The following is a 72,089-nucleotide window of genomic DNA, read 5'->3' on the forward strand; positions in this document are numbered from 1 at the left end:
CAAGATTGAAATCAAGCTCGAATAGAGCTTGATTCAAGATTAATGAGTTTAACTTATGTAGAGATTATCAAGCTTTCCAATTAAGCTCGTGTTTGAATTAAGTTCAAAATAGTTATAAACAAATAGAGTTCTATCTCAAAGTTCAAAATGGAAATTAATTTCAAGTCAAGGTCAAGTTTGATTACACCTAAGATGGACCAAGCTTAGACAATTACACACCCTAGCCATATAGCATGAGGAGATTAGTGCTATATATAGTGGGATTGTAGTATAAAGCACTAATCCACTTGTAACACATGGTAATAGATTGTTTTTGAATCCCAGACTAGGTCCCAACTCATTTTTCATCATTCCTTTAATGTCATTAGGCCTTAATACCGGACCTGTTTTGATAAAAGGAAGTGCTCCTCACGCCACAAAACATAAAATAGCATCATGTCCACTAATAGTTAAGGTGAATAGATTTTATCCTTTCACGATCGTCAATGTAATAATGATCATAGATATATTTTTTTAGAAAAAGAAAAATCTGGACCATCATTTTGAATTTGCCTTATATAAAGCATGCCTAGTCTAAGAGTCTCCTAATTTATAATTAGCATTATATTCTACATGTTTTATTAGTCTTATCTCTTACACTAACTGCATTTCCAGCATTATGTGGAGATAGCACTTTCTTGATGTCATGTGGTAACAATTGTTTCCTTTTCATATCTTCACTATATGTGATAATATTTTAGGCATACCAATTTGATCAATAAATGATTTTTGCTTACTTCGATAGGAAAATGATATCCTTACAAGACTCAGGAAGAGGCATGCTATATTTGGATACATGTATAGATCGACGGATGTTTTTATGCCATCTGATTCCCATATCCTAGAACTCAAGATCACATGGAAAGTTTAGGAAAAGATGAGAAACTGGTGTTTTATCTAAATGTATAGGTATGTTGGTTGCTTGCTAATATGAGGAAAAATCATCCTTGACATATCACTTTACCTGAATAGTCCAAGTGCTTAATAATTAAAGAAAAGATCGTTGGTCCTATCTTATGTTTGTAATGTAGCTTATACTTTCACGACAAACAAAATTAGTTCGACTCGCATGAGAAGAACAACCCGATTTTTGCATTATATTTATGCACCAATTATCATGCTTATCACCGAAGAAAATCCATCAACCAAAGTAGATTATTGACTTCTTATGCATGTATAATCTTAATTGAAATGTGAAGATTTCCTAAAGATCTAACAAATCATCTCATTTTGAGCTCAAGTGCACACAAGACAATCTTTGTAGGGCCTCTCACCTCTTGAATAGCATAAAATATTTAAAGGAGCAAAAGGCATATATCAACTATTTTTCTTATTAGTTTCTTTGTGGTTGTCTTACATCTTTCATCCCTCATGCAACGTAATCAAATCCTTTGCATTTATCGAAAATATTAAGATGCACTAAATGATCCCTCTTCCTCTTCAAAAATGATTGGAATGATCTTCTACTCTTTATTCTACTACACCCATCTCAAAAAATCGTAAATAAGTTCTATATATATATATATTCCTTCTTTTCTTTTTCTTTTTGTGGGTAGTCCTCCCACAATAATATTTATTGGGACAAATCTGATGTCATCATTTTCATGACTCAAATCCTGAAATTTTAAAAGGCAGATAGGTGTGATCACCGAGACCATATCCAAGCTACTTTCTATAAGTAGAGAGGTGTGATCATGAGAGATCACATTCAAGCCACTTTTTTCATAAAACTTTTCTTTAATTATCTCCATCCATTCCTTTTGGCACCTGTTTGTCCTTTAGTAGCATCTCCACACTTGGCTTACACTGTGAAGGCCAAGGAGTGAAGCACCCCCCCCCCCAGTTAGTAGTCATTTGAAAGCCAATCACCAGACAGCAACACAGTGTCCATCGTTGTGGACCCAAATCTAACAATCCTAATGTGACGCTTGGCCAAATGTTGGATCAAATCTAGATGTGACTGGACTAATTGTAGTTCACTGGATTCTTGTGCCCACTAAAATGAAACCAGGGAAAATGGTCCATCAGTGTAGGGACCAATGAGTGGAAACACTGCCAGTAGTGGATGCAGTGTGTGGAAACAGATGGAACTTGGGAAAAGATAAACTTGCACATCAGCATGCCCACAACGGGACAGAGTTCTGCTATGGTCCTTCTCTGACACGTGGTGTCGGTGGGCTCACTGAGGAGTTTATCCAGCTTCAGCGCCCAACTACTACCAGGCCTTGGTTGTAGAGAAGCATTAAAATATGAGGACATGTTTGGATAATGATTCTTATTTTAGTAATTTTATTGAAACACTTTTATTCCTATTTTTATTTTAAAAAAATAAAAATATTTTTCAATCTTCTAAATTTTAATTTTTATTTTTTTTGTCAATATTCAAGTTCCATTTGGATTTCGATTTAATCACAAATCTAATATATTGAAGGATACGTTCTAATCTTTTTAATTCTGATCACGAATCAAACATCTTTTAGATGCCTCATTTATTTTATCAAACACGAATTTATCGTCAATGAAATGGAGTTATACTTTCTTTATTCTTTTCCATAGTTTATTTTGCCAAGCATAGTGGGCATGCTCCCGGAAGAGAACCTAGCTGCATAAGAATCCTGCAATCAAGATTATTTAAATGATAAATCCTGATGGACAAATTAAAGAACTAGATAAGATTTCTTTAACAACACAGCATTACAAGTTTTCTATTGGATATTGCTGGCTGGGTTGACTCCAACTTCATGCACATGTTGGGAAGAATCACACAAGTATCACCTTGGAGTAGGGGTTTAAATGGAATTTTTTTTTCAACAAATACCTCAAAAACCTTCTACTCAAAAAAAAAAAAAAAAAAAAAAATCTGAACAGTCCAAGTTGATTTAAATCCATTGCAGGTTTTTGTGCAATGTAAAGCTAGCATTGACACACTCCAACCACACATATAACTCGAAGTCTTATCAAGCATGGTGGTCTTTTTTTATTCTTTTTAAAAGTATGATGGGAAATCCATCTCCATAATCCAAATTCTGGACATCTTCAAAGTGGAGGAGAATGAGAATATTAATTGCTTGCCTGATTGAATAAGAAATCACATCATGAAATCATAATTGTAAGCATTGCATTAGAGTCTATGAATTTTTTCTAATTGCTATCAATGAAAGTCGTGCTTCACTAATCCAAAAACTATTAAAATTGGTCAAATAGATTTAACCTGTCTGCCATCTTATATTTAACATTTAGGCATCCTTATCTTTACTTCATGGATGTTAATTCAACAATCAGAAATTACAAATTTGGTACTCGTCGGAGGTCTCGAAAAACTTGAGGAAATTCTACAGTCTAATACTGCCTTTAATAAGGATCAATTGGTCTTAACAAATATCCATGACCACAGTCAGGATATGAGATTACTTCATCGGCATTATTATTGAGTGAATCGGTATAAAAATGTAAGACACTTCACATCGTTAATTAAGGATATCATAATCATCAAACACTTGGTCTTTTTTTAAAAAAAAAAAATAGTCTACTTCTCTGCCAAATTTAATTGCTTGTGCTCGCCTGGTCTTTCTATAGTGTTTTTAATTTAGTGTGGGAACAAAATGAGCTTGGTGTTGCCACTACAATGACACAAAGATAACCATGGCAATCAAGCCATCATAGTGAAAGTGGAGCCATAGATGTTATTATCTTTTGAAGGACCACCAAAGTTTCCAAAAGGTCCCTTTAAAGTCCTCATCCATGTTAGGATATGGGAGCTCCATGAGGTCCGAAGATCATCAATACTCGGGCACGCCAGTGTATGGTGGTCAAATCAATCAAATTAGGCAGGTGGTATCTTGGAGAGAAACTAAAATATCACATCTTATCAATTCTTTAAGTTACAGGGGCGGTAATCAAGCCGAATCAAATAAGATAAGGATTCAATAAGACATATGATATATTAAAATTTTATCAATTTGGATCCAATTTATTTATTAAATGAATCAAAAATTTAAATTTAAAATCTAAACATCTTATTAATAGATAATCAAACTCAATCTACAACAGGTTGAAATAAGTTAAATAGATTAAATGATTAAGTATTATCATTGACTGATTCAAGTTACCAGCAAAAAAAAAAAAAATTGGCCAATTGGTCAATTGGATCCATTATAAAAATTCAGCAGAAAGCAGTTCCTAGGATGAGCTGGAACCCATTGATGGAAAGAGTGAAAGAGTTCTCACGTTACCTGATATTCACAAACTATCAAACAAGGTCAATCTTGGGCTAGTCTTTATAAAAATGGCATTGAGCAAATTGCAGTGTTTCAAAAGGTTCGCAAGAAAAATAAGGTAAATCCAGGGCTTGCGTGAGAAAATTAACATGAACGTGTCGTGTGGTGCTGGGATCACAGGATGTATTTTGCAATAATTATTGCATGGAAGTCAGTAAAGCCAAACTGGTGGTTGTGTGACCCAAATGACACGCAAGACCTAAAAATTTCAACAACAAACAGTAAATGCAGGCAACTTCATTAAAGAAAATCTATGGGATGAAGAAGTCTGCATTGGATTGATGGAGTGAACAGGATAAACGAAGAAGAAATTGGTGGTTCACCGACATGAATGTTTCTTCTTTCTTCTTCACTTTATTTTTTTCTTTGGAAAGAATTGTCTCTTCTTTATTTTAATCCATCAGAGTCACAATATTTTGACCTGATCCTAGAGGTTCATATGATTGAATGGCCAAATTCTTTACCTTAGACACAGACAAGATAGACATAAAAGCTTGAGTTTTTATGGATTCAAAGATACGTCAGAAAGTAATTAAAGGCAAAGTGGTCTAAAGTTTGGACTTTGATTTGTACAACCCCTTTGTTTTGGTCCTAGTCTCATTTTTCCTTATCCTAAGGATTCTACCTTAAAGTTCTAAAGGGTCCAAGATGGCAGAAGACAAATATATCTCATGGTCAAGTAGACGCGCTGAATGTTATTTAATTCAGGACGCAATCATCGGATCAAATGAAGAATTAAAGTTTGGGAAAAATGGTGCTTCTAATTGATTGAGAATTTAATTTCTTCATTGCCTAACTATCTTTGGGCCAGTTGACATCCCTCCCTGAAAAATTTAGGCATGAACAAATGCTATAGAGGCCACAAACTTGGACCTGAACTGTACGGGGCCAAACCCATAAACCTATGGGCTGGCTTTGTCTGAAAGTGAATCCATTAAAAAAAAAAATTCAGATCTAAATTCCGGTCTAGTAATAATGACATTATAGAAGGTTACATGTAGTTTTACTTCTGCTAAACTTGAACCAGTGCCGGCAAGCTTATTGCCGGGACTACTTCCAGTTTAATAGAAGCATCATTGTGCTCATACTTCACATACTTCTCTAAAACACCCACCTTCTATTTCCTTTTTTTTTTTGCTCCCCCGTCTCTTCCTATGCCATGTCTGATTAAATGCCTCGCTTTGCTAATGTCTGCAATTAATTTCACCTGAGGTTGTGTTTTCTTCTGAATAAGTCCTCCTTAAAGCTATCAGTTTTGAATTCTGGGATTACTCGTTGGTTATGTAATTAGGGAAGTAGGAGAGTGCAGCAATTATCCAAAGAAAGATTCAATGGAAATTACTGAGTTTAAATTGAACTAGATTTAAACTAGTCTCTGCAAGCCAAGTGTCGGCACTAGTTCAAAATTGGGAGAAGCATGACTATGTATACACACCTGATACTTATCTGTAATACTCAAAATTTTCAGCAGTTTTGGAATCTTGCTTCTGCTAAATATGAACAGGTCCCTGCACCACGCATGAGAAGACTAGTTCAAATATATATATGACCCCTTACAAAATGTTAAAATTATCGCACTTTGATGATTTGGCAATCAACTTGCACAATAAGGCTTTTGCTTCATAACATAACACTTCAACCTTCTCTGTTTAGAATGCAAATTTGACTTGGCCCCAGTTTGCGTTTGCTAGCTTCTAGTGCCTTGGGAAGAATTTTCTTTTTTTTTCTTTTTTTTTTTTTTTTTTAAATGGTATAGCTTCTGCTGACAAAACTGATTAGCATGCATCTGGTTAAGGATCCATATTTTTTGGATATAATTAGAATTCTGTTTTCAATTAAAGATGTAGTGAAACATGTGTCGTAGGTCTTGTATGATCTGGCGATACCAGAAGCTATAGGTTATAGAACAGCAAAGACCAACTGACAATCTGCATTATGCTTCATTTTTTGACAAGGTGCAAATATTCTTGCAGTTGGGGCAGCAAAACATCAGGAGGAAAGGAGGAAGTAACTGAAATTAATGTGACCATGGGAGTTTACTGCAAGAATATTCACCTGAAACCAGATTGCAATGTCATATACAAGGTAAAAAATATAATGTAAGATCCTCAATTGCGCAAATGTAGCTTTCAGTGGTTAGCACAGGTCATTACTATTTAGTAGCATTTGCTGATCCAAATGAGTTCACTACAGTGATCTAAGATTACTAGTGATCCGAATCCTATAATGATATAATCCTCAATGATCTAAAATCACTGTATTTGATCGGCCATGATCCAGAGATCTCAGCTATCTGTGAATAATCTGTTTGGTATTACATAGAAATCCAATATCACTGATCATGTAATACAAATCTATCTCTGATATATGTCATAAAAATATATTTACCAATCATATAAATATATTATAATAAAATATTAAGATATTTATTAATATATTAATAATTAATATATTCTATAAAAATATATTTATTAATCCTATATATTATTAATCATATAAAAATTATTAATTATTATTATAGAATTATTATTATAGAATTAATATTTTATCTATACTTATAATATACTATTTATTAATACAAATATTTATTTTGATTAACAAAATAAGACAAATAGAAGCAATATATTGAATGCTTTTAGTGGATAAATATAAAGTATAATAGGATAATTCTACTTTAATTTAAATTATCATTGAATTATAATATGATTAATAATATGATTAATAATATACTATAACATAATATATATATATATATATAAAAAATAAATAATATTAATATTATATAATATAATATTGATATATATATTAATGGTATATTGATATACTAAATTTTTTCACTAGACATGGAGTATTTTTGTCCTCATTTTTAATCCAAGATCACTATCCGGAGATGGTTTTGGATTTTCAACCTCAAGAACAAATATCTCGTCACTGGATTAGATAGTGATTTAAGAAGTGAGGATGATTTGAGAGTACTGCCATGTATGATTACCATAATACAATCAAATGTGATGATTCATTGTTAGTATCCATGCATAATCTTGGATGGATCATCCCATACTAAATGCCCCCTTAGTGTTATAGTGCAGTACTATTTACAAACATGAATTAGTATTTTATGAAAACAATTGCAATCATGACTTCTTAAGAAGTATCACAAAGATTATTTATGGTGTAAATTGAAATATATAATGAAGGTTAAATGTAATGTAGTTGATTGAACTGAACTGAGCTGGACTGAATAACAGATTTGGAGCCCAATATCATTCTAATGGTTTTCCTTAAAAGATGTACCCCCACCGGGGCAAATAACTGATCAAGCAAGTACTTGTGGTAGCACCAATGGCCTGGCCTGCATGCTACTGACATGGCCACTTCATTATGGCGGCTTCTCTCACCAATTGGACTCACGCATTAAAGCCTCTCATGCATTTGGCTCTCTCCCTATTGTTCACACTATCCATGATCGTCAGCACATCACTTCCATTTCCTGAAATTTGTTACACCATGCCATAGTATCAGCTCTAACCGACAACTTCATCCCTATATAATCTGACAGCCTACTCCATTAATGGCATCAGTCATAGCAAAAAGAAAAGAATTCAGAAAGAAAAAAAAAAAAAACAAGCAGAAGCCCAGCAGCCATGAAGAGTTCTTGCTTAATGATCATAGTTCTCCTCGCCATTGGCGTCAACAATGCTTCCTCAAAGACGGTGCATGAGACCTCAAGCAGCAAAACTCTACGAGTCAGTCTGGGCAACAGGTTAGGTGGATTGCTCGCAAGGAGAGGTGGGTTGTGGACTTCGGCCGGCAGAAAGGTGGCGAGAGGTGAGAATAGTGTGCCTGCCGGTGAGATGAGGATTGGAGAGAGAACCCATGGGTTGTGGACTTCAGCTGGCAGAAAGGTGGTGGCAGGGGAGAATAGTGTGATTGCCGATGAGATGAGGCTTGGCGAGAGAACACAAGGAAGCAGGCAAATTTGGAAGGCCTGCATGACCCTGGAAGCATGCCAGAAGAAGAAGGCGGCAGTTTGCTCCAAGAAATGCAACAGCCGCAAAAGAGCAGCAGAAGTACACGGCTGAGTGCAGTAAATTGGTTCATAACCGCTGAGCATTTGGTGCCTCCCTTCTGAAGTTTGGAGTTCTAGTCTTTAGCTTGTTGTCACTTTCAAGTTCTTATGTGACTTGCTCTTGTTCTCTTCTAGCTTTCCTGGATTTCCTGCAGTTCACTGCAACAATAAAGACAGTTCCTGTTAGGTTTTTTATTTTGTTAAACTTTGTAACATGTTTGAAAATAAACATGGACTTTGGTTCAACTCTGAAAAATGAATATGGCTGGTTTCCCTTTTTTTCTGGGTACATAATATGGTTCTCTAAGGCTGGTTTATTTGAAGTGCCGATCTGAGTTAAGCCTTTGGTGGAATTTGGTTCCTTGGCTCAAACCAATGTGGTGAAGAATAACTGGAAGGCACCATGGTAGACATTTAAAAGTTTACGTGGACCATATGATCTGCTAGTAAATCAAATAGCACAGTGCATTTCCTGGCATGTGAAGAGATCAGCTAAGCTAAACTGCTAGATGAATTGTTAGCTGATGAGGGGATAACAATTAATGATTTTTATTTTTTCACCTTCCAGGTGTCTTGCCTAATGGTGGTTAATCTCATTTGCACCATGCCTATTTTTATTTTGATATCTTAATCATTATGTATCAGCCATGATCTTGGAATCTGATCTTTTAAATCTTTCCTCGCATGTTATAAACCAAGATGAACATTTTATCTTAGCATCAATCACCAAAAACGATTACCTACCTAGATATCATCAAAATAAACATTTTAGCTTACCATTGCCCACGCACAAAGATTACCAAGATATCATCAAATCTTGAGTAGGATTTATTTTGCTCTGCATGTGAGCTTTGTCTGTTCCTTTCTTCTGACATGTTACTTGCCATCTATTTTACCCTTTTTTTTCCTACCGAGGAAGAGTTTCTTATACACTCAATGCCTTCAACTAAAACTATAGCAATTTGGTGAATGTGCTCATGAGTGAGCCTACTATTGGCTTTCATTAGTTTTTGGTTTTTGAAAGAAGTATGAATTATATATCTTGTAAGATCCAACTTAAGAATCTACAAAATCTCAATAAATGCCCTATAAAAGTGAACTATCACGACAAGAAATTTAATTTTTTACGATAAAATTTTTTTATCACTAAAATTTATTTTTTCATCGCTAAAAGTATTTGCGACGAAATATATCGTCGCTAAAAGTTTATAGAGAAAGCCTCGTAGCAAAAGACCTTAACAACGAAAAGATTTTATTTCGTCGCAAAAAATAGTCAACCTAGATGACGAAGTAATCGCTGTATTAGCGACGAAATAATTTTGTCACAAGAGTTTAAATTTTCGTCGCTAAAATTGCAACGAAAAATAATTTCGTCGTAAAAAATAATTTTTTATTTTTTAATTTTTTTATTTTAACTATGAAAATTGAATTTCATGACAAATATTAGCGATAAAAATAATTTCGTTGCTAAATATAGTGATTAAAAAAATATTCTCTTATTTTTTGCGACGAAACTTTTCTTTCATCGTAATTTTTTGCGATGAAAAAAAAATTTCATCGTAAAAAATGGTAACAAAATTTTTATTTCATCACAAAAATGATGACGAAAAAAATTATTTTATCGCAATTTGTGCGACGAAAAAAAATTTCGTCGTAATTTTTGCGACAAAAAAATTTTCGTTGCAATTTTGGCGATGAAATAATTTTTTTCATCGCAATAATGGCGACGAAATAAAATTTCGTTGTAATTGTGTGCGATGAAATAAAAATTTCGTCGTGATAATTACGATGAAATAAAAATTTTATCATGATAATTGCGATGAAATAAAAAATTTATCGTAAAAATGTAATACTTTTAGCAATGAAATTATTTTTTCATTGCAAAATTAGCAACAAAATAAAAAATTTCATCGCAATGTATAATAAAAATTTTATTTTTTGGATTCATAAATTTTTTTTGTGACGAAATTAATATTTCGTCGCTAAAATTAAATTTTGGAGAAAAATTTTAATTTTTATTTTTTTTATCAAAAAAAATCTGCTCAAATACAAATTCTCAGGTCAAACATATTTTACATAATAATATATTAACACAATAGAAATATTCTAATTCAAAATATCAATTCCAAATAATAAAAAATTTCATAATCTTCGTTGTCATATACAAAAATATAAGTTCATACACCATTTTAAATTTAAAAAAACTACATACTAGGTATGATCTGGCTCGTTGGTCACGTTTCCTTCTCCAGGCGTCGATCCCTGATCCGATATGCGTCGCGATGGTGGTGCAGAGGCGGCATCATGTGACTGTAGAGGTGCTAACTCAGAAGCATCAATACCGAGCCGTCCCGCCATCGCAGCCACTATCCTCTCGAGCGTCTGACTACGATTCATCCAGTAACTAATCTGATCTTGCATCATGCTCATGGATGTCCTAACTGTCTTCGGCACCGATGCATCATCAGACCGGCCGGATGATGAACTGCATGATTTTTTGGACCGCATGCTATGACCAGATCCTAGCTGCCGCCCGAGGACGGTATCCAAAATCGTATCATCTGTCATCAAACAAACCTACTGTGATCCAGTATCATTGTCAGATCCAACCTCCCTCGTCGCCTGCTCTCTCAATTGTACCATTTTTTTTCTTCACAATAAATCAAATAAAATCATAAATTTTTTTAAACTCTTTAAAAGTATTCAAAATATAGAGTAATGATACTTACATGACGCTGCCTCGCCTCCTCGGTCACGAACTCGCCACTCTTATTTTGATAGAATTTAGCATAGGCGTCGACTCCGGATAGTCCCTATTCAAACAAAAGAAAAGAAAAGAAAAAGATATCAAAATAATATAAATATTTAATAAGAAGTTACAACGTATGATTGCAAATATAGTTACGTACCATCCTCTTCATTCCCTGTGCAAAAGAGGTACTTCCTTGCGTGTGAATAGAATCAATCTTACTTCTATTCACTTTATTCGCCTCCGATCGTTGCTACAAAATACATACAATTATAACCACTAAAGGACATAACAAAATTAAAATAACTTGAAACACTAGACATACCTGAAATGCCTCACTTCCAAAATGCTCACATAACCACCACCAATCGTCACTAGACCCAGCCCAATTTCTGTATGGCTGGGTCACAGGATCAATCTCCTTCGCCTGCAGCTCATTGCGGTATTTATGAATCCTACATCGTCGATCTCTGTATCTATTTGCAGCCATTTTGAGAATACATGCTGTCACTTCTTCGTCGGTGCAATCCTTGAAGTCAATATTATCCTACACAGTCATCATACCAAAAAGCAAATACATGAAATTATTCATATAATAAAAAATTTATTTATATAATCAAAAATAATATGGATCATGTAATGATATGTAAGACATCCAAATTTAATTCTTACCTTGATGTGAGATATTAGAGCATCACGGTATCGAGGAGCTACATGCTTGAAATTTTCAGCAGCCCACGAAAAATGATTCTACATATACAAGCTGATCTCATTTGCAACGATACTAGCCTCTGTGCCAACCGGATGATCTCGAAATATCTGTACCTTCGGCTTTTCATTGTGCGTATGCACATATTTTTTCAAAACAAGACCCCTACTAGGACCACGCACTGCACGTCGATGCTGTGTTCCTGCATGTAAAAATTGGTGAAACGAACATATATCATGTATCACTAAATATATATAACAAAAAAAATATGGTTTATAAATTGATAGAGATGTACCTGTAAGGAGATGATGCTGCGGTGCCATGACCTCCAGTTGGGCAAGCTCTGGCTGAGCACTAGTCTGCTCTGTGGACTCGGACAACCAAGTCTCATCTAAATCCTCTGACTCATCATGCAAAATGCTAAAGTGAGGATGTGTATCATCAAGCGGAGCCTGCTGCCCACCCCGTGAACGTCTACGTCCAGGACCAGTCATGATGCTGCAATGATTAAAATAATTTAAATCAACACGTAATAAAAAAAACTCAAGTATTACATGATGTAACAAAAAAAAATAAATTAAATTATTTATTCATATTAATTATTATTCTCAGATTCTGAACTCGTGTCCATATAGTCATCTTCGATGGGAGTCATAGAAGACTTCGACCCTGAAGTGCTATCATCATCGTCATTAATGAAGTCATTATTGGATCGTGCTCGTGCCCGTGTCCTTATCGACGATCCAACAATAGAAACATCCTCAGGTTCATGTCGTCTCTTTGTAATTGTCCTATGTCAACCATGTCATCTGGCACTAATATGCTTCGTTTTCAATAATTACACAGACTTCATTCTCTAGATCTTCATCATTTGGGCATATGAAAAGTGCGGGATCAAACAAATGCCTATGCTGAGCCCTTATTGCAACTCGCCAAGGCTCTTTCATTTTGTTATCATCAATATACCACACTAGTCTCGCTTGCTTTGCAAAAATATAAAGATCACTTTCATACCATACATGACCAGTGTGGACACTGACGAGTTGAGGATCTATAACAATTGGCCTGTGTCGTCCTAAGTCATACCATCGACACTTGAATAACACAATCCGTCGAAGACCACTATATCTCAACTCTATAACCTCATGCAAAACACCAAAAAAATCTATTATTTCACCCTTGTGCTCGTCCTCCACGCTTATTCCACAATTCTGTGTGGTTCGATCGCGATCGTGATTTTTCGTTAAGAACCGCACACCATTGACTATACATGCTGAATATACTGATACACGTCTGTCAGATTTTCATACAAGTGCGGCTAAATCATTACTGATACAGTTAGGATTGTCTATACGTAGCTGAGCTATCTATAATTAAAAGAACAATAAGCAGGTTAAATTGATAAAATAAATACTATATAAACAAACTTTTAATTATGGATGAATATTAACATAACTTACCCATTCATCAAATCATGATGCGAATTGATTCCCATGTTGTGCCGCTGCTAATGTAGGATTGATTCTTCTGAGCTTACTTTTGTACTCACTGAAGTGATACAGTAATATCATGTATATTTTAATTTAGAATCCATGTACATTCATTGATATATCAACAAATAAAAATTAAATGTATATACTCACATCATATACGCTTCTACCTCCTCGCAATTGTTTAGCACATACCAATGCATGTCATCCGTTTCTTGTGGTGTCAACATTCAAAAATCTTTTTACCATATGGTCGGGCAACATTGGAGAACACAGACAATCCATCGGTCAGAATCTCGTCAACATCGATATTCTATTGTGGCCTTATAAATTTGATCTCCACTTTTCGAAGGTACATAGAGCAGAATGTCAGACATTCATTCATAACATGTGCCTCTACTATTGAACTTTCAGGCCGTGCTTTGTTAGTGACGGTACTTTTGTATTCTCACATCTCTCTATTCAATAAACATCACTTGATATCACATATAATAAGAATACAATAATGAATAATAAATATTACAATATCATGCAATTACCTTTCAATTAGGTACATCCATCTTATATGTACTGGCCCACCCAATCTAGCCTCATGTGGAAGATGAACAGAAAGATGCACCATGATATCAAAGAAGACGGAAGGGAATATCATCTCGAGCTTACAGAGAGTAATGATAATCTTCTTCTCCAATATGTCGATCTGACTTCGTCTCAATGTCTTTGCACATAAGTCCCGAAAATAAGTTTTCAGATCAAGTAATGCATCACACACATTATCCGACAACAATCCGCGCAAACCAACTGGGAGCATATGTTGTAGAAGCACATGACAATCATGATTTTTCATCCCGACGATCTTCCCATCTTTCGACTTGATGCATCATTTCAAGTTTGAGGCATATCCATCAGGAAACCTCACTGATCTCAAATATGAAAGAAATTGATTTCTTTCTCTTCGATTTAGTATATAACATGCCAATGGCTTCATCAGCCTATCCCCCATCGAATCAAATGTAATTTCTTTCTAATCCGCATATCCTCTAAGTCAAGACGAGCCTTCACGGTATCTTTCGTTCTTTCTTCGATATTGAGAATGATATAAAATATATTATCAAATATATTCTTTTCAATATGCATGATGTCAAGATTATGTCGAAGAAGAAGCATTTTTCAATATGGAAGATCAAACAACTTGCTCTTTTTTCTCTAATTTTCAATACTTGTTCGCACCCCTGCTTAGCTGGTTAGACCCTTACCAAATATGACATCCTGTGGGTTGGGTAACTGATTTAAAATATGGTCCGTAGACCAGAATCTTGACTGCGTACGTCGTTCATGCTTGCCGTTGAATTTAAGACTTCTCCTCCATCTATGATCATCTGGCAAGAAATATCGATGGTCGGTGAAACAAATCTTTCCACGAATACGGTCCGATGTAATATCATCGTACAAGTTGGGCATGCTTTATACCTTTTTGTGCACCATCCAGAAATATCGCCATATGCAGGAAAATTATTAACTGTCCAAAGCAGTACTGCATGCATGCGAAAGATGCCTCCTGCAACATGATCATACGTTTCGCATCCTTCTTCCCATAAATATTGTAACTCTTCGATCAATGGCTCTAAAAATATATCTATGTCTCTTCCAGGGGCACGGGGACCCGAGATCAACAAGATCAGTAGATTAAAAGGTGATTTCATACACTTTCATGGCAGTAAATTATAAGGAAATACCATAACAGGCCACATACTATAAGTAGTACCAAGATTACCATATGGATTAAATCCGTCTGTTGCCAACCCTAGCATGACATTTCGTGAATCAGCTGCAAACCATGGATGTTCATGATCAAAATATTTCCACGCATCTCCATCTGATGGATGTCTCATGACATCATCGTCGATATTATTTTCCTCCTTATGCCATCGCATGTCACAAGCAGTATGTCTCGACATGAACAATCGACGCAATCGTGGTGTAATCGAAAAGTATCGCAAAATCTTGCATGGTATTTTCTTTTTCTTTTTATCCTTACCACGACTTTCTTTCCATCTGCTTGAATGATAAATCAGACATGCTTGTAGATCTTTTTTATCCTTCCAAAATAAAACACAATCATTCGGACATGCATGTATCTTTTCACAGCGTAGGCCCAAATTATCGACTCCCAAATCGAGTCCTTTCAATAATATTTTGGCTTCATAATGACTTGACGGAAGTAACTCTCCCTCTGGCAGTAGGTCCTTCAAAAATTTGAGCAACCAATTAAACGAGTTGTTTGACTACTTACTAAGTATCTTCATGTGTAATAACTTTATTACGGCGGACAACAGAGAGTACTTCTTACAACCAGGATAAACATCACTTTGTGCATCTCTTAATAGACGCTCGAATCTATCATTTATAGATATGTTACCATCCTCTTCAGCTTCTTGTCTCGGAATGGGATGCTGATGTTCTGCTCTCGCTTCTACATTTACTTCAAATAATTCTAGATGGAGATCCTCTAAAATTTCTCTATCTTCTGCACCGAGTGTTTATCTTTCACGACTGCATGATCCACCGACTGACGATGGATTTATGAGACTCCTGGACAACATGCTCGAGCTAGTCGGCAAATCTTCACCATGACAAGTCCATCTCTTGTAAGTCACATCTATACCGTGTTCGTATAAATGATTCTGAATGTTCGATAAGGTACACCAGAATAAATTCCTACATCGATGATATGGACAACGAGCTTTTCCATCTTCTCTAGTATGATTGGATGCCACATTCATAAAAGACGTCACACCCGTAATATACTCGGGACAGAACTTATCACGCAATGACATCCAACCACGATCCATACCTACATATTTATGATGTAAACTATACAATCAATTTTATGTAATAATAGTTGACTAACGCCTTATATCTCCTACCTATAAGGTGATGGTCCTATCCCATTCAGGAACGTAAGAATTTAATATTGCAATACATGTCTTCTATACCAAAAAAATTTCGACAGTATTTCGACGCAGTTCTCCAGATACACAAGCATTAAAGTTATGCTATGTATCCAAAAAATATGATCGAAAATATCGACAAAACTCTGCGATGTAGAAACACATGTGTTGCAATATTAAATTCATTCACATGCCCAAACTGTCCACGAGGATAATTCGAGAATAGTGTGTAAAGCACCAATATTTTTTTTAAAAAAAATATTGGTTTATGCACGCTATTCTCGAACGAAAATTCTAAGGCTTATAAATTTGTTATGCTACAATTAATATATTATTATTATAATTATTTTTATTTTTAAAATATTTTTAAATCATGACTAAAATTAATTATATCAAACAATTAATTATATCTAACATTATATCTAATTATTAAAATAACAAATAATTACTTCTAATGGCTAAAATTAATTGAGAAAAAATTATTATAAAAATTAAAAAATATATAAATTAAAAAAATTATTCTCACCTTCAACTCTCCCCTTGAATCCGACAGCTGTGCAGTGATGGTGACGGCAACCGACAATGGTGGCGGCGGCCCGACGGCGGCGGCGGCGGCGATGGCCCTACGAAACCAGACAAGTCAGGTGTAAGAGAGGGAGACAGGGAAAGTGACAGAGAAAGTGAGGGAGGGAGAGTGAGAAAGAAAATGAGTTTAGGCACTGAGAAAGAGAATGAGGGAGGGAGACAGGGGAGGGAGGGATCGACCGGCGGCGAGGAGGGATGGCTCGATCGACGGCGGGAGGGAGGAAGAGTGAGAAAGAGAGGGAGGGACGGGAGGCGGTGGCGGCAGGCGAGGGACGGGAGGCGGCAGGCGGCGGGATGGGAGGCCGAAGTGACGGCGATGCTGCGGATGGGGGCAGCGTGGGCGAGGTGGAAGAGGGCAGTGCCGAGCTGCTGGTCCGGCGGACCGGAGGAGGGATCGGACAGGAGGGACGGGGAGGGAAGGAGGGAGAGGAGGCGAGAGAGGGAGAAGGAGGCGGAGAGGAGGGAGGAGGAGTTGGAGAGGAAGCGGAGGGAGAGGGAGACGGTGGAGGCGAGGAGGAAGAGGACAGGCGTGAGGTCCTCTGCGGCCTACTCTTCTTCCCAGAGGTGGCAGGGAGGGAGGGCTCGATGGCGGCAGGGAGGGAGAGAGAGAGAGGATGGTGGCCGGGAGAGAGAGAGAGGATGGTGGCGGGGAGGGAGAGTACTTATCGGGAAGGATGACCGACGACCGGCGACCGACGACTGGGGAGGGAGGACTGTCGCCGGCGATCGGGGAGGGAGAAAGAGTTTGGCGACCTCGGTGGCATGGGCAAAGTAGAGAATGAGCAAGGTTTATTTTGAATTGGGGCAAATTTTTGCCCTATTTCAAAGTGCCCTTTTTTTTAATTAAAAAATATTTTGCGATGAAATTAATTTGTTGCGAAAAATAAATATTTTGTCGTAAAAAAATATATTTTTTGCAACAAAAATTATTTCGTCGCCAATGATAAATTTTTTGCAACGAAAATTTAATCTCGTCGCAAATATAAAAAAATTATCATAAAAATCAAATTTTTTACAACGAAAAAAATATTTCGTCGCAAAAAATCAAATTTTTTGAGATGAAATTATTTTCGTCGCAAAAAAATTAATTTTTAGCAACGAAAAAATTTTTCGTCGTCAAAAAAATAATTTTTTGCAATGAAAAAAATTTTATCGCTAAAGATTAATTTCTAGCAACGAATATTAAATTTTCGTCGCAAAATATTCAAATTTTTTCAACAAAATAAAATTTAGCGACGAACTAGTTTCGTCGCTAAATACAAATAAAATTGATCGAAAAAATCTTTATTTTTTGCAACGAAATATCAATTTCATCGTAAAAAATATAATTTTTTTGTGATAATTTTTTTTTCATCATAGAAAAATATTTTTTTGCTACGAAAAAAATATTTCATCACAAAAAAAATTATTTTTTGCAACGAAAAAAAAATTTCATTGCTAAAGATTAACTTCTAGCAACAAAAATAAAATTTTCGTTGCAAAAGATATAATTTTTTGCAACAAAATTTTTTTCATCGTAAATATCTGATTTTTTGAGACAAAATTTAAATTTCATTGTAAAAATTTAATTATTTGCGATGAAATAAATTTCATCGCTAAAATTTTATCATTAAAAGTCAAATTCTTTGTAGTGTATGCAGCTATTTTCACACACAATGCGTGTGCATTGTTTTCCTGTATGTTTAAGAATAGAGTGTGGGTAGCCTATTATAAGTGGATAATATTGGCCCCTTCACTGATTATTGCAATCAATTAATTATTTGCTACAACTTCTATGATGGCAAGGCAAGAGAACTTCGATTTGAGCATTAATCATATGTTTACAGAAACTCGAATGTATTGTATAGCTATGATCATCTTCCATTTCCTGCTGTTGAATTGGTAAGTACAAGAGCCCTTTTTTCCCCTGCTGTGATTGTGAGGGTTCTATTGTTTTCTTTTTCCGGTAGGATATGATCAATAGAGAACCATGACTGTTGTACTGAAACAAGTAGTTTATGATTTAGAGGTTCCAAAGTAACAGTCAGCTTCGCCAAAGGTTTTTGAGTTACATAGAGAAACACATGATCTGTGTCGTTTTCACTTTTCAGAGTCCCTAACAGTTAGCTTTGTCCCTATCTTAAAATTTTGATCATTTTTGTTCTTTGCAATTGATAGTTCAGAGAACTTGTATTTGATCTTTTAGTTGATTGCATGTTGTTTCCTTTCTATTATTATGCAGTAATATTTGGTGCAGGATGGCCAGGCAAGTGGTGCCAAAAAAGAAAGAGGATCAGGAATCGAAAGAGAACTCACAAGGATAGCAAGCTTGAAGAGCCTGAAGTCAAGGAAAAACAAATGATATTTAGGGAGCAACAAAGAATCAATTGTGATGGAGGCATTTGCTAACAACTGACATCAAATTTTTTTGGCTGTTTTATCAACTCTGAGAAGTGTGCTGAGAAGACTGTATACTAGGGATGCTGCCATACATGCATATCTTTCTAATGCTACCTGTCTTGCATCTATGAAATATAATTCTGATGTTGCTGATTTCAAACAAGATAGAAAATGGAGTCAAAAGTAAACTCTCAAGCACATGGATTGGTGGGAAGTGTCAGATAAATGAGCATCCTATTTGCCAGCAGAGCCATTCATTGGCATTGACCAAGAGACTTGGAGATTTGACGCCATTAACTTACCAAATTGGCACTTAAAACCATCCAGCATTTGCACTACTGTTAAAAATAGCATTTTAGCCAGTGCCCAGTACTCGTTGGTTGACCAACACAGCTGATATCTTGTGATCTTTTGTATATTTTAAAGTTTTTATTGAAGGACACCCTTAGGTTTTTCATAGACTCAAATTTCTTCCAACCAGTCCATTAGAAGAACAACAAAGATGAAATGCATTGTACTTCTGACCCTGGCTCTTCAAGCTCACTGCGAGAGTAGAAAGACCATGCTTGGCCACGTGTCGAGCTCTGGACGGGTGTTTTTTTTTTTTGGTCCCAAGCGGCGGCATCGCCTTTTATCGTTTTTTTTTTTTATTTTTCTTCAAACCCTTCCCGAGCCCTATCCTCGCCGCCACCTCCTCCCGGTCTCCACCGTTGCGTTCCTCCCCATCATCACTGGAGTCGGCCTTCTCCCTCCAATCTCCCTCAGGTACCTTCCTTCCCACAGATCTCCGAAAAAAGGGAGACTCCGACCTCCTCCCTTCTCTCTTCGCGGCCACCTCCCAGCGGTCTCCGCCGTCGCCTTCCTCTCCATCGTCACCGGCGTCGGCCTTCCCCTCCGATCTCCCTCAGGTGCTTTGCTTCCCACAGATCTCCAAAAAGAGAAGGAAATAAAAAGAAAAAAAAAAGGGAAAAGAAAAAAGTTTGATCTATGCGGGAAAATGTCTCCCCTTTTAATTTTTCCACCTTTCCATCGTTAATTTTTCCCATGTTTTCCGCTGGTTTTTCCTCTCTTTGTCCATTCTCAGAGGTCTCGATCGGGTGGGAGACTCCCACCCTTGGAGCGGCCGAATAGGGTAGTTTAGATCGAAGGCTGGAGAGGCCGAATGGGGAAGTTTAGAGGCTAGGGTTTTTCATGAGCCTCATGCACTATTATTTAAAAAATTTATATAATATATTAAATATTTTGTATTTATGAGCACATATCTTATATAAAAAACAGATGGCTACTTCCAACAAAAGTAGTTTTCTATTTGAATTTTATATAAAAATAACTTCTCATTTTAAATATAAATTAAAAATAATATAATAATATAATATTTTTTATTATATTATATTAATATAATATTTATTAATATAATATAATAATATAATATTATTTTATAATAATATCGTGTGACTTTATAATTACATGGATAATTCAATCATGTCATTTGAGGAGTTATTTTTAGGTTATGCTTTAAATAGAGAATATTTTTTACTTAAAATTTAAGTGATTGAAATTTTTTTATTAATTTATTTTATAAAATATATATTTATATAATTTTTAAAATATAAATTAATTAATTTATTTTTTTTAAAAAAATAAAAATTATAAATATAGAGACAGATATACATGGTGATGAATATTTAAAAAATTAATATATAAAACTTTATAGCTTAAATCATCAAATAATTTATTAACTTTTTTATTATATAATTATTATAATTATATATAGATAGTATTATTATATTAAATTATTATTCTAATAGTTGGTATCATTGATCATAGTTCGAATATCATAATCTTAAAAATTTTCATTTTTGTTACAGAGGCTACAAGTAGGTTTACAGCTCGAGTAATATACGCCACACCGCCTCTTTCATCGGGAGAGCAGAGCCGCCTCCTCGAGAGAATAGGGAAGGCGAGTTAGGGTTCACCGGAAGAGCAGAGCCGCCTCTTCGAGGGAATAGGGAACGCGAGTTAGGGTTAGGTTCAGGTTTTCGATCGACAGATGAGGGTTAAGAAGCAGAAGCGGCACCGCAAGGTGGTTCGGTTTTTCTCGGCGTGCTTCGGGTTCCGGGAGCCCTTCAAAATCCTCTGTGACGGCACTTTCATCCACCACCTCCTCCTCCACCACCTCACCCCCGCCGACGACGCCCTGTCCCGCCTTCTCGGCGGTCGCGCCCTCCTCTTTACCACCAGGTTCCCCCCCCTCTCTCTCTCTCTCTCTGTCTCTCCCTCAATCCGACTTCTTGCTGACCTCTCTCATATCTCGACGCAGATGCATCACTGGAGAGCTCAAAAGCCTCGGGGAGTCCCATTACGAGTCTCTTGAGGCCGCTCAGCAGCTCAGCTTTGCTAGGTCTCCACTCCCTTCTTTTTATCTTTTCCTACTCTTCGCGCTCCTCATCCTGGTGTTTTCAGGCCAAAGTTAGGTTTTTTTGGTCGTTGATGAATGTTGTGGTTGTTGCAGGTGCGATCATGAGAGGAGGGTGAGTGCCATGGCTTGCATAGAGGCAGTCATCGGGGAGGGCAACTCAGAGCACTTCTTTGTTGCCACTCAGGATGCTGATATCCGGAAAAAGTTCCGCGAGGTTAGGGTTTTCCCCTCTTTGATTCCAATTACGATCGTTACTCATTGTATGAAGTCCTTTTTGAGTCGATGACTCCTTTCGAATGCTTTTCAGATTAATTATTTTGAACATATGTGTCAATGCCTGCGTCTTATTGCTTCAAATACCTGCCATTATCTGTTGGGAGAACGTTGAGTATAGCTTTGAAAGTGGCATATTTGCTTTGAATATTTTTTTCCTATATATTTATATGTCCAAAAATGGGATATGTGCAGTTGGATTACTTTGGTGACACTTTTTCCAATATTTTTTGTTTTTAAAAATGTATAACAATTCTTGAATATTTGATTATCTAGTTTTCTTAGCTTATTTGTGTTTTAGAAAAAAAAATCATAGTACCTTTTTTCTCTCTTAATTCAGGCACCTGGTGTTCCTGTGATATATGGTCTTAGAAACTCTCTCTTTATTGAACAACCTTCTGCACTTCAACGTGAATATGTTAAATCCACTGAAGAGAAACGCTTGCATGCGAGTGAATCAGAATTCGGGAAGTTCCTTAAGAGGGAATTAAAGGGTGGGTTGGCAAATGATTCTGGAAATGAAGTTTTGGAAGAAGCACATCTTATGAGAAAGATCAGTACTGCAAAAAAGATGCTTGATGTAGCAGAAAAGAGTAAATTCAAAAGGAAGAAGGCAAAGGTTAGATTTTAACATTATCAATATTTGTCAGTACAACTTTCTTACAAAAGCCAAACTTGATGTTTGAAGATGTAACCAATAAGTATTACCTTTTGGAGTGAGGTGACTCTTGAGGTTCTATATGCCACTAACTTGAGAGACCTTTTTCCCTCCTGCTCAATTTATATCTCTTTTCATTTTCACGCTTTTAAAGTTTCTTTTTTAAAAAATAATTGTTTCTTTTCTTCTTCTTCTTTTTGTTTTTTTTTGACCTATCACCATAAGGATGGAGACAAAAATGTAAGCTTTTCTACAATTTTTAAGTTGAGGTTTCTTAAAAATCAGCAAGGGATTTGGAAAGCCTCCTTTGCTTCTTACTATTTTATAAGCAACATGGACAAGTACTGAGTATAATATATTCAAAGTCCTACTGCAATGGAGAGTTATTACTCTTGATTCATTCTGGAAGTTAAACTGATGTTATGATTATTTAAGACAAATAATGAAATAATTAGTGAATAAATTTGAGCAACAGTTAGAACCCATACATTAGAAAAAAATATATTTTGGATGACCTGATTGATGGATAATAAATAAGAGCGGCATGTCAAATGCATTTGCTGATCATGTTTAAAACATGCATGAAGGAATGTCTGCAAGCATGGTGTTACCAAGCTTTATCTATTTATGCCTGTATACTGCACTTTAGGAGGCCTCTTGGTTAAGAATTTTATGCTACAGTAGTCATATGTAGTGTGCTGGTTGCCAGTAAGAAAAATGAGATATTCATGAGCAGACAATGTCTTGGGGGAGGGGAGGGGAGTTGGGTCATTTGATTTCAAATTTCATTAGTATGAGCATGTTTTGTATGTGGTATGCTTATTGGGATACTATACTGTCAGCTATCATATTCATTAGCGAATTCCATAAAAATGTTTAAATTTGACATGAAGGCGGCGAACTTCTTCAGTGTCAGAGTCAGTCTTCCTATTTCACGAACCATATTATCAAATTGATTTCTTTAATGAAACAGTAGATGGATACCCAAAATTTAGATTTGCTCATTTTCTGATTTCTTGCTATGGATAATGTATTTTGTCCTCTCTTGATGATGTTTACCACTTAATCGTTAAAATACATTTAATGATGTTTCACAGGGCCCAAACCCACTTTCTTGTAAGAAGAAGAAAAGGAAAGATGACTCTTCAGTTCAAGAGAATGAGGTGAGTTGATTATCAATATGCTTGCCATGAATGCTCAAGTGATTTTGTTTTGGGATTGCCTACACTAATCTCTTCAATTTGGTTAAGTTATTTATTACCATTCTCTTTCATTTACCCTTGGAAAAATAGTGCAGTAGAGTTCTGAAAGTCCAGTTCAGGAGCCTACGACATTCTATATTCCGCATCACTACATACACCAAAGAAGAGCAACAACTTGAAGCATTAAAACTATATTGTCAAATATATAACCACCAAAGCAAGCATCAAATAAGCAAAAGAAAACTAACAAAAAAATCTGGATGACTCTACCTTGATCCCTTTTGTGTTTTTAATGGTTGGTCATAAGATCTCTCTGTGTTTCTTATAAGTGGATTGATTGTTTATCTTCAAAGAGGTGCAATGATTTATGTTATTTCTGGATGATACTGTTCATTTATAAACTGAGGATATAGTTGAATGCTAAAATGGAAATGTGAAGAGATTTTATGGAAGCTAAGGGCCTAAGAATTGTTACAACTGAAACATGAAATGGATTGCACTTCCAGTGGGACTAGAAATTTAGACGAGAATTTATTTGAAATTGACAGCCAACAGGTATCTCATCAAGATTAAATACTGGGGCAACTGGACAGGTTTATCTCCTTGAATCGATATTTCACTGGTTCATAGAGTAACTTGGTTATCTTATGAGTTGTCACCCGAATACAGATTAACATAATCTGGTTCAAGCTTCAAACTTATTCAAGTTGTTAGAGGGCTGCTAGAGTAATTTTAGTGCCATGTTTGAGTTCATTAACATATTATTTGGATTTTAATTTGACACTTAGGGCAATAAGTCAACATTCATGTTAACACTGGAAGAAGAGGAGGAAAGAGAAGTATTGGGATAAGAAGGGATAGAAGAAGGTTCAGCTAGAATATGCATATGCTTTTCTCTCTACTAAGAAATGATTCTTGGAAAATGTACATGTATAAGCATAGTGATATGAAGTTGTATGAATTATTCAACTGGTGATGTTGGACTCTTTAGTTGCTGGATGGTAAAATGAACACCTCAAGTAAGTTTATGTATATTTTATGTTTTTCTTTGCTTAAAATTGGTTTACAAAATATTCTGTTGCACTGGTTGATGGTGGTCTACATTGCAGACTGGCCATGATTAGTTCCATGGCTGATTCTAATATTAAAACCCATGTGAATGACTGAGTTATATAGAACCAATGAAAATAACTTAAAATTACTGTAATCGATAGACCCAACTTGCTTATATAACAAATCACACGTTGAAATTTAGAAAGTCCCCAATTTTAAGATTGCCGGGAAATAGAAAAGGTTACTTAATTTTTCAAATTAGTTTGTTCCTATAGTGATCTCATGAAATATAACAATAATCTGCTTGTATATATTGTAATTATATTTAAAAAAATTAAAATTTGAATTTCTTATTGTTTTACATTATTATGTTGCCATACCATATTAATCCATATAATATAAGCAGGATCTATTGTTTGATCCCTTAAAATATTTTAGAAGCTAATGCCCTTATTCTTCCAAATCTTCAGAAAGCTCCTCAATCTTGTTAAAAGAAACTTTTTGGAGGTGCAATGCAATTTATTACACATAATTAAGCTCAAATTCCCTATCTCAGTTTAGAAAAAGAAGAATGCCAATCAAAATGAGTATTCAGCCTTACAAGCATAGGTCTCATAGATGGCTAGTTAGTTATATCTTAAACAAATCAGTTTCAAAGGAAATTGGCTACAATAACCATAAGTAATCCCTTTTTGGATGGAGCAGTACAGTTCCACCAAAAATCTTAGAATTTTGGTTCAAACCCACTAAGGGGGACACCAATAACTGAGGCTTTTGAGGCCTCAAACCTTTAGTCAGATTATTAAGCTATATTTTCAAAAAAATAATTCTACCTTAGTATTAAACAACCTTTAGAGAATTATGTTCTGGCTTTTTATCGAAGCATCAATTTTTCCTATTAATTGTGTTGTGTCTAGGGGTTCAAATGAGTCGAGTCGGTCGGGTCATGACTGATCCCGATCCGATCCGATTCTTTGATTGGGTCTTGATATTAAACCCAGACCCAACCTACTAGAAGATCGGGTCGGGTCGGATGGATCCATGATCTAAGTTTTTGACCCAATGGGTTATTCGGATCGGGTTGGGTCTATGTATAATCCAGTCCTAATTCATGAAATATAGGTCCAGTTTGGGTTCAGATTGGGTCTAGGTTGGATCGTGGGTCAAATTAACCAATAGGCATTAGCTATAGCTATTCAATCGATTCCCATAATTAGAGTTGAAGTTGATCTTACAAGTTTATCATCCAACGACACTCGCAACATAATGATTTTGGAGTGGTCATCAATATGTGTGATAATTACATCTCAGAAAACTGTCAAGATGTACCTCATGTACTTATGAAATCGATTATGGGATACAACTGAAAGTGAAATATCTATTTCTTACTAATCCTCTAAATTTCTTGAGTTGAAAGGTTGTGTAGGTTTAATGTGAAGGATTTCTTATGGAGGTAGAAAGGAAAGAAAATAATATTTGTTGGGGACTCCATTAGCTTGAATCAGTGGGTGCCACTCAATTGTGGGGGTAGAAAGGGAAGAAGATAATGTTGTGTAGGTGGGCAGTTCGCTGTAATTTGTGCCTAGCCCATGCTAGCATATATTAGCTTTGGGTCATATAATGGGTTCGGATCAAATCGGGTCATTGAGCATAAGATCCGTATAAATTCAAGTGGGTCGGGTCGGGTTAGATCGGGTCAAAATTCAGTAAATCCAGACCCGATCCAGAAAATAGAACAGGTCCAATTTTGGAACCCGACCCGGGTCTGTGGGTCCTTTTAAACGGTTCGTTCGAGTCTCCGTGGGTCGGGTCACAGGTCAACTCGACCCATTTGCAGTCTTAGTTGTGTCAGATGAGTATAACATGTTCTTTTTTATACCTAAGGATGATTGTACAAAGATACAGATTTGTAGTGGATTCCTGACACCTAGCCTTGCATGGGATTTTGTTGATCCTTGAATGGCCTCACCTTAATCTTTTGATGACTTCAACATCAAAATGGATATTGGAGCAATCATGGAAGTTGAAATTTTGTTGGAAGCTTAATGGCAGTCTTTAGGGATGGAGACGATATGACATACGTGTGGAGCAGCACTGTTGCTATTAGTACCTGTTGAAGTGAAAGGATAATGTGGATACTACAGGGTCTTATTCGATTGCTTATCCCAGAGATGTCAATGGGAAATCATGTTGCCTGCTAAGGATCCTATTGAATGGACATAATTTTCCTAGAGGTGCTTAGAACCTTTTTCTTTTTTTTTTTTTGTTTTCTGGTTTTGGTTTTTTTTTTTTGGGGGGGGGGGATGTACTGTGCTTGAAGCATTTTGTTGAAGCTTGCTGCACTTTTTCTTTTTTTTGTTTATTTTTGATTAACATTATCGTATCCTTTTGCCCTTTGCTTTTGCACACGTGTTCAGGATTGTTAAATAGTATCACAATAGTTTCACTTTTAATCTACCCATCTGCCTAAGTAGATAATCCACCATATTATCAACAATGAATCATGCAAGTTTGAACAGGCATAAATTTGTTGATTAAGGGCCCGTTTGGTTGGAGTATGTCAGATTATGGGATAATTTGATAATTTCTAGGAATCATTTATCTGAAAAAATTATTATCGAGGAAAATAACTTCTACTATATTTAGTTGATGGAAAAATTACTCCAAAAAATGATACTGAAAAAAGATTACTATGTTTGGTTGGAGGTAAATCTATATATGAATATGGGCAAATTTACAAATATATCCTTAAACATAAAATAATTTTTTAATATTAGGATAGTATTGTTATCTCTATTAGTTTTTATATAATAACTATAATCACATAGTCCTTTACATAATGTCATCTCCATTTTAATTTCTTTGCAAAAGTTTTTTATTGAATGAATTTAGAAAGACATCAAAATAAATTCAATGATTGCATATCCAGCTTTATTGGGGTATTTTTGTCAAGTATGGATTACCATCACTCGAAAATTTATCAAATGCCAACCCCTTCATGGTATTTGTTTTACCTTCTCTCTCCAGAAAATAAGCATGGGGCCCACCAATTTTTTTTATCATCTATCTCTTCTACTTTTCATACCAAACATGGTAATCTGGTATGGAAACCATTTTTCCATGCCAGATTACTCCCAACCAAATGATCCTAAGTGATTCTCTGTTTCTTGTTTGAGTGATTATCATAATTTTATGGTTCCTGTGGCCCTTGAGACCAGTTTCAAACAACCAGCAGCTACGGCCAACTACGAGCATTCCTTAGCAATAATTAGTTTTCATGGTATCCTAGCTCAGCAACCTGGATCTAAAATGAACCAGTGGCTGCAAGGATATATACCGAACCATAACCTTTCCTTTGCAGGCATCCATAATCGCAGGTAGAGTACTGATGACAAAGATTTTCCCAGAGTGCTAACAGCAAAAATGTTACTTTGTCGATACCACTCTTGCCCGTGATTTGTTTAAACAAATTAGTACCTGTGATGGTTCTATTGTTTTCTTTTTCCTGTAGGATATGATCAATAGAGAACCATGATGGTCGTACAGAAACAAGTAGTATAATTAGAGGTTCCAAAGTAACAGTCAGCTTCACCAAAAGTTTTTGAGTGACATATGGAAACACATGATCTGTCTCGTTTTCACTTTTCAGAGTCCCTTACAGTTAGCTTTTTCACTCACTTAAGATTCTGATCATTTCTATTATTTGCAATTGATAGTTCAGACTACCTGCATTTCATCTTTTGGTTGATTGCATGTTGTCCCAGTTCCATTATTATGCACTAGTATATGATTTACTGTGAGTGCAGGATGGTCAGGCAGGTGGTGCTAAAAAAAGAAAGAGGATCAGGAAACGAAAGAGAACTCACAAGGATAGCAAGCTTGGAGAGCCAGGAAGCCAAGGAAAAACATATATTTAGGAAGCAACAAAGAGTCAATTGTGATGGAGGCGTTTGCTAACAACTGACATCAAATTTTTTGGCTGTTTTATCAACTCTGAGAAGTGTGCTGAGAAGACTGTATACTAGGGATATTGCTATACGTGCATATCTTTCTAATGTTACCTGTTTTGCACCTATGAAATATAATACTGATGTTGCTGATTTCAAACTAGATGGAATATGGAGTCAAAAGTAAACTCTCAAGCCCATAGATTGGTGGGAAGCGTCTGATAAATGAGTCTCACATTTGCCAGCAGAGCCATTCGTTGGTATTGACTAAGAGACTCACAGATGTGACGCCATTGACTTACCAAATTGGCACTCAAAACTATCCAGCATTTGCACTATTTAAAATAGCGTTTTAGCCAATGTCCAAGGTAGTAGTCGGTTGACCAACAGGACTGATATCGTGTCATCTTTTGTATATTTTAAAGTTTTTATTAAAGGACACCCTTTGATTTTCCCTAGTCTCATATTTCTTCCAACCAATTGATTAGAAAAACAACGAAGATGAAATGCATGGTACATTGACCTGAAAGAATTCAGATAAGCAGCAAGCCTGACGGTATCAGAGTCTATTTGCTGCAAAGCTCCGGAGGATGGAGGACAAAATCAGTCTTGAAGTGAATTGAATTACTTCTTGAGTGAATTTGATGAAATTCATAACAAATCCTGCAAAGAAAGTTCTAAAAAGGTAAGATACTCTGGTTTAAGATCTTTCAATGATTAAGTTAATTGAAAATTTTGAGAACAGATAGCGGAAATAGAAGTAACAAAATCGATCTTGAAGTGAATTGAATTACTTCTTGAGTGAGTTTGACAAATCTATAACAAATTTTGCAGAGAAAGTTCTAAAATTGGTAAGACACTCTGGTTTAAGATTTTCAATAATTAAGTTAATTGAAAATTTTGAGAACAAATAGTGAAAATTAGAAGTAATAGAAATTGAAGAATAGAAAGGTGAAAAAAAAGATTATAGTAATAGAGAGAAGACTCTTATTCCGAGAGATGTATCTGCAACATATGTTAATTTCGGGTGGACATCATTCATTTTACATTCTAGTATTTGTAAAGCATGCAGAAATAGGAGCGTTAAATTCTGCTAAGAACTATCAATTAACAGTTTTTCCATTGCCTGTAATTGAGATACAAAGAAAACGCAACATGAGGATAAGTTCCTCCTGGCCCTTGCAGCCAAACATTGGACGGGCCAGGCTTGAATATCAAGAAAAACAAACTGTGTGGGACTGTATTATGTGACAAAATGATACAAGCGTAACACAACTGACATATAAAAGGGGCAGCAAGGGTTCTCTCTGTCAAGGTTAGCAGTTCACTGGAAGTTCATCAAATTTCTGAACTCCTTGTTCTTGCTGCCAAATATAGACAACTCAGCAAAGCCCCTGTTCACCATTGCGTGACCTTCTGGTGCCCCATTAGCAAGCTTACGAACATAAATAAAACAGCCAACACTTTGGTTGTTACAGGTGGCCTTCAGTGCCCTGATGCCCCCTAAGAGGCTCCTTATAAGCAGCTGTAGTTTCAGCTATACATTGGTGGGTTGACAGAGCTGAATCATGACAAACCCCTATGCATGTGTATACAAATCTGTCAGTCAGTCACAGCACCTCCTGCACGTCCTGCAGAGCAAGGTTCAGCTCCTCTGCGGCCTTTGCAATAGACCCTCCTCTTCTGTTTAACAAGAAAAAGAGGAAAAAAAAAAATTCATGTTATACAAGGTTTTCCAAAAGATATTCAGCAACATCTATTGCAATAGCATCTCCAGTCAAATAATTGATATACATTACAGATAGAATTCTTGAATCAGTTTGTTTTTATACAAATAAGGTGTTGCATCCAATTGTGGACCCTTAAATGACATGCTGGTGGCTCTTCATGTCAATAGACCTGGTCAAATGTTAAGTTCCTATGGTAGTGGATGTAAACTCACCCTGTGAGAGTGGAAAGACTATGCTTGGCCTTTTCCAGCTCAATGAAGCACAAGTTGCACCGCTCCCGCCTGGCATGGAAAAAATAAAAAAGATGGGAGGAATCAAATGAACCAGTACCTTTCCACTTGAAAAAAAAAAGCATGTTGTCAAATGAAAACAAACCTCTGCTCTGCTTGAAGGTCCACACCAACGGATGGACCTGCTGATAAAGTTGAGTAGATTACAGGGCCGAAGGTTCTGACAAGCTTCAGCAGCATCTCCAAGGAAATCCCTAAATGCCTAAAACCAAGATGGTCAGTAAATGGCACCGCCCTTCAAGTTACAGCTACTATAAATAATGAGCAAGTGGACCGGATTGGCCCATTTCTAATCCGATCACCCAAAAATGAGCTGGTCAATCTGAACCAAAATAATTTGGATCAGGTTTCGACCCAAATCTAGCCTGTTTTAAATATGCCGATATGCATCACATGAGATGATGACAACTTGAATTGACACAACTGATAGAAAATGTATTCCAGGCAACCTCTGCTGATCCATCTCAAATTTGAGAAACTAAGATGCTGCTTGGCATCATTTTCAGTTTTTTTATTTTAGAAAGAAAATGAAAATTTTACTTTTTTTATTTTTTTCAAAATATATACATATTTTGTATAGTCAATTATTTTTAAAAACATAAACATAACAATGGTTGCGGAGGTGACAGTAGTGATGAAGAAGACAATGGAGGTGCCGATGGCATTGGTGGCGAGGGCAATGCCAATATAGCATAGGTGGTGATGATGGTGGTAGGGCACCAGCGATATGGTGAAAACAATGAGATGGCAGTAGTGATGTGGTCGAGACGGTGGTGACAATGATGGTGACGGAGTATGATGTAGTGACAGTTATGCAACAGCAATGGAGGGGATGACTGCCATGGTGGCAGAGGTGACAACGGTGATAGTGGAGGTGGTGGTGGTGGTGATAAAAAATATTGAGTTTTTTATTTTTTTAAGATAATTTTTAAAGAAATTTCTTATAGGACTGAAAACAGATCGGATATGAATAAAGATATTAGTCGGATGCAAAAATTCATATCCATATCTGTTTTAAATGAATATGGATACAAATAAGATATCGGAAGTATAGATATATATATATAGATATAAATCGAATAATTAAACTTTATGATCATAAAATTAAAGATATCATTAAGTAGATGATAAATCAAGTTAATACCATGTTAATATGATCATTTATTTTTCTTAAAAATTCATGAATATTATATAAAATTAAATAGGATTACAAATAGAATCGGATATTCAGACACGAATCAAATAGTTGTCTATCTATATCCATATCCATTTTTTTTAACAGATACGGATACCAATACAAAAATTAGTCGGATGCTCAAATTTCTATCCATATCCAAATAAATTCGGATATGATAACGGATCTGGACGGATATTATCTTATCCACTTTCACCCCTAGTTTCTTACTTTATTTTTTTAAAAATAATGTAATTAATTTTTGAAAATAAAAAATAAAAATAATAGCATAAAACATGTTTTTTTGTCTCAATTTTTATGATTTTATTTTTAAAAATAAAAAATAAGAAATGAAAGCGATGCTAAATAGACCCTAAATTTTGCCATCGACAATAGGTTTTATCTAGTTAAAATCATCTGTGTGTTGTAATAGGTCCGTCGTCCCGATACTGGGTCCCTTATCGGTACCCTCTTATTATATTGTCAGTATGTAGTACAGTACGAGATGACAAGACATACCGAGTATCGGTATGGAACAAGACTACGTATTGGTCAAAATCAGCATGGTATGGTGCAGTACAACTGATATCGTATGGTACCATTTGATATGGCAAACCTTGGTGGTTGATGATAGTTTAGATGTAATTACTAGTTGATCTTATTCGGAGTATGTTGTTTAACAATGCCTATATGGTACTTGCCGCGTTATTGTACATGATTTTACTATTACAATTAACCCAATCTACACGTCTCTTATGGTTTGTTGGGGTCATTATTCATCCAATTCAACTTGACCAAACCAATGGATAGACAATGTAAATATAAGCCTCGATACATAAAACCCATATGGAAATGGATCAGGCTTGGATCAAGCCAAAATCTAATCATAACTGATCAACTCACGGCTGTGAGTATTAAGAATGAATTAATATTAACAGCTAAGATGTAGTTGCAAAGCAGTCTTCAGATGGATGGAACTTAATAAACTGATATCTAAAATATCCAATCTAGCCCCAACGATATCGATGATCTTACAGTAGTGCTTTTGCCATTTTTGGCAAAAAGAAAAAAAAGCAGTTACATAGATTTTATGTGAGGTCTGCAAACCATCAGCAAGTTACAGAGAGATCCGACTTAACCATGTGAATTGATAACCCCAAAAAAATAATGATAAGAGAACTGGTAGGGTTGTATTCACTGGAACATTGGATTTGGATGCAGCACTACTGATAAAGTAGCTTATCATCAATTAGGCCTCAGAAAAGAGAATTTGACCATGATACTTTAGAAAGATAAGTATTAGGGAAAGTTAATCTTCACATTTTCAATCTTTAACAATAATCACCAAGCACATGCTTCGATGGTATCACCCCTTGACATTTGGGCAAGCAGGCATGGGCTTGGATCCGATTGAAGTCAGCCCTTGAGGGATGGGGTGGATATAGAGTAGAAGATAGATTAGCCCTCCCAGCCTTAAAAAAGAAATTAAAAAGGAAAATCTCTATCTTCTGAAGCAATAACAACAAGAAAAACACACGATACAGGTTTTGACCAAAGAAATGCATCATATTTGAGTGAGCTGAATCAATGGAATTGACCAAAAATCAGACAGTTATTAGAATTTTTTTGGCTTTGCCAAGGGCTGCTGAAGAATTCAATCCACACAGTAGCAGCATCTAAAGTGACTAAAGGAAATTAGTGATAAGGGATGCTGGATGCAAGCAGAGCCTATCATGCTTGCACCATATGATAATACAGGCAGGATAAAGGAGATTTTACATCATGCAGCGCTGGTCATGAGGCCTAGGGATGTCGATGGGTATCCTACCCGGTGGGTACCCGCCCCTACCCACGGGGTAGGGTCAGTTTTTTTTTTTTTTTTTTTGAAAAACCCATCACGAGTCGGGTTAGGATCTTGGTTTTGAAAACCTGCAGTAGGTAGGGTCATGTTGTGGATTTATCCCTAAACCCTATCCTACCCCACCCGTTATATATGTATTTACTAAAATACCCCCTCCATAATAGCATATTTACAAATATATCTACATATATATACCAAATCTCTTAGGGACTTAAGATTTCTTTCGCTATATAATATGTATCTATTTGTATTGTACAGGTTGATGGTTGAAACAGATTTTAGAACTTGTTCGATTTAAAATAGATGTGAAACTTGATAAATTTGAAACAGGTTTGATTTGGTGATGTTTGCATTGTACATTTGCTTTGGTGGGTTGTAGGTAGGGTAGGGTACTATCCACCATCCGTATGGGTAGGATAAGTATTTAAAATCCCTATCCACCATGATGGGTAGGGTCGGGTGGTGGGTGAGGTACGGATTTAGCAAAACCCATATCCTATCCTATCCATTGACATCCCTAATGAGGCCAGACCTATTGAAAATTTATATTTTCTCTGTCCTGGACCAGCCCATTTGCATTGCAGTTATGCTAGAAGATAAATCACTGAAAGGAACATGAAGCATACCTATCCATCTTACTCTCTAGAAGGCTAGTGAGGACTGGTAGCAGACAAGTGAATATATCCAGAGTTACATTATCACTTTTTTCTGTCCAAATGCTTACTACATCAGCAGAGACCTGCATTATGGGATTATCAAGGTAACATCCAGCTCTTTTCAACTAACACTCAATAAAATATTTTTTTTTTTAAAAAAAGATCCATAAAATACCTACAGCATGATCAGACATCTTTTCCACTGCATTGATGACACCCCTGAAATCATTTCTTTGCCAAAGCCGGTGAACAACCTGTAAGTCATACATAAGGTTCAGATGCAATCTACAGGGATAAATATCAAATTACATGCAGCAATAAAGTCATCTGTGCTCACTGCTTAGAGGTGTGGATCACTTGTTTGAATTGAAAATCATTCAATGATGCTAGAAAGCTATGAAAACTTTTCCTGATCATGATATCATGGAATCAGGAGCAACTTTCATCAAAGCCAAAGATTGTAGGATTCCCGATAAACAGAAACAAGTCACCTTTTCAATAGTCAAACTGAACAAATAAATAGCAATATGATTATGAAACTAGTCTAATAGGACAAAGTAAACTTACCATCATTCTAATATGAGAAATGTTTTTTTCTTTTTTTCCCATCACTCTAATATGTAATATGAGAAATGCTTTTTCTCCTTTTTTTCCATCATTCTAATTCTGTTCTGTACCAACGACAGTACATATGCATGAAATGCAATGCTACTGACCTCTTATTTGCAAACTTCTAGCATGTTTTCAGGTTGTTTATGTAACTTTATCCAAAATATGGCAATAGCACAAGTTTCCAACTTGGAGAAAAAGGTTTATATCTACATATATGAATTCCTTTTTCTTTGGATTATACATACAATTATTATGCATACACAAAAAAAAAGTCATAATCAATGACAACTAGTCAAATTATCTTTTAGTACGTAGCAAAAATGTCTTAATACTTGACATTCTCATTGTATTATCTTAGGTTGTTTCTGCAGATGCATACTCAGTACCGCAGATATGTAGCATTCTTATAAAATGCTACTTGTCATCTGTCAGCATAACCTGTAAGTCCCTGATCTGGTTGAAGTCTAACAGGGGAGAAGTGGGAGTAGGGTTCCCATTGCTTGCATATGAAAAGTTGAAAATTCAAGACAAAAGAAAGTAAGACATGCATTGTCCTATAGAAAATTAGCTACATGCAACCAATGAGGATCTGTTCAAGAGACGACAGTTAATTGATTAAAAGAATAATATGACGGCAATAAAATGAAATTTGGAATGAGAAACCAATGATATGATAATTTAAAGTTTTTTCTGAAACTTTAATCAGAAAATTATATGAAAATTGTATGAAACATGATATGTTTCTAAGCAGATGGGTCTTATTAATTATTATCCTTGGGAGCCACCAATCGGTTGAAATAGCGACTATATATAAAGCTGACACCAAATATATGGCATTTGGTTTGCTGGTCAAAAGTAAAGACCTTTATCATCTTCACATGCAAAGCAATAATGTTTGCAGGCAAATTCATCATAAGAAATCACCTGTAATTTTGTCAGCCGAGTCTGTGCTGAGTCTAGGAATTGTTTATGTTGTTCCATCAGATCAGTAATAGCACCTTCATCATTAGCAGAGATTGTTTCTTTTTCAACAGATGGAAAGTGTCCCCTCTGTTTGAAATAATGAAACACAATAACATATGAGCAGATATATAGAGGAAAATGAAGGTAGATATGAAAATAAATTAAAAAATATTGCCAACAATAATTGTTCTACTGTAGTTTGACCTATATAAACAAGGCAAACCAGGGACTGAAGGGCAGGCACCGGATGCAATATGTTGTACTAGTATATATGAAACAAGTCCACACATCTTAATTCAGAGTCTTACATATGTAAGCTATAGAAATATGTGATTCCATTTTGGCACTTCATGTTGGATAAGCATCCTGAATTCACGGAAGTTCAAGATGATTAAAGGGCATAAAAATAAAGAAAATCATGGGACAAAATCAGTTGACCAAGGATGCAGTTACAAGGGCAAAAGAAGGTCATTTCAAAATCCAGCCAATAAAATCATTCGAGCCAAAAAGGAAAGAATGCCATGAGCAATTTTTATTTGAAAAAAATGGCATACTAAGCTATGTATTCATCAGATGAATAACTATTAAGCATAAGTATTTCATGGACAGTTTCTGCAAGAATGAAAACAATAACCAGTAATATTTTCCAACTGTTTGGTAAAGAGACTAAAATGAATCAAGAAGGCATACAGCATTATCATATCTTTGCAAGCAGCATAAGATTTTTATATCTGTGCATTAACATATTATATTTGCAGTTTGAGATTGGCCAATGATAGATAAGCAACTGCCCACCAAATCAAAACTTTACAATGTAAAACAATGAAAAGAAGTTCTAATTTAAAATGGAATATTCACTGCACACTGCTGGTTACAAGGAGGTGAGGTGGAAAATACCAAAGAATATGAAACATTAGTAGCAGTTGTAGTCTCGGAAGAACTGCTGGGTGTCGGACTCTCGTAGCTGGAAGATTGTTCTCTCCTTTCCCAACTTGCAACAAGTGATCTTGTTTTACCTACAAAGCACTCATAAAATCAAATACACAAGGCCAAACATTTCTCTCATATGCATCCATGGACGATAAGCAGGAAAATATACCTCCTTTTAGAACTTCCACAGAGCATGTCTCGCTTGGCTTATGGGCCCTAAAGTTATCTGAGACATAAATATGCCAATTTTGCACATCAATCAGATTCTACAAGGAATCCTTAGTAATTGCAATAGCAAAAATTGCGAAACTAGAAACTTACAACATCTGTATGTCAGTGTTTAACACAAAGGGCTTCTTTCAAGCAAAATGTACAATTAAAAAAATAAGTAATTAAAGTGAAAATTGAAGCAGTTGAGTTCCACAATTTCTGGTAGACAGTATTTTAACCAAGTAGCCAGAAATTCAATTGTGTTAACTGGCTTTGTATCTAAGTCAAGTAGAGAAAATCAACAATGTGAATGGATAATATCTTGTCAAATTGATTCCTCATTTCCTCCAATTAGTTAAGGTCCTTGTGTTCAAAAAATTATCAGCACCCATACAGGCATTGATTCTTGCATTGTTTTCAAGATAAATCTGCCTTCACACCCCCTTCCTAAGCACTTCCATTTTTATAAATTCTGAGTGGCTCACCTCTCTGCACCTATGAAGAATCTGGAAATATAGAAATAATCCTAAAATCATCATGTATCAAACATGAAACATTGAAGAGTTCAAGAATAGCCTTCTCTCTCTCTACCTCCAATCCTCAGAAGCAGGAAACTTAGGGTGTCCTACCCACTTCTGAAGCTATCCGGAAACTACCCTTACACCCGCTTCTTGAGCCCTTCCTTTTTTTCATATGAATTACCGAGTGATTCACCTTCCCACAGCCACATCCCCAGATCTGTTCCAACACCTTTTCCCTAATAGGTAAGAAAGCTCTAACCCATAGAATGGCAAAACATTTTCGTGAACTAGCTACATAGTTATTAGTATGACCTTCATGTCACAGTTATATGGATACATAAATGACGTAGCAATTATATCTATTAGACAGGGGCACAATAAATGATAAACATGCACTGTAGAATTTTTTTTTAGTGATTTGTCTCTTGAATATTATTTTTCTTTAGAACAACACATCAGCACTTGGCTATTTTGATTTACCAAATAAACACAATATATGAACAGAACAAGACTGTCACATTCATCATCAACCTTACTATTAAGGTGCAAGCACTAAAATTTGACCATACAGGAACTACACCTTACATAAACCCTTCAAGAACATGATATCATTGCAATTGGATAAAGCAGAAATGTCTCAAAAGGCTTGACTTTTGCATCTAAATGATTAGAGAAAAGAAGACTTATTTCTGAAACAAAGTAAGAAACATATTTGATGAAGGAAAGTGATATAAATAGGCACAGCTTTCAACTTCAAGCAATTTAGTGTACCATCAGCATCACCTAAGGAGTTACAACATATGCAGTGAAAAGTACAGAGGCAAGAAGGAACATAAACAAGCAAATATGTTATCTGTGTGTGTTTTGACGTTGTTAATTTATCAAAAATATAGCACCACTGAAGCTAGCAAAAATTAAATAGCTGAGTGCAAGTGAAGAAATAAAGTCTTCAATGTTGCAAGGCATAGAGATTAGAGAGCTTTATTCTGCATTAATAATATGGAAAGCAAAAATGATGAAAGGAGCTGAAAAGAAATCATAAAACAGAATGAGAAGGCATATAAAAGTGGAATGTAAAAGACAAGGTCCAGCATAAAAAAATCTAAAAGCAATATCTAAAATTAAATTTACATTATGTTGAATTACTACGATTCTGAACATACAATTTTCATGGTTATAACTAGTGCTTGGCTCAGTCAACGGACTTGCTCCCAGCTTCCCAGTCACACTGCATATAACGTCATCCAGTTTATGTTCTCCAGCACCCACTGGAGGATCTGCACCACTGCCAGTAGGCTGAAAATTTTGGTCCAAAACTTCATTTGATTCAGAGTTTTTACTGCCCATGAATTTAGATTGCATGGAAGTATCTATTCTATCGGAATCATCTCTGATATTTGATAACTCCTGGAAATCAGAAAATTTGGACCGGACGCTATATGGTAGTGTTCTTCCAGCACCAGTTTCTTTTCTAGAATCAGAGCCCAGCTCCACTCTTGAGCTAGTTCTGGGGACAATAACAGGTACCACATCACTTTTGTTGAAAGTCTGAATATTGGCTGTACCATGAGTCTTTGATGAACTTCTCTTCAGAGTTGCAGCACCCGGTGCTGCTGCTGAATTCGCTGCAGTTATTTTTGGACCGGTGCTCATTCCAATCCTTTGAGGGGTGCCAGGGACAGTTCCAGTAGCTTCAGTTTTACAAAGGAAAAAAAATTAAGGATTATTTCAATCATTTTCTACTGCTTCAGACATCTCAAATACAGAAACTAAGTGCACATTAGCACACTTGAGAAAGATGAATAACCTACATGCCACAGGCTTTGCCTCCTTGACTGCCAGCTCTGCATTTTGTGAAATTGATAGCCTCCCAATACTTGTCTTTAAATTGTTGCCAGCTGGCAAAGACAAATTACCACTTGAAGTGAATTTTGATTCCAAATGACCATTTGACCTGGCAGCACTAGCAACTGCATATGGCTCAATGCGCTGTAATTCAATGTGTCAGGTATTCTCATAAAACCAATTTGACTTAATCACATTTTAAAATAGATTATATTTCCCAAATCCCGGAATGGATTGGTCAACACACCCATGAGACTTAAATAGACGAAAATTAGACCATACCGAGAGGTCCACGACCCAAACTCCAACACAACTTTGATTGTAAGAACATCCAAGAAGTTTTTCCTCATGAATGTTCAGATCTGATAGTCTAGACCAACCAACATCTACAGCATCATGGCATCTTATTGGTTCCCAGGAGAAAACCTGAACAACAATTATGGTTAATGTATGAGCTAAGTCCATGGAAACAAACAGAAAAAATGAACCTTACCTTCAGAGTTTCATGCAATCCACAAAGAAGATTTCTCCCATCAGGATTGAATGTCATCGAACGTACACCAGTAGCCTGGAGTTGAAGTTCGAAAAGTAGCAAGTTAAACACGAAAGGTTTGGATAGTTCATTCATTGTTTAGTAGCACCAACATTTTCAAACAATATTAAATGATAAAATAAGATGCAAATGCTCAGATGAGTTAGCAGAATGCCTCTATCAAAAGCGAATACAATGAACATGAAGTTAGGACTTCAATGGAGTTCGAGAAGTACAAAGAAGAAGCGAAAGACTGCCAATTTTACTGCCAACATTCAAGACACATATAGAGGACCACTGACAAGTGGGAAACCTTTTTTTTCCATGTGTAGATGAGAGTTTTCTTGGAATAGGAATTCAAAGAAATTAGCTCTAAGCCCTTGTCTCATTGCTTTATAACTAATGAATTCATTGCAACATCTAAAGGAGCACCATATATGAATAAAGATCCAAAGGGGCATTAATCTTAAACTCCAAACTTGATGAGGTTTGTTGATTGTGGCAAATGATTTGACATGTTACTCCTGCTTTAAAATTCACATTTTCTTGTTTTTTGTTGGAGTTGTTACAACTTGCAATTGCAAAATTGCTCTGGAAACCAGCAAACAAAGCAAAAAAATGATACAAAAGAAGGCAAATTGGCCACCTCAAATTTTCAAATTTCTGCACCAATATCCACACTGAACGACCTTCAATTATTTCAAATACCAAAATCCTGTCATTCTCATAATGTTGTTCCTTTATGTTTCTTTTAGCAGAGCTGATTCTCTTTCCAAACTGCATGTTAAGAGGAGATGAATTGCAATTGTTCTTCCTCATCCAACCACAAAGACCCTTTCACTCCAACATGCAAGTGTTATTGCAAATATTGCACTCCAACATGCATGTGTTCTTCTGCTCCTGATGTCCTTAATAACAAAGTCATCCTAACCTACATGAAAGGATAAGAACAGGTCTATTTCCACATTCATTATCACCCTACATGAAAAGGTAAGAACAGTTGCCATCTACTATCACCCTCTGTTGGAAAGAAAAACCAAGAGCTGTAAAAAGAAGAAGAAGAGGAGGATTTTTGCATGTAAAATGGGGAGCATCAATCACGATAATTCTGACCAATTCAGTGATGTCCCACCTTCTCTTCTCTCTAATCTCAACAGTCTCTTGTTTAGGAAGGATCTTTCAAAGTAGATAGCACCAAACCATCTTGTACCCCTTATTTTATTAGAAGCAATGTTGCAGCAAGACAGATACAATTTGGACACATATCCAAGTGTTTGACTTGGCAAGTGGGATAAAAAGATATACAGGGATGCATATAAATTATAAGTTTAACTAAATTATATATATTTATACCTTTGATATTTTTTGCTTAAAGATTAAAAATAAATTGTTGTTAAGGTCTTCCAGTATACATGTTCCTCATTCAAACTTCCCAATTAACTGAAGGATATAATACAAATAAGATTTAGCAAAGTTATTTAAATCCCTACATCCTTGGCCAATCACTAAAAGGAGTTAATGCTCGCTTCAAACTTAAAAATGGAGGGTCAAACTCATTGTTCGAAGTGTTCAACTCTCTGCCAATCTTTGAAAGTGATAACTTGACAACTTCATAAGTATACAAGTGTCTAATACATATTCGACACGGATTTCTGGAGCCAGATGCAAGCGTCTTGGTAACACTGATTAGAAGTCCGAGTGTTCATCTTGAAGTAAGATCCAAACAAACCTGTATCTTCAAAGCATCATCTTTTGACCCAGATCGCCTCAATGTAATCCCAACTCCGAATAACTCCCACCTCTATAGGGCTCTACTGGGCAAAACTGGAGTTATATAAAAGACGAACAGTGCTTATATCAATGTCACCAATACTTATGATATAGAATTTTTTTAAAAAAAAGTAATGGGGCCATTTAAGAGAAAAGTTAGACAAAGACCTATAATTAACATAGATATAAATAAAATACAAGCCAATTTCGATGAAGTTATAACTTATCAAAATACCTCAGGGCCAGCAGATCCAACCAACTCAAAAGTTTCAAGGTCCCAGAATTTTACAGTTCTATCAGCTGAGCCTGCATCATGAGTTTTGGAAAGTAATCAATAAAAATGATGGTTAAGATAATTAAGCACACATATAGTTCTACTAATTTTTCCAATAACAGACAAGGTACAGACGTGACATTCTACTAATTTTTCCCAAGTATGACATATCAGATTCTTCTAGACACCATGAATTTTGACATTCATTTCACATGTTCAACTAATAGCCATTCCATGAATCCAAAAACTGAGAAACAAATGGTATTGTTGAAAACATGGAATAAGGGATTGATAATTAAGCCCATCCTTGGAAAATGAACATCTTGTACTTGAGCTCCCATTTCCTGTCCACTTGAACCATGATGTGGTATTGCCCTATTCCACTCCATAATTTTTAGGCAGAAGTAGCTTTATTGAGGATGTTTTCAGCAACCTTCAGGCATTAACTTTTCAATTCTTTCACCTACAATATATGCGTTTATCTTCGATGTATAAAAATCAAATCAATATGTCAAGTCAGAAAAATAAGTATTTTAAATGGAAAATTACTCTTCAACCCTTTGTTTACTGGAGAAAATAGTCAAATTATGTTGCTCTTCTAGGCTTATCTTCAAGTTCTGAAGATGGCATAGATACATTTTATTTGTTAATCTTGAACTTGTGAACAATATATTCAAAAACAGCAATAACAATAATCTGCCTAAGTTCAGTTTGCATATATCCTTTGCTTTTGTACCAATTCTTTTTTTTTTTTTTTTAAAGGATGCTTAGAAAACCTATTCCAAGATTCCTTCTCAAATTTCTTTGGACTATACTATGCATCTGATTGATCTACCAAGCATTAATACTCATATTAATAATATAATTGAGAACTATTCTAGCTAACCTGTTGCAAGGAGAAACTCATGAGGATGAAAATCTATGCACTGAATCTGACCCTCATGGCACTTGAAATCATGCAAAAGCTTCCCAGCAGTCAGATCCCAGAGCTGTAGAGACAGCGATTTTAGAGCAAGACTTGTTAGAAATTCGTGACAAATAGGATATTAGTGCAACTAGGAATATGTTTACAACTTTAAATGATAATGAAAGCACGCTACAACTGTTTTGAGGAGGCTTTTCTCATTTATATGCAACTGCCTGCACTATGATTTAATTCTTTATGAGAACTACTAAACAATAAAAAGTAAGTACAACTGGATCCTGAGTTTCTTTTTGCAATCTTTTTGGAACTACCAAAGTGAGGTACCAGCCCATACCTTCACGACATTATCTTCCCCACCAGAAACAACCCAGCGACCATCAGGAGTGAATCTAATAGCATTAACACCTCGAGTGTGGCCTTTGTACGTATGAATGCAGCTCTTCCTTCGGATGTCCCATATCTTTAGATTTGTATCCGATGACCCAGAAGCAAGGAACTCCCCAAATGGGTGAAAGTCAACTGATATGCAATTTGATCTGTGACCTGTAAGAGTGCGAACAACTGAAAAACAGAAACCAAATCCAGTCATGGCCGGGAAGTCGTCTCCATCATTGATTCAGCTGTCATAAGCATTCTAAACGTTCTGTAGGAGTGAGAATAGGTCCATACCCTTTGCCTCCTCTAAATCCCACAACTTTATTGTGCCACTGGCTGCTCCAGCAGCCACTAATACTTCCGATGAATCAAAACTTACTGACTCAACCGCACTTGTATGGCCAGATAGGCTCTGCAGATCACCGGCAAAGACATGAACAGTTGAAACATATTCTTTGCTTCCATTACAAAATTTGAACTTCTGAAGCACTTCTATGCAATGTACAAAAGGAAATGCAGAGCAGATAGCAGAAAGGGACCAATAGGCACCCACCAATATGGCATTTGGCTTTCCAATAGACCAAAGATTGACTTTGTGGTCTTCTCCTCCCGTGACAAGAACCCTCGAGGTTCTCCTCCCAATCTTGAGGCAATTGACATTGGAAGAATGCGCCACAAACTCCTCTACATTTAACATGGTTAAGGCATCCAAATTTCATCTCTAATTCCCAGATAGTTTCCATTAGCACCACCAATCAAAGATCACAAGAACCCGGCAGTAAAGATCCAAAACGATGACAAAGAAGGAAAGATCTCAGAAACTGTATCTAAATTCACGAATCACTTCTTTACAAACGGAAGAAAAAAAATAAAAGCAGAAGAGATCAAAATAAATGAGGTTTAAAGAGAAAAAGACCAAACTTCAATCCAATAATGCACTCCCTTGATTAATTTCTGGCGAACCCTATAACGATTTATTCTTCCTTTCATCGAAAACAGAAACGCCAAGAAAAGGATACGTAGCTTGTAGGCGCGTTTCGTGGCCGCCATCAAGCTGGGAATCAAGAACCAGGACGAGCACCGTCTTCTTCGTCTTCTAGCGATCCAACAACGCCGACCCCACGAGCCCACCAAGCGCCAAACGGATCTCAAGAAGACACCCCGGCATTTCTTCGCTTCAAACGGATAGACAAAGATCGCTCCACCATCCACCGATTACCGGTCTACCATCGACCAAAACCTCCCCCAAATTGCCGCCGCCGCCGCCGCTATTTCGTCGTATAAACCTCCTAAGGGTGTTTTTCGGAGACAAGAGAGCTGTGCGTTTCTTCGCTCCCTTCGATGGGGCGAGAGAGAGAGAGACTGGAGAAGAAGAGGGAAGAAGAAATGGAGCTTTCTTGGATTGTTTGGTTCCAAAAAGACTCAACCTTCTCCCCCCACCTCTACGCACCCTTTTTTTTCTTCCCACTAACAATTCTAAATTAACTTCAATTTTTCCCTCCTCCCCCTTCTCCCTCTCCTTTCTTTGCCCGTTGCCCTTTGTTTCCATTCCTACTCCTTTCTCATCGTTTTTACGGTAAGCGATTTGACCTGCGGAATGCGCTACCTGATTGGTCTCTCTTCTCCATATGCCAGCTTCTTTGGTCCCCCTTCTCTCACTCCAAGATTTGTAAAATAAAAAAGTATAATATACATGGAGGGTTGGGATCGGATGGGCAATTTTTGTGATCTACCAATCTTTAACTGACACATGGCTTGTAATGTTGCTTGTACCTAATATAAGGTTGGAAAATATTAAACAAGAAACATATTGTCAATGTGGATGAAGACTATTTGTATGCAGTGTGAATGGCAGCTTGCCCATTTTAAATTTTGAGTCCTTTTTGAATTAGATGTAAGACCTTGTGTTGGTTATTTGTAGCTTATTCTTCATTTCAGATTACATCAAGCAATAGTACCATTTTGGGCATCCAACATAGAGTTAAAGCCTTGAGCTTGTGCATCACTTTGTTTGATTTGTTGGTTTAATGAGCCATGACATTGATGCAGCAAGAAAAACACCATGTTAGAGAAGTGACATCTAACTAATTTAAGAGTAGCCTATTGGGACTTGCAGGACACATTAGGAGGGATCATTATTTCCTAGTCTTTTATGAGATATTGTTGTTGAACCAAGTTATGAAGTAATATCCTGCTTAAAATTAAAAAGAGACCAGTGATCTGCTGTTGATACTGTAGATCAGAGACCTGACATGATTAATTTTAACTCGCAGTTTAATCTACTCATCCACAATTGATGTTCCACGTTCTAAATTTTCTTTTTGTTTTGTAATAGGAACTATCATATGCAACGACTCATGATTAAATGACCAAACAAAGTAGATTACATGGCTCTATTTACATTGCCGTTACTCCAATATAACTTGAAAGAGGCAATAAAATTACTAAATGTTTTTCTAAAAATAATCAATATGATAATTAAAATAAAAAAATATTTGGTTGGGGGGAGTTGGAATGGATTGGAATCCGAATTGAAATGGCCAAATCTCTTAGAACATTTGATTCGTGATCATAATCGAAATCAAAATGAAAATTTAAATCGGAAGATAAGGATTTAATTTTAGATGGATTAGATCATTCCCATCCCATCCCAAAATCAGAATCAGAATAGGAATGAAACTCCTTCCAATTAAATGGTTGGAATGAGAGCCACTTATTCTCATTCCAATCCCAAACCCCAACTCCCCCCAACCAAACATGTTTAATTCATGACAAGAATCGGATTCAGAATGGATTGGAGTGAGAATCGAAATGATCAAATCTTCTGAAGCGTTTGATTCATAACGAAATTAAAATCAAAATCAGAATAAAAATTTGAATCTGTAGAAGAGATTGTAGATTGAATTTTAGATAGATTGGACTATTTTCACTCTAAAATCGGAATGAACTTCCTCCGAATCAAGTGACTGAAATAGGAGTCATCCATTCTAATTTTCATTTCAGATCTTTATTTCTCCCAACTAAGCATTGTCCAAATATATTCCGATGATAATGGGGTGCTAAAGAGTGGTGTGGACAATGATAATTCTACGGTGAACTCTACTAAAAACTATTGGGGTATCTCATTTGACAAACAAAAAGATACCTATGGAAAAACGACATCAGGCAAAAGGCCTTGCTTGGTGCTACGTGGCAATGATTTAGGCATTCCCCATAATAATTTTCTGAGGATATCTCCCGCTAGATCCCTTTTGATGGGGATGTTTGAGGTTATGCTGTAACGCTGAAGTTGGCCCACATGAGACTCCCTAGGCAAGGGACGAGAAAGTGTAAGTTAAAATGGATCCAATCACGTGGTTGGGGAGTCCCACTCAGAAAAGTGCCGTGCCCTCTGGCTACATCTCATTTCATACCTTTCCTCTTCCCATTTACCATTTTCAATTAGAGGGAACAAACCAATAATGCTCTCATGTTCCTATGCTGCTATACATGAGTTGGACATATAAATATAGAAGAAGAGGTGATATATGGAGCTTTTTTTTTTTTCCACCTCCTTTGAGAGGTGAAAGTAGCATGAATATTATCCATTTGAATCCATTGTTATATCCAAATCGATTCAGATATTGATAGAAATTTGAGGATCCGACTAATATTTGCGTCTCTATTCATATCCATATCCATAAAAAAAAATAGATATGAACAGATAATTATCCGATCTATATTCGATTATCCGAATTTATATATAATCCTATATAATTTTATATAGTATTTATTAATTTTTAAGAAAAATAAACAATCATATAAACATATTGTTGACTTGATTTATCATCTATTTGATAATTTCTTTGATTTTATGATTATAAAGTATAATTATCTCAATTATATCTGTAATTATATCTATATTTTTAATATCTGAATTATATCTATATCTATTTAAAATAAATATGAATATAAATTTTTACATCCAAATAATATTTGTATTTGTATTTATATTTGTCAGATAAAATAAATAAATATATATATATATATATATATATAATTCTATATAATTTTATATAGTATTTATTAACTTTTAAGAAAAATAAACAATCATATAAACATATTGTTGACTTGATTTATCATCTATTTGATAATTTCTTTGATTTTATGATTATAAAATATAATTATCTCAATTATATCTGTAATTATATCTATATTTTCAATATCTGAATTATATCTATATCCATTTAAAATAAATATAAATATAAATTTTTACATTCGAATAATATTTATATTTATATTTATATTTATTAGATAAAATAAATATATATATATATATTTTATATATATATATATATATATATATATATATATATATATATATATATATATATATATATATATATATATATATATATATATTAGTATCCGATCCGTATCTAATCAGCCCTGGCCTTGAAGCACGGATGGGAGGTGGATGTGCTCCAAGACTCGACCAACTTTCTATATATTTGCCCTTTTTCTTTTGGAGGAAAGCTACCAAATGGCAATTGATTAGGGGTGACCACAGGGGATATCATGAGGAATGCGGTGTCTGGCCATCTAACGGTACATACTTCGGTAATGTTAAAACCCCAAGCAAGCTAAAGGAAAAAAAAAAAATCTTGGATGGGCCACAGGACCCTTAGATCCATCATGGCTCTCTAGTTTAATTAGACAAACATTATAATATCTTATGCATCGTGTCTTTGGACCATTTTGATGCTTTTGGTTTCATCCAACAGCCATTCTAGAAAATAATTTCGATTATTATTTGGATCACAACAGCCTGTATTATTAGTTTAGTATGGTATATTATACTATCAACCGTTAAGGATGCTGGGCTGGGCAAGGCTCTGTCCACTTAAGTTCATCAGTACTTCTAATATGCACGTTCTAATGATTGAAGACATGCCGGTGAGCTGATCAAAAATACGACCAAAATCGTCACATAAAATATAGACATTAGAAAATTAGATAGAGTCATGTTTGATATTCTCAATGTGACATAACAACTACCTTGTGTTTCTTTCACCACTAAAAAGGAGGAACTAAGACAAAATTGGATAAAAAAAAAAAGAAGGAATATGCTTTGGTTGGTTTCGTTGGAGGGCCGAGTCCAATGGAACACTCATTGCAATTGTTAGTATTTTTTTTTAGGGGAAAAAAAAAAAAGGCATTCCTGGGTCAAAGCATGTTGGAGAGGACATGGAGTCAATGAGAGGAAGTAGCGGATAGCACGCAAATTCGAAGTATATGGGCCTATCAATTGTAAAAGACTTGTAAAACAACATCATTTGTGGGCAGAGAGGAACTTAGAACATGTATTATCCTGTTATAATTAGATCTAACGCGTGGCATTCATCTTCAACTATAATTATCATTATTTTTTAATAACCCATCACGTTAGATATTGTCCGTTCTGATCCATGAGCCTTACGATTTTGTTCTTTAAAAATTATCTCTTTACGAAAATGTATAGTCCGAAAAATTCTACAGTCAGCCGAGGTGGACCTCAGCTCCAAAAAATCATGGTCCATGAGCCTCACGGTTTTGTCCTTTAAAAAACGTCTCATGTGAGAAAAATCGAATCTCTCCTGACTCACAACTAATGTGGGAGTATTTGTGTTCTCCACGTTATTAGAACCACAACAGTTTATATATGCTCTATCCAAACCAAATTTATTAAACATGAAGATACTGTTGTTATTTCTAATTATTGGATCCGCAAAAATTATGATTCTAGTGCCCATGAAATGAAACATGTATCTTGATCATTAGGAGAAGGGCAGAGTCTGACATGCATCAGATTTAAGATTTGATGTTCCATGTCAAGGTGCACATAAACATAATTTTTGATGTTCTAATCATATGCATCACAATCGATCGATGTTCGGCAAACACAATACATGCAATGCACATGAACAAAATATTAAAAACTGCATTTTGCTCACATCTTAGCAAAGTTATAAGGTTTCGTGCCAAATCAAACAATCAAATTTTGCAATCCTCGCCGAAATCAAGCTCCACACAACTTTTTCGTTTTTCTTGCCAATTCCACGTAACATTTTTGAGTGCAGAGCATCCTCCATTGTGCACTACTAATTAAGTACAGTCGATTGAAATCGTTTCGTGCTTGTCCTTCCATTTTTTGACGTCCAACCAAAATCTATTTTTGGACACATACGAGCTTGCATGCTCGTCCGCTACTGATTATTTCCGACATCTTGGGGATCACCGCTTTCACGAGGAAAAAGAGGGCTAACTTTAGCGCTGATGGTGGTTCATGTAGGAGAGCTGGGAGTGGCAAATGAAAGCGTGCGATGAGTTAGCAAGCTATAGTGGTGGGGCCGTCAGGGACCGAGGTTAAAGCCGGCGTTCGCGCCTTTTTTTTTTTTTTGAATAAAACGGGCCAATTAAATTCTTCTAATATAAATATAATCATAATAATCAAATATCAAAATATCTAAAAAAAAATAGGGGCCCTGGGAAGTCACTTCAAAGATATGATTCAGATTGCCCTATAATAAATGTAGCTATCAATTAATTGGTGTGTTCGTCTCATGATATACATGTCCGATAATAAAATTCATATAAACTGATAGCATCACCACAATATCGTGATTGATGTGGGGTTCGTGTCTTCCACGGATCATGAGATTAATTCAATAATTTTTTAGCTTTTCTATTGCCTCCCACCGTGTCTGCTTGCTTAGAGAGGTAATTAAAAAAGAAGCAATAGCTAGAGAATGGTACTATATTAATAAATTAATCAAAAATTTAGATTTTGTTTTTTAGTAGTAAAACTCCGAGCAAAGGAGTTCACCAGCACATGATTTCTCGTCATATTATTTGCCATGATAGAATTAACAAATAAATTTTAAACAACTTGGTGTCCTAAAGCTTTTTAAAAAACAAACTCTTGAAATCAAATTAAAGTTGGATTACTTATATATATATATATATACATACACACACACACACACACACATATATATATATATATATGTATGTATGTATGTATAAGACTTGGATATATTGGAAAAAGAAAGGCTTGGAGGAATGATTGTATTTTGACAGACATTATTCTCAGCCAAACACTTTAATCAAGGACTTTAATCCTACTTTTTTTTTTTTTTTTAACAGAGGAGCATTAAGCTGTATTAATTGAAGTCATCATTTATATAGTATGAGCGGTAGAAGCATAATTATACAAGAGTAACAAACTAGCTTTGATAAACAGGACTTCACCGCTATTTGCAATTGATAATAAGATTAGATGCAGGAGAGACGGTCCAGTGGCTTTAGGTCTAGCTTTGGAGCTGCTATGTGGGCTTTTCCTTACAAGCATTAGAATTCTTCTCTCTGTGTTTGTTAATTCACTAACATTGATGACTAGAATGCATCAAATCACATAACTTTGATTTGACAGAAGGGTAATCACTGTTTGTTCCTCCATCATGTTTAGGCCTCCAATTTGTCTGAGCATATCTTCAATCATTTCCTTGCACTGATTATTTCTAATCATCACAAAATCACTGGACCGCTCTGCTGCTGCTTTACATTCATTAAATGGACCACCCTGGACCCAACCCAATCACTATTGGCCCATGAGAGAGACTATAAGAGAGACTAGGATTTTTTTTTTTTGGTAGAAAACAAAAATGATAACATTTACTATAACATATCCATCAACTGAAGGGCATTTGCATAATTTTGTCCATGTAAAAAAGAATCAACATTACCATGTATATTTTAACCTTCCAAGGCTTACCTGAAACAAATCTAACATTTTCTTTCGCCCACATCCAGCGACACATGGATCGTGCATGCACATCTCATCTTTATATGCGCGTCTCTCACATTGTTCTAAGACAAAACAATGTTAGAATTGACAAAATGCACAGCAGATGGCTAAAAAAAACACAAGAATTTCATACCTGAAGAGCAACAAACTTTAATTCCTCATTGACACTGTCCTTGATTTCTGGATATTTGGATATGGCAGCAGACGTATGTTTATAGATTTTTTTTTTTTTTTTTCACAAGAAACTCGATTTGAACACCAAATTAGAAAAAGAAAAATGTAAGAACAAGCTTAGCATCATAATATGAATTTTGAGATGGATGTTTAAAGGTGAAAGAAATATTAGCTAAATTATGGAATGGCAAATTTCAGTTGCAGATCTAGAAAGCTTGAGATATAGCACACCGATTAGCTTGGACACCGGCAGACAAACGCAGGAACACCAGACAGAACTTCGAAGTGCTTTGAGACCATCAAGACTAAACATTACATATTAACTATTGCAAAGTGAAATGCAAGATTTAGCAGCATGACATCCAATTAACCAAGATGATTAAGGAGGTGGGACGTTAACTTTTTGCAGCCATTTGCTGGAAAATTTGGAGGGAGAGGAACACCCGTATATTTATAGGTAAGAAAAATTCTCTGTCCTTGATTTTGCAAAAGTTGCTTCAATCATTTTATTGTTGGAGTTGCCTGAACTCTTTTAAATTTTAGACTCACCATGAAGAGTTATGAAATAGACTGCAATTATTGGCGCACTCTCCCAGCAGCTAGAAGCTCTTTCATATTGTTTTGCTTCTGTTTCCCATTTAGCAGTGCAGTAGTAAGGTGAATTTCTATTGTGAGACTCTGTTAAGAACTCTGTTACAGAGCACTTTGTATTCTTTGTTCATCGAATAAAATGGGGGTAGCTTCCTACTACCTCCTATTCACATCCAAAAAAAAAAAAAAAGACATCCAATTAACCATGAAAAACAGACATGATCAATAGATCAGCTATGGGAAAAATTGGAATTGCAGCTGCAATATGCTACTATGGAAGTCACCAGTATGTATCTAATCTGGAGTCCACACCTGCCAGGGAGGCACTTCTTTCTCTGGACATCCTACCTCATATTTTTTGAGTGTACACTCTACCGCATATTTGTTCTCCCAAGTTGCTTTTTTTGGATAGCAAGCTTTTGTCATATAGCCAACCGTGTGATGAGTGATTTTTTGAGGGAAAGGGAGGTAAAAACCACCTAATCTTTATTATAAATGAAAAAAAGATTACAAAGAAAAGGTTATAGAGCTAGATTCAATATATAACTTGTTGTAGTCAAGGGACTTCAGGGCTCATACGGACGAAGGGTTCATCTTAGCAAGAGATATTATCCGCTTTGACCACATGCATACCGTAGCTTATAGACTTACAACCCTTGTACCGTAGCTGGTATACTTGCGGCTATTGGGCCTCACGGTTTTATCTCCTGGACTTTGGCTCAGAAGATGCTTCTTGAGAGAAAGAGGGTATGATATCTCATGTAAGGCAGAGTATTCCTGATTCACAATTATATTGATGTGGGACTAAACCCCTATAATGGTAGCTCTCCAGTCAGGGAGACTCTGCCTTATTGAAGGGCCCTTCCTCTTGCATCATTTGTTGTGGTCAAGGGATTCCGAAGCTCATATGGATGGAGGGCTCATCACAGTAAGAAATATTGTTCATTTTGATTGTATGCATACCGTAGCTTATAGGCTTGCGGCCCTTGAGTCATAGCTAGTATATTGCCCTTGAGCCATAGCTGGAACATTTGTGATTGTCATAGTTTATAGGCTTGCGACCCTTCCATCGTAGTTGGTATGTTTGCAGCTGTCGAACCTTATGGCTTTGGCCCAAAAGGTTTTTTTTGAGAGAGAGGGTCTCTTATCTCATATAAGGTGGAGTACTCCTGACTCACAATCAATATGGGACTAAACCCCTCACAACAGTAGTCTCCCCGTCAGGGAGACTCTGGCTTATTGGAGGGCCCTTCCTCTAGCGTCATTTATTGTGGTTAAAAAATTTTGGGACTCATATGGATGGAGAGCTCATTTCAACAAGAAGTATTGTCCGCTTTGGTCATATGCATACCGCAAGCATACCAGCTACGGCCCAAAGGCCGCAGGCCTATAAAAGTATGCACGCGGTCAAAGTGAATAATACCTCTTGCTGGAATAAGCTCTATGTCCGTGTAAGTCCCAAAGTCTCTTGACCACAACATAACCTAATAGAAAAAAAAAGATAAAACAAAATAAGTGTTAGGCTACCAGCCTTACCACATATGTATCAAGCAAAAGCGATGAGATGTGTGACAACTTCAATACATATGCAAAGAATATTGAGCCAAAGGATGAACATTAGAGATTAGAGAGATTCGTTAGAGGTATTATCTTAATCTTGGTCTAAACTTTTATAAATTCTGGTAACTCTGAACTTTTGCAAAGTAAGGACCAGTCTTTAAAATGGTTGAGAACATCAGCAGCCACCGAATAAATGGATGAATTTTTATGAAGAAAAAGTATTACATTGCGTTCTTTCCAACAATTCCAGGCCACAGCTGCAAGTAGCATTAAGATTACTGGTTGTATCTTCTTCGGGAAGTTCCTTTTAACCCATTCCAAACATAAAAATTTCAAAAAAGATTGTGGATGAAATACTCCTAAAACAGCACAGAAAGCCTTCCAGATGCTAGTGATGACCGTGCCTAAAGTATCGGACAATGTCAGGGTACCTCCTAACTGGATACACATGTCGGACTCCTGCTAATGATCCAATGGCTGTGGTTCTCATGAAAATATTGGTGTCAGTGTCACTTCTTTCAAAGAAAGTTCTACAGTTCCTCTCTTCCTGTAAGGAGTAAACTGCCGAACCTGATCTAAAAAAGATATTAGTTAGGGTTGCTAGGGTCACTAAGGGTGTTAAATTGCTTTGAGGATTACACACACAACTAGCATTGCTTTGTACATGATAAATGTTACTGATGACGACAAAGTGCGGGGTGTATCAGTGTTTAAAAGCAGATCAATTGCTGATAACAAATATGGAGGCAGTGAAGTTAGACTAGACGTTAAGATCTTGAACTTTGAGAAGTTTTTTCCTGGTAAGACTTCAAAAACTTGTAAAGCAGGAATGCAGAACCTATAAGATTTTCGAAACAGTGGGTGATGCCTTGTTGGCGATGGAGGAATGGATTTGTCGTGCGCAATGGGGAGTTTCACCAAATGCCTGTACTGAGCTCAGGTTCTCTGCTGTGCTCCGCACGGTGTGGTGTACAGTGCACCATCCATCATGCGATGGATGGCCGTGTGTGGATGCATGCCCATTGTGTGCGATCGTGCACGGCTGTCCATCGCATGATGGACGGGGCACGCTGTGCAGTGCACGGTAGAGGATCCGTGCGAGTTCTGCATGTGCCCTTTGGTCTGCCTTATCTAACCACAAAAGTCAACCATTCATCAGCCAACCTCTCTGTTGCATCCATACAAGAAATCATCTTGTCAGTATCCAAGAAGAATTTTACAAACTGAAGTAGGACTTTTAGTAACTATACCAATATACCTTGTATCTTTTCTTAGTTGTTATTTTATCAATATCGAGATGCCTGCATGATCAAATGAAGAAAGCTTGTGTTGACATTTGATGAAGGGCTTCATCCAATTAACCATGAAAAACAGACATGATCAATAGATCAGCTATGGGAAAAATTGGAATTGCAGCTGCAATATGCTACTATGGAAGTCACCAGTATGTATCTAATCTGGAGTCCACACCTGCCAGGGAGGCACTTCTTTCTCTGGACATCCTACCTCATATTTTTTGAGTGTACACTCTACCGCATATTTGTTCTCCCAAGTTGCTTTTTTTGGATAGCAAGCTTTTGTCATATAGCCAACTGTGTGATGACTGATTTTTTGAGGGAAAGGAAGGTAAAAACCACCTAATCTTTATTATAAATGAAAAAAAGATTACAAAGAAAAGGTTATAGGGCTAGATTCAATATATAGCTTGTTGTAGTCAAGGGACTTCAGAGCTCATACGGATGGAGGGTTCATCTTAGCAAGAGATATTGTCCGCTTTGGCCGCATGCATATCGTAGCTTATAGACTTGCAACCCTTGTACCGTAGCTGGTACATTTGTGGCTGTCGGGCTTCACGGCTTTACCTCCTGGACTTTGGCTCAGAAGATGCTTCTTGAGAGAGAGAGGGTATGATATCTCATGTAAGGCAGAGTATCCTTGATTCACAATTATATTGATGTGGGACTAAACCCCTATAATAGTAGCTCTCCAGTCAGGGAGACTCTGTCTTATTGAAGAGCCCTTCCTCTAGCGTCATTTGTATTTTGATCGTATGCATACCGTAGCTTATAGGCTTGCGGCCCTTGAGTCATAGCTAGTACATTGCCCTTGAGCCATAGCTGGTACGTTTGTGATTGTCATAGCTTATAGGCTTGCGACCCTTCCACCGTAGTTGGTACGTTTGCAGCTATCGAACCTCATGGCTTTGGCCCAAAAGGCATTTTTTAAGAGAGAGAGGGTCTCTTATCTCATATATGGCAGAGTACTTCTGACTCACAATCAATGTGGGACTAAACCCCTCACAACAATAGCCTCCCCGTCAGGGAGACTCTGGCTTATTGGAGGGCCCTTCCTCTAGCATCATTTATTGTGGTTAAAAAATTTCGGGACTCATATGGATGGACAGCTCATTTCAGCAAGAAGTATTGTCTGGTTTTGCCATGTGCATACCGCAAGCATACCAACTACGGCCCAAAAACTGCAGGCCTATAAGAGTATGCACGCGGTCAAAGCGAATAATACCTCTTTCTCGAATAAGCTCTCTGCCCGTGTAAGTCCTGGAGTCTCTTGACCATAACATAACCTAATAGAAAAAAATAAGATAAAACAAAATAAGTGTTAGGCTACCAGCCTTACCACATATGTATCAAGCAAAAGCGATGAGATGTGTGACAACTTCAATACATATGCAAAAATATTGAGCCAAAGGATGAACATTAGAGATTAGAGAGATTCGTTAGAGGTATTATCTTAATCTTTGTCTAAACTTTTGTAAATTCTGGTAACTCTGAACTTTTGCAAAGTAAGGACCAGTCTTTAAAATGGTTGAGAACATCAGCAGCCACCGAATAAATGGATGAATTTTTATGAAGAAAAAGTATTACATTGCGTTCTTTCCAACAATTCCAGGCCACAGCTGCAAGTAGCATTAAGATTACTGGTTGTATCTTCTTTGGGAAGTTCCTTTTAACCCATTCCAAACATAAAAATTTCAAAAAAGATTGTGGATGAAATACTCCTAAAGCAGCGCAGAAAGCCTTCCAGATGCTAGTGATGACCGTGCCTAAAGTACCGGACAATGTCAGGATACCTCCTAACTGGATACACATGTCGGACTCTTGCTAATGATCCAGTGGCTGTGGTTCTGATGAAAATATTGATGTCAGTGTCACTTCTTTCAAAGAAAGTTCTACAGTTCCTCTCTTCCTGTAAGGAGTAAACTGCCGAACCTGATCTAAAAAAGATATTAGTTAGGGTTGCTAGGGTCACTAAGGGTGTTAAATTGCTTTAAGGATTACACACACAACTAGCATTGCTTTGTACATGGTAAATGTTACTGATGACGACAAAGTGCGGGGTGTATCAGTGTTTAAAAGCAGATCAATTGCTGATAACAAATATGGAGGCAGTGAAGTTAGACTAGACGTTAAGATCTTGAACTTTGAGAAGTTTTTTCCTGGTAAGACTTCAAAAACTTGTAAAGCAGGAATGCAGACCCTATAAGATTTTCGAAACAGTGGGTGATGCCTTGTTGGCGATGGAGGAATGGGTTTGTCATGCACAATGGGGAGTTTCACCAAATGCCTGTACTGCTACAATGTTCTGCATGAGCTCGGGTTCTCTGCTGTGCTCCGCACGATGTGGTGTACAGTGCACCATCCATCACACGATGGACGGCCGTGTGTAGATGCATGCCCGTTGCGTGCGATCGTACATGGCCATCTATCGCATGATGGATGGGGCACGCTGTGCAGTGCACGACAGAGGATCCGTGCGAGTTCTGCATGCGCCCTTTGGCCTGCCTTATCTAACCACAAAAGTCAACCATTCATCAGCCAACCTCTCTGTTGCATCCGTACAAAAAATCATCTTATCAGTATCCAAGAAGAATTTTACAAACTGAAGTAGGACTTTTAGTAACTATACCAATATACCTTGCATCTTTTCTTAGTTGTTATTTTATCAATATCGAGATGCCTGCATGATCAAATGAAGAAAGCTTGTGTTGACATTTGATGAAGGGCTTCATCCAATAATTTAAGGTTGGGCATTTTTGTAGTCTTCTTGGAAAGTGTGGAATCTATTTAGTTTGTTGAAATCATCCTTGTGCTGCATAATTATTGGAAAGATGTAGCATTCTGCTGTATGAATGGCTAGCAAAAATTTAACATCTTTGTTTTAAAAGAAAAAATACAATGAAGCTGCTTTTCTTTTGGCACATGTGCTTAAATGCCTTCCCGTAGTGGTTAAGAAACAGAACAGTGATAAAGATTACAGACTGGAATTTCTAGATTTTTCAGAGCAGCTACATTTAAAACATTATCTCTATCAGCATAATGAGGGAAAAATGCAAAAAAAAAAAGGGGAAAAACTGGGTGTGAAATTTTGTTTCGTTATCTGTATTCGATCAAACAAGGTGTCATGCTGCTCTCGGTAGAAACTTTTGTTCTTTTCACTTCCATCTTGGAGAAAAGTTTTGCCTCGGCTCACCCCATACAGAAGAGCATCCACTTGTAGAATCGTTTCATACCACATGCTGTATAAACACTCTCATGATCCTTGTGCTTTGATTCATACATGTTATTCCTTCCTCTTTTCTTTTTGTCGTACTCTATGTCCAAGTCCCGCATATTTGCTAGTCTAAGAATCTAAATCCATAGGAATCCAATCACAAAAATTATGATCAATCTAAATAGTTTCATATCCCCTGATCTATATGAATCATAAGCTAGATCTACTTTGATATCATTTATAATGACCCACGATCTCATTCAAAAAAGCACGAGTTAATGGGCTCAACTAGGATGGAATGGATGGAGTGTTGAAGGCTGAGCCGAGTGTGCTCGAGGAGACCCGTGGGTGCAAGAGTACTCATTCTTGCTTGTGTATAGGTGTGTAATGATAGCTCTCTGTGCAGCAGCACCCTTGATACCAAATCAGTTTATTGACAGGGCATATGCAACTTGGCCTCAAGAGAAGCTAACCAACAATTGTCCTCAAAGCAACGGTGAACTTTTCAACAGGGATACGCAGATGCAAAGCAGGTGGCCTGGGGATTATTATCGTGACTGCTGGATATGGAGGCAAAATTAGAACATTTCAAAATTTCAGGTTTCCACTTCAGGTTTGAGGGCAAAGACCTCTGCAGGAAATTGCCTCACACTGACCTGTACTGTGGTTGCGGGTAATATCTACAGCTGCAATAGTACTTGTGTACATATGGATGGTTGTATGGTTCAGGATTGTAATATTCCTTGAGGTTTATTTAGTTAACTCCATTTGCTCTGACAATTTGTGAGAGCTGGAGTCCAGCCCAAGAACCACACGCTCATTCAGAATTGTCAGGCTTGGTATAACTGAAGTGTAAAAGTTAAACACGTCAGGCAATATTGTTTGACAATTGTTTTCTTTTTATATTAATGTAACATGGAAAAACTCAACGAAACGGCAAAAATTCTGGTGGAGATTCCATCAACTTGTCGTACGTAACTTCTTTGATTTTGATTTTGGAGTTGGAAGTTACTTTTGTGTAAGAGAAGAATGGAATATCAAAATTAAGAACCTGAACAAGATCAATCAATCTCAGAAGGCACGTTATCACCTCCTTGTTCTGAGACTCTTCATTATGTTTGCAGTAGTCATCATTGGCAAGTGTCTTTGGACTGATAGATAAAACGTTACTTTCCTTAGGCTCAATAACTTCAAAGAGACGAGAAATCTCAATATTCCAGCGCCGAGTGGCTGTCTGACATATATTTGTAAGACCAAAGCAGTCCAATATATTGGTGGATACAAACAAATTCACACAAATTGCAGTGGAAGAAAAGTGCCCTGCTCCTATCCCCTTTCTCTCTCTCTCTCTCCCTCTCTCTACCCTTGTTCCCTAACCTATTAAACCATTATATTAAACAGCAAAAACAAACTCATCATAAGTCACCCCATGTCCCATACTGGATTTGGAAGACGCAAGAGGCCAAAAACCAACATACTTCTACGGCCAGAAGCTGCCACTATAAAGGACAGCCTCAAACAGAAAGACAAGATAGCAAGCAAAAGAATTACCAGCAATCCCCACGCGTGTAGCAGTGAATTGATAAAACTGACGTTTTTTCTTGTTCATATATACCTCTCATCCCTTCATGGGTACGTACTGAGAATAGAATCCTGGGCACTGACGAGGTCAGATATGTCCTCCCAACAACTCAAATAGCTTGCCGGCAACGGTATCGGATCCAATCTGGTGCAGTTGTAGGGGGACGAGCAGGAAGAAGAAGAGATGGAAGACAAAGTGTTGATAACATTGTCAGAAGAGGTCGAAAAGTCTGCTTCTGCGGTGCCGAATTCAGGCTGGAATGGCGGCACGGGGCAGAGGCCGCTGCCATCCATGGCGTAAGCCAGCGGCAGCGGCGGCGGCGGCGGCGGGCGGAGCATCACCTGGTGGAGAATTCCCGGCAAACTGCTGCTATGATTGTCCCCGTCGAAGGGTGGTAGTGGCATTTGCTGCAGTTGTTGCTGGTATTGAGGAATAGTAACACCGTTGTTATCCACCGAGGTGGATGTGTTGTGTTCGGTATTGAGACGTTTGTTTCTGCGGCCGCCACCGACCGGGACGTTGCGGAGGGTGCCGCCGTCGGTCCAGTGCCTGCGGCAGGCCCGACAGAAGTGCCGTGGCTGCGACTTGCTGTAGTTGTTGTAGTAGCAGAACTTGGTGTTGGTGGACTCGCATCTCGGGCACCGCGCCGGCTTCTGCTTCTGTTGCGGGTCCTGTGTCTTACCTTCGCTCTTTGGCTTCAGAATCTCCAAACCTCCATCCTTCAATAACACCAAGACCAGAATTCACAACAATAACTCGAAACATATCATAACAAATGAAACATCAGAGCAATGATTACCTGCGACCGATCGAGGCTATCGCTAGCCACCAACTTAGAGCTAAATCCCATAGTTACTACTAAATTTTGAAGAGAATCTCGCTGGTGTTTCGGGAAGAGGAGGACGAGGCGGCGGCTGAGCTGCCAGAGATTCTTGTAATGCGGTTGGACTGTGGAATGAGGGGACATAAGAAACGAGTGGGCGTTGAGAAGAAGAGGGCACGTTGGATTGGAATGGAGCATTGGGGACCGATCACACGTGGAATGATTGCTATTTGCTCGCCACCGTGGCTGCCGCCGCTGATTTTTTTTGGTAAGATGGAGTTCTGCGGGATTGACCGTTTGGGCCCAAAGTTTTCGCTAAAAAAATGATTGACCCCAAAGTAACAAGGATCGGCTATATATATATATACATACTGGATGGAGGTAGAGGCATTGGATGTGGCGTACGTTAGGTGTAAGAGAAATTAAGGGGCATTGCTTGCTCCTTGAGGCGATGGCAAAGAGAAACACGTCCAAGTGGAAACTGCTAGATGTGGGACATTAATAAGGATATATACTCACAGATGGAGGATGGTTGGCGTGGTGTTTGTATAAAAACAACCGCTACGTTTGGCAGTTGAGATGGCGTCGAGTGAGAATTAATTAACAATGGAGAGGTTGAAGTGGGCCCGGGAAAGGGACTGGATTGGAAGGGAGGGTGGTGATGGGTGCTGCGGGCGGTGAGGGCTGCGTGTTTTTTTCTGCGGGAGGGCGGGACCGATATCCGATCCGACGCCAACGTGAGTGGGCGACAGATAAGACGGACAGCGAGATGGGTCGGTCATATGCCGCCTGTGTGGGGTCCATCGCCGATAGAAACCCAAGGGAAACGGACAAAGCTGTCAACCAGCCGTCACCTCCAGTCCACCAGAGGCAGCGTGGTCTTACGGAGTTTTATGTTGTAGATGACCGTGCGCACACATTCGAGCCACTGGATTTGGCGGTTGTTCTTAGATGCTGTGCACTTGTCTTACAGTATCCGTTACGTAACGCGTATATATATATATATATATATATATTGTTGAACCAGAAGGAGACAATGAGATGGTTTTTTTTTTTTCCGTCGTCGTTGAAGGAAGAAAAAAAAAAAAAAATCAGACTGAACAGGCAACCAGAACAGTTGAGACAATATAATTTTCCAATGAAGGAGGATTCATGCTGCAGGAAAAAATAATTGATCTTCTTTCATGAATTTAAGCACTGGATTGTGTATTGCACAGCTTTTAAAGCATTTTTTTCTCTTCTGATCCATGTAGGTCTCAAAGCAGCTGTTGTGTATTTTTTTTTTGGGTAAAAAGCTATTGTATATATTTCAACGATTGTCGCCATGAAAGAAGATGAATCATTCTTTCACACGAAAGATATAATCCACAATTAATGAACGATGGACCACATTGTGCTTTCTAAAACAAACAGATTGGCGTGCACGTTGGAGGAAAAGCTGCTCCCACCTTCTATGTGGCATCCACATGCTATGCATCAAGGGGCATGTTATGTTGGCCATAGGCAAGTACTATGTCTAAGTTGTATCTAGGTAATCGACAAATGTTGACAGATCATATGGTGAGGCCCAGCTTAAGGTATGTAACCTAGCTATATTGTTTGCATATGATTGCTTGAATTGGAACCCAAATAAGTAGCATTTTGGAGGGAACAAAACTCTTAGCTTAGCTGAAGTGTGTTTTAGAGGAAAAATTGATGCAACATAATGGTGTCATAAGAGTCTTATGCATTGTATATATTGTATATCATGTGCATGTAGTCTTGGGAGTGAGCTTACTTTTTGCATGGTTATTGTAAGCATCATGACTCTCTCTAACATAATAATATAGTTTGCATTAGAGTTCTTTTGCAACCCAATTTTCTTGGCTTGATCCTAACAAGCTGGATTTGCAGTTGATACATTAACTTTAATTAACGAGATTGCTAAAATCTTAATTAATCATCTCCTCAACAAGTAACTCAATTAGATGGCAAATTGAATTTCACACTTCAGTAAAGCAAACTTATACCTGTCGACTAATTATAATTCCTTTGTTGTTCTCGGGAAGTCTTCTCCTCTCCCAGCCATCTCTTGGTATGTCCTTTCATCACCCATTAGTAAATTGTAACGAAAGAACAATAACGTACCATCAACATACAAATTATTAGACATGCACTTGTACATGCTCATCTTTGTCTGCATTCTTTTTTTTTTTTTTTTTAAAAAGAGTAAGTGAAAGAGGTGAGACAATTCCCCTAATTTATCAAAACAAATAAGTAGTTTAGAATATGTGAATCGGATGTTAGGATAAAGAGTGCTTGAGGCTCCGTCTTGCTAGCTTGCATACTAATTTAGCCTTCGATTCTTTAACTCAGTTATTCCAATATATCAAGTTTTTTGTTACAACAGATGCTATTTGTATTTAATTTATTAAATACTAATCTATATTTTTTTTTTCTTTCACGAGGTTCCCATGGCATCTCAAAAAAAAAGAAAAAAAGAAAAAAAAAGTACTCAAGGCTTGTTAGAACAAAACAATGAAGGCAAGCAATCCTAAAGGATGCTATGCTCAACCATCAGCTTCTTGGAAGAAAGATGTTCCAAAGACGATGGGATTGAGACCTTACGAAGCACCGGGCAGATGGAGCCATTCTTGTTGAGGAAGTTTCTCCATGTATGTCCTTGTCTTGGCCAAACTATTATGTCATGTTTTGCCAAAATGATTTAATTTAATGTTGTTTTTTCGGGCAAAGGATTTAATATAACGTAGTTGGAACAGGATTTGGGACAGAATACAAGCTAGAGCCTAGAAGGCCAGTGCAATTTCCCCACCAGAATGCCATCATGTGGGCCCGCAATAATAACATCTTGACTATTCAAAAGTGAGAGAAAAATATTTTGTACAAGTTCTCGTGGTTCTGCCCCTTTTATGGGTCCGAGGGGCAATTTTCAAACTTCATGATCTTACGGGCCAATGGTGTGGTGGTTGATTCCATCTATTAATATTTTTATTTTTATATTTTTGGGTCATGTGGACCAAAGTAATGATATAAGTTGGATACGGAGGATGCAGGCTTAGGCTGACTCATCACCAAACACATTTGATTTACGAATTTTATATAATTATCTTTGAAATGGTCAAATAGGTTATCATGCCTACCCTCAACCTGTCCTCAATTTATTATTTTGTTCATAAACAATGAGCTATTAACTTCTATTTTTGCGTCAAATTGGGAGGAGAGGGTATCGATGGGTAGAGGGGAAGTCTTTGTTAGGAATAGTATACATTGAAGTTTGGCTCCATTTACGGTGCAGGCAATGCAATTGAGATACAACACTTGCATTTAAACCAATTTTATCATGCCTCCCTTTCCTCGTAACCAGGTTCAACATTCCAGTAGCTCATAACAGGTCACCAGAGGAAGAGTAAAACTAATCCAAATGGCTCAAATTAATGGAATCTTTTTATCCACTCTCTAACAACATCACCACAAAAATGATATATGAGAAGATGCATCATGCCAATATGCGTCTACAAATATCTTTACTGTGATTTAAATTTCAAGACAAGCAGTTCTTCTGTACACACTTTTCTCATCTTGCTAGGGCTAGTGCTGAGTGCACCAGATCCTTTATATTTTTTTTAAAAATATTAGTTAGATCAAATTCATCGTGAATGATTAATAATTTATTAATCAAAATGAGAAAAAAAGATTAAATATATTATCACACATGTTGTTATTGCACACGAAACAAAAAAAAGAAGAGAAAAAAAAAAGTTAAATACATTTCGCATGTCCTGTTATCGCATATGAAATAAAAAAAAAAAAAAATTGAACTATTAGCAGCCCACGATGAATCTGATCTAATTAATAGTTTTTTCTTTATAAAATATCAAAATTGGCTATACATAACTCAAACCAGTATTAGATCACTCTCAGACCATATCAGATCATGATGAGTAAAACTAGTACCAGATTACAACCAAACCATCCCAAAACACCATCCAAACTGCGTGAATTGCGAGTTAACTTGCGTCGTTTAATCTAAATAGCTGGCCTATGCCTACTTGAACAGAATCTAGCGCTAATTCGTGCCACCACCAAAAGAGGTGCACGTCAAACCTCGTCATGGCTCGATCATTCTCCGATCCACCGAACCAAATCTAAAATCTGGACCCCTCTTAACCCAACGCAACGGAACCCGACTCCCGGCCTAGCAACCAGGTCGGGATCGGGATCAGTCCAATATTCCATAAAAGTTCTACGCAGGTTTGAGGATTAATCGTCGATTACTTCACGAGTCGACCATCGGACGGCAGATCTGGCATCCGCATAGAAAATTCGAGAGCACAAAGTGAAGGTCCTTCCCACCGCTCCTCTGTGAGAAATGGAACCCCCGATCGTTGTAGGTGTTTCGGTTCTTGATGCCCAAGACCTTCCCTCTTCCTCTCGGGGATTCTTTTTGAAATGGCGTGGATCTTGGCCGCCGTGGCAGGGATTTCTCTTTGGGCGATCTCTCTATGGAGAATCCTATTCGGTTCTTCTTGCTTGCCGTCGAAACCGGCATTCCTCTCTTCTTCCGGTGAGTTGCATCTCGATCGATGCTCCGGTTTCTTTCTCTATTCTATCGAATATAACCCTAGTATTGTTCGAATCTTGTTCAAATTATATGTTTTTCTCCCCCAAATTCTGCCGTCGCAGGTTCCGGCAAGAAAAGAAATGTGTTGCTGGTCGTGGCGCATCCCGACGACGAGTCCATGTATGGCCTCATTCTTGATTTCAGGGTTCTAATGTTTCGTTGGATTCCACACCTGATTTTGGTTTAAATGTTTTGTACTTGAGACGATTGGACGTTGGGATCTTGATTTGGATGCTATTGGTTCCATTTCCCCCCTTTTCTTGAAATTTCTGAATCAAATATGCAATAATTTAATTTTTTATCAGCGTTCTGGTGAGTAACTTGTGGAACTGATGATTTTAATGGTTTTGTATGGATAGACGATTTTGGTGGCAGATTAGGTAGCGTGTAATTTGGCAGTGCGTTTGCTTTTGCTTGCGGAATTAAAGTTGCCAAAGAATGATTCTTGTTAGTGGTTAATGAGTTACAATCTGAGGGCATATCATTGGGTGTCCATTGTTGTAGACCTTCTTGGTTTGTGGTCTTTATATTTTTTCTTCCTTTCCCCCCTACATAGTGAGAAATCCACCTATTTTAGATAAGATAAACAAGATGCTATCCCGTTAACTTTTTCCAAAGCTTCTATTGTTGAAATGGTGTCTGATGTGGTTGCGTGCTTATTTATTATTTGCTTGGTAAGGAACTCTTGTTTCATCTAAGGGTCCGTTTGGTTGGGGTGTGTCAATTATAGGGCAATTGATGATTCCTGAAAATTATTTATCTAAAAAAATGACTGTGGAGAAAAATAATTTTTACTATATTTGGTTGATAGAAAAATTACTCTAAAAAATGACACTAGAAAATATTACTATATTTGATTGAAGATAATCTTATATAGGAATATGGAGAAATTTACAGATATATCTTTCAACATAAAATAATTGTTTAATATTAGGATAGCATTGTCATCTCCATTTAGTTTTTATATAATGACTATAGTCATATAGCTCTTTGCATAATGCCATCTCTATGTTAATTTTTCTGTAAAAGCTCTTTATTAAATGAATTTGGAAAGACATTAGAACAAATTTAATGATTACATATGCTGCTTTATTGAGAATATTTTTGTCAAGTATAGATTACCACCATTTAAAAATTTACTAAATACGAACCCTTCCATGGTATTTGTTTTACCTTCTCTCTCCGAAAAATAAACATGGGGCCTACCAATGTTTTTACTATCTCTCTCTTCCATTTTTTATGCCAAAGATGATAATCTGATATGAGATTCATTTTTCCATGCCAGATTATCTCCAACCAAATGGATCCTTACTATCTTTGTGGTCGCTCATCATGAATGATTTTTCTTGGAATTTTGTGATTAGTCACTAGTATTTCTAGCATTTAACTCTCAATCCATGATCAGTAATGATTAATGGATGCTTAAATAGTTAGACTAGTATGTTTCTAGACACTTCAGTACTCATGGGGCAGTCTTTTTGGATATTTTCATATGTATTTTAATTTTGACTATTTTTTGTAAAGGTTGAAGAGTTGTTTAAGATCTAAGCAAGTTATCTAGGACTGCAGCAATTAACATTTATGATTATTTTCTTTGTCCATTCTTGAGAAAAACAGAGAGTATTGCTTTAACTCGTTTCATTTCCACCTCCCATTTTGTTTATTAAACATTTACACCAAACTCGTCATAACTGTTGCCACCTTATCATAAAGTTGTCTATATCCTCCCAGACTGTCATTGCTAGAATTAGGTGTATTTGCTCCATAACTGCAGCATTAGATGTAGTCTCCTGAATTTAGAGTAGGTCAAGAGTGGGGATGCAGGGCTCTTAAATCTTAGGGTACAGAATCATGTAAGAACGTAAGTGTAAAAATAATAGAGATCTACCTATTTGACCATTGCTCTGAAGAAAATAATATTGAAGTACATTATACAAAAATATTATTGTCATATTTTACTTAACAAAGATAAGTTTTGATTAAATAGTGGCAAAATTGGAAATAGCTTCCTTTAAGAAGGGATTAGGAAGTGGGAGCTGAAATTGGAGCAAGATTTTAAATTAGGTGTAGCACAAAAGGTGGAAGTTTCCAGCTGCTAATGTCATGACCCACAAATTCTATACTTTATTCCAGTAAACACCAGAAAATGAAAAAAAATCTCAGTCCAATGGTTTTTGCAGGCTTGTTGAGCATCTTGCTTTGCCAAATGCTCATTTAACAATCGATCCATGCATATGCCTCCTCCCAGCAGTTCTTTCCATGCATCACTAAGTCTTATCATCTAATATAGTCGCCCAAATGTGTTATGTTTTGAACCAGTCTTATTCATCCACAACAAAAACTAGTCTTCCTCATAAGTCCTTCCAGCTTCAAGTTCTTGTTGTTTATATTTGGACAATGTTTCTCAATAAATTGGAAAAGTAGGCTCTTGGGTGGTTATCGTAGATTAGGGATGATTCAGCTATTACATATGTTTGCTTAAGTGGCAAATCTTGATAATCAATTTTTGGTTAAAACTAATGTAACACAAGAATTTATGGTTGTTCAGACTTATCATGTCTCCATTTGCTTTCAAGAATTTCTTAAAGAATTAGTTTACTGGGGCAATTATGTAATTTGCCAGACCACTCGATTAATGAGAACCATTGGGTGGCTGTATGTTTCGCAAAATTATTTAAAGAGATCTATTTTTGCATTCATTGGCATAGTTCGTCAGCCACCTCCATTCCTTTTAACTTCCTTGCTCGGGAAGTTTTACGTAAGGCCATGTGATCTGGGTTGACCTGGGTCTTTTTCTTATTGCTCCTGCTCTTTACATCAGAATACAACATTTTTGTTTACTCATTCAAGTAATATATTAAATATACAGACAGACATAAATGCTTAAGCTTCTTAGTTACTACTGAGTTTTAAACTTCCCACATGTCAGACATGGGCAGTGCAGTTTGTTTCTATGATGATGCGGTAGTGCATATGATTTTTTTTATAATTAAATTCTGTTCTTCTCCTAGTAATATTTAATTATTTACTATAATTTGTTATCATCTTTGATGGCTTCCATGCAGGTTTTTTGCTCCAACCATTCTTTTCCTGACCTCGGAGGGGCATAATCCTCACATTCTCTGCATGTCAACTGGTATTATATATAATGCTAACTAGAACTACATGGAAACTTGCATAAGGAATTCTGTCTTTAAGCCATGTTTTGTAGGATTCTAGTGCCATTTACAATTTTAGCCTCTCATTGTAATGTAGGTGATAAAATTGATAGAATGCAACAGTAGGGTTTATTATTATTATTATTATTTATTTTTGGTTTTTTTAATTCAGCATGTTTTCTGATTTGAGAATTGTTCAATTTTTTGAATTAATTCCATCTTATCCCCTATGACTGAAAGTTAACAAATTGGTTTTTAACAGTAATAACCTCTAAAATTATTTTATTGCAGCAATTTATTTTTTTAACGAATTATGAATTACACATTTTAGGAATTTTTAGAAGCTCTTTTGATATCTTGTTCTTGAGATTAACTATACAAATAGCTATCTGCTGATGATTATACAGGTCTATTGGTGTTTCGAAATGCCTGAAAGAAGAAAATGTAATGCATGCATGGCATTGACCAGTGCAATTAGAAATATAGTTATAGTTGTTGAGAGTAATATATTTAGTGCAAAGTATAAAAATATCTTTTTCACTTTGATGGTCATACTTATAGCTGTTACTTCTTCTTGGCAACAGACTCAAATCACTGTGAACCAGCTAAATGAATGAGTGTCATCAGGATGACATTTGGCATAATGCCAGATTTCATAAGACAGACATGAGTGCAGACCATATGCTCGACTCTAAGCATTGAATTATTTAATGATTGGAAAATTGCTAACTTTTGATGTTGAATCTATGTGTGATGAAAGTTCTTGATGGTAAATTAATTCTAAACAGCAGCACCTTGATATCTGTTGTAGGTAATGCTGAAGGTGTGGGAAATGTTCGTAAGGAAGAATTGTATCGGGCTTGTGCTGTACTCAAGGTTTCTTGTACTGGTGCAAGATACTCTTCTTGGATACTTATCTTAATATCTAGCATTTTTCTTATCAGATTTCATATTTTATTTTGCAGATTCCACTCCAACAAGTTAAAATATTGGATCATCCAGATTTACAGGTATCTCTTGCAAGCAATAAAACTTATAAAATTATTATTATTATTTAAGTGTATGGTGCTTGACATTGTAGTTACGAATGCTACTCTGTTTTAGGATGGATTCAACAATCAATGGGACCATAAATTATTATCAACAATTATTGAAGATGAAATCAAAATGTGGGATATTGACTCAGTAAGGTCTCTTCGAATTTCTGAAATCTTGTCTGAGATTTTAAGTCTCCGTTATACATTTCTATGCATTTGTTAACTGTAATTTTCTATTCAATTTATGGTATATATATTCTTCTCACTTTCTAGCTAGGACTACTGGTGCATTCTGTGAAATTATTTCTAGTTTATACTGTTTCTTTCCCTAAATGGAAAGCCTACCATTTTGGGAGGGGGAGTCAGGGAACCTGTATTTTCGTCATTTTCACATGCATTGTCAGATCAATGTATCTGTAACGAAGTGTCTGTTATATATTATTTTTATTCTATAACTTGCATCTACTCAATATGCATAAGTTTAATTAAATTATCTTTCTTTATATAAGTCCTTTATGAAAGTTTGACCTACAAGTACTGTGTTAGTGCTATTCATATGTGAATAGTTTTTACTTATTTTACGTACAAACTTGAATCAAATTTCTCATTGAAAAAACAGTTTTACCTTTTATTGAGCCATTTTCCTTATTACACTCTGTATTGCTTATGTAGACACCTACAATAATCTAGCATTCAATAGAAAAATGCTAGATTGCTAGTAAGGTAGTGACATATCATTTGTTTTGGCTGTATCCCCTCGGTTCAAGCTGCTACAAACTCTTCCATCATAATGAGTACAGCTTTTCTCCCATTTCCTTTTATTCCTTGTTTTTATTTGAAGCAGTTAGTCCCATTGAAAGGCTCCTCTTACATATTGGTTCATAAACCATTTGCCATGGAAGGGAAGTGGGCCCGAAAGTGACATGGCTGGAACCAATTCAAAGCTAGGGTGGGCATGTGCCCCCTCACTTTCCCATCTCCTCCACCGGATGGACAAAAAGGCTCCAACACCAATATGATAAAATAATTAGCAACACCAATGACAATGTGCATTTATTGCTAAGAGGTGTGATTCAATATTGTTTAAAGTACAGCAACACTATCAATATGTTATGGTGATTTCTAATAAAACATCTTACAAGCTTAATACATGTGATTTGAAGTTCCCTCTCAGTTCTGTTGCAATTGCTTAAAATGCCTGTGTATGGGAAGCAGACAAGAATGATGTTTTTGTGTTGGTGCTACTAATATATGCTATTGTTGTAACCATCATCAAAATTTTCATATCGAACTCAAGGTTGGGAGGGCTAAAAGAAAGGGAAACAAAGCGCAGACTATTGAGTGTGAAAACTTGATGTGCTAAAACTTCGACAAATTGGAGTATGAAATCTTGGCAAATTGAGAAGAAAATCCTTGCTGTGCCCACTAAGATTAAATAACTTTCTGACAAGACCCCAATAGTCATCAAAAGTAGGTTTATGAAAGGAGGGAGTGAAGACAGAAACAAGCACACCTAGAAACAATAAAAAACAATGCTGAATCCTTGGATGATTGAAATATACATAAGAGGGAAGTCTACAAGGGTTTCTCGAGAATCTGGAGAAAACCACAAGGAATAATAGTTTTGTGCAGAATCAATTGAATGAAGATTTTAAAAATTGCTAATCTAGAGAGAGAATCAATATCTGTGCACCAATGAAGAGAAACAAATTGGAGGACAACACTTGAAAAGAATATATAGACAAACACAAGTTGGCGAAAAAAGAACATATCTCTAGGGTTTGTCTATACTGTTGGTTATGTCATGAATAAATCTCAATTTCTTCAATTCTATTTTTCATAAAGGCTGCAGCAAATCGACTGTTGAATTAACAACCTTCAGCAAGCCAACCTAGGGATGAATTCCTCTCGTACAAAACCCTTATAGTTTTATCACATTCTTTCATGGAGTCATTTTTTTGAATGGCCAAATTTTTGTGAATCATTTGGTGAGAATATCTTGAGAAGCATCATCATGTTAGGGATGAGCTAACATTTCAGCCTAGAAGCCAGTATAAAGAGTAGATGAGCCAGTCTCCAGTGACTGCTCTTTGATGCTCTTGGAAAAAGAAGCTTAGGAGGAGATCTTTTACAATTTACCCAGAATCAGTTGTTGGAAAGATGGAATAGATCTTGCCATGAATAGACAATAACTAATTTTGTGTATGTAACTGTAGCTAGTCACCATCGGCTAAGCCTATCGATGTAGAGAACAATAGAATCATTTAGTAAATATAGTACAATATCACTACTATTGCTTTATAATTTGCAAACCAAGTACTTGCTTTTAGATTGATTTCTGGGGAATTTTTAACCATGATATTCCACCATTAAAATACTCATTTCAGCTAGTAATAACTCTATAGATTCCTGTTATCAATTTGTCTTCTGAGAATCAGAGTGCGTTTGATTTTTCTTTTTGGTGCTCTCCACTTCACCTTGCTCAAAGCCCCAAGCTTTTCGTCTTCTTTTCACTTAAAGATTTAAAAAATTATTTTCTTCTTGCTTTTTAAGTTCCCAAAATATGTTTTTTTTTTAAAATATGATAAATCATTTTTTTTAGCATGTAGGTTTCTCCAAGATGTACATTTCTAGAGCCATTGACTTGTAAAAACAGAAAACATATGTATATGTGTGTGTGTGTGTGTGTTTGTGTATATATATATATTGTGAGAATGCGACCCATATTTGAATTGTGAGAA

General features: G+C 36.5%; 4 protein-coding genes across 6 annotated transcripts in view; 2 read left to right on the forward strand and 2 right to left on the reverse strand.

The window, feature by feature from the left end:
• The first annotated feature begins 19,895 nt into the window (after window positions 1–19,895).
• Window positions 19,896–28,963, forward strand: LOC105058985 (uncharacterized). Its single transcript, XM_010942091.2, has 7 exons — window positions 19,896–20,156; window positions 21,117–21,489; window positions 21,569–21,649; window positions 21,761–21,881; window positions 22,281–22,559; window positions 23,696–23,761; window positions 28,660–28,963. Exons 2-7 carry the CDS (start codon window positions 21,299–21,301, stop codon window positions 28,768–28,770), a joined length of 849 nt encoding a protein of 282 aa, XP_010940393.1. The 5' UTR covers window positions 19,896–20,156; window positions 21,117–21,298; the 3' UTR covers window positions 28,771–28,963.
• A 925-nt stretch (window positions 28,964–29,888) lies between these two features.
• Window positions 29,889–45,029, reverse strand: LOC105058986 (katanin p80 WD40 repeat-containing subunit B1 homolog KTN80.4). 3 transcript variants are annotated; one of them, XM_010942094.4, is made up of 18 exons: window positions 44,488–45,026; window positions 44,022–44,152; window positions 43,763–43,880; window positions 43,428–43,654; window positions 43,055–43,157; window positions 42,130–42,200; window positions 40,086–40,160; window positions 39,875–40,018; window positions 39,559–39,736; window positions 38,911–39,438; window positions 37,186–37,242; window positions 36,984–37,102; window positions 36,048–36,173; window positions 34,691–34,765; window positions 34,482–34,594; window positions 30,906–31,022; window positions 30,743–30,811; window positions 29,889–30,483 (listed from the first exon to the last, which is right to left on the reverse strand). In XM_010942094.4, the coding sequence occupies exons 1-18, from the start codon at window positions 44,516–44,518 to the stop codon at window positions 30,411–30,413; spliced, it is 2,355 nt and encodes a 784-aa protein (XP_010940396.2). In that variant the 5' UTR covers window positions 44,519–45,026; the 3' UTR covers window positions 29,889–30,410. The 3 variants fall into 3 exon arrangements, 2 of the variants coding, with proteins under 2 accessions (XP_010940396.2, XP_010940397.2); XM_010942095.4 differs by having other exon boundaries at window positions 39,313–39,438; window positions 44,488–45,025; XR_002166190.3 differs by lacking the exons at window positions 29,889–30,483; window positions 30,743–30,811 and having other exon boundaries at window positions 30,999–31,022; window positions 34,687–34,765; window positions 44,488–45,029.
• A 14,563-nt stretch (window positions 45,030–59,592) lies between these two features.
• LOC140854395 (uncharacterized) lies at window positions 59,593–60,855 on the reverse strand. The gene is made up of 2 exons (XM_073250385.1): window positions 60,509–60,855; window positions 59,593–60,428 (listed from the first exon to the last, which is right to left on the reverse strand). The coding sequence occupies exons 1-2, from the start codon at window positions 60,728–60,730 to the stop codon at window positions 59,754–59,756; spliced, it is 897 nt and encodes a 298-aa protein (XP_073106486.1). The 5' UTR covers window positions 60,731–60,855; the 3' UTR covers window positions 59,593–59,753.
• Window positions 60,856–64,923: 4,068 nt separating this feature from the next.
• The window catches only part of LOC105058989 (uncharacterized), a 14,827-nt gene continuing 7,661 nt past the window's right edge, over window positions 64,924–72,089 (forward strand). The window contains 7 exon segments of the mRNA XM_010942099.4: window positions 64,924–64,965; window positions 64,967–65,096; window positions 65,216–65,273; window positions 68,219–68,289; window positions 69,123–69,187; window positions 69,277–69,321; window positions 69,416–69,496. Coding sequence (XP_010940401.4) covers window positions 64,939–64,965; window positions 64,967–65,096; window positions 65,216–65,273; window positions 68,219–68,289; window positions 69,123–69,187; window positions 69,277–69,321; window positions 69,416–69,496 — 477 coding nt within the window. The 5' untranslated portion in view covers window positions 64,924–64,938.

Source organism: Elaeis guineensis, chromosome 16 (assembly GCF_000442705.2).
Source record: "Elaeis guineensis isolate ETL-2024a chromosome 16, EG11, whole genome shotgun sequence".
NCBI lineage: Eukaryota > Viridiplantae > Streptophyta > Magnoliopsida > Arecales > Arecaceae > Elaeis > Elaeis guineensis.

Bases quoted from the DNA above. Each gene is read 5' to 3' on its own strand.
- LOC105058985 (XM_010942091.2), top strand. From the start codon at position 21,299: ATGAGGGTTAAGAAGCAGAAGCGGCACCGCAAGGTGGTTCGGTTTTTC. The intron at 21,650-21,760 runs GTCTCCACTCCC...TGGTTGTTGCAG, and splicing joins CAGCAGCTCAGCTTTGCTAG to GTGCGATCATGAGAGGAGGG. The intron at 22,560-23,695 runs GTTAGATTTTAA...GATGTTTCACAG, and splicing joins TCAAAAGGAAGAAGGCAAAG to GGCCCAAACCCACTTTCTTG.
- LOC105058986 (XM_010942094.4), bottom strand. From the start codon at position 44,518: ATGGCGGCCACGAAACGCGCCTACAAGCTAC. The intron at 43,158-43,427 runs GTATGGGCTGGT...CTGTCTCTACAG, and splicing joins GGGAAGATAATGTCGTGAAG to CTCTGGGATCTGACTGCTGG. The intron at 39,439-39,558 runs GTAGGTTATTCA...GTAAAACTGAAG, and splicing joins GGAGGCAAAGCCTGTGGCAT to CTACTGGAACTGTCCCTGGC.
- LOC140854395 (XM_073250385.1), bottom strand. From the start codon at position 60,730: ATGCTCCATTCCAATCCAACGTGCCCTCTTCTTCTCAACGCCCACTCG. The intron at 60,429-60,508 runs GTAATCATTGCT...GTGTTATTGAAG, and splicing joins ATAGCCTCGATCGGTCGCAG to GATGGAGGTTTGGAGATTCT.